Below are 72,089 nucleotides of genomic sequence, written 5' to 3'. Positions count from 1 at the left end.
GCTGTAGTTTGGGACATGCATTCTCCAAAAGCCCACTACTCCCAGAAAAGATTGGGTCTCTGTTTTGTTGGTGGGCGGAGACATAGCAGTGATTTTGTCAATCACATCTGCTGGGATGTGACGACGTCCATCTTGCCATTTTATACCTAAGAACTGAATTTCCTGGGCAGGCCCCTTCACCTTGCTGCTCTTAATGGCAAAACCAGCTTTCAAAAGAATTTGGATTATCTGTTTTCCTTTCTGGAAAACCTCTGCTGCTGTATGGCCCCACACTACAATATCATCAATATACTGCAAGTGCTCAGGAGCATTACCCTGTTCCAAAACAGCTTGGATCAATCCATGGCAAATTGTTGGGCTGTGCTTCCACCCCTGAGGTAAACGGTTCCAGGTATACTGAATACCTCTCCAGGTAAAAGCAAACTGTGGCCTACATTTTGCAGCCAATGGGATGGAAAAGAAGGCATTAGCAATGTCAATGGTGGCATACCACCTAGCTTCTTTTGACTCCAGTTCATACTGGAGTTCTAGCATGTCTGGTACAGCAGCACTTAATGGAGGTGTGACTTCATTCAGGCCACGGTAATCTACCGTCAGCCTCCATTCCCCACTGGTTTTACGCACTGGCCATATGGGGCTGTTAAAAGGCGAGTGAGTTTTGCTAATCACTCCCTGATTTTCTAATTGGCGAATTAGCTTGTGAATGGGGAGCAATGAGTCCCTATTGGTGCGGTACTGCCGTCTGTGAACCACTTTGGTGGCAATTGGTACCACTTGGTCTTTTACCTGGAGCAACCCCACAGCAGAAGGATCATCTGACAGACCAGGTAAAGTTGACAGCTGCTTAACACCGTTTGTGTTAACAGCAGCTATCCCAAAGGCCCATCGATACCCCTTGGGATCCTTAAAATGTCCCATCCTAAGGTAATCGATTCCCAGTATACATGGAGCCTCTGGACCAGTCACAATAGGGTGTTTTTGCCAGTTTTTACCAGTGAGGCTTATTTCGGCCTCCAACATAGTCAATTCTTGAGAACCCCCAGTCACTCCATGGATATATATTGGTTGTGTCCCTTGGTGACTTGAGGGCATTAGGGTGCACTGTGCACCAGTGTCCACCAAGGCTTTATATTTCTGTGGTTGAGATGTGCCAGGCCACTTAATCCACACAGTCCAGTATACTCTGTTGTCCCTTTCCCCCCCCTGGCTGGGGGCAGGGCCCCTCTATTGTTTACCTCGGTGGCTTGCAGCAACTGGAACTTTCCCCCTTTTGGAAGAGTTCGCCTTGGTGGTTGTTTTGTACTGTAATTCTTTCACTCGTGCCTGAAGTGCAGAAGTGGATGAATTATACCACCTCTTTATATCCTCCCCATGATTACTCAAGAAATACAACAAAGCAAAACGTATGGTCTTATCGTTGTCATTTGCTTGAATATGAGGACCTCTCTTTTTTATGGTTGAGATTTTCGATGATACGGGTTGAGAGGAACTCATGTTGTTTAGCTTTTTCAATAGGCGATCGTGGGAATCCTGGTCCCCATCATCTGGTACCACCATGGATCCATCTACATCAGGCATGTTAGTCAACATGTCAATAATATCATTTTGTGTTCCCTCCATTCTGTTTAACCTTTCAGCTATTTTGACAATGGCTGAAGTATAACGATTAACTTCTGTAGTGCTTATAAATAATTCAAGCTCCTGAAGTTTAGCAATTAGTTCATTAACAAGGGGTTTCCTTTCCCCTTGGCCATATACTAATGCAAGTGCACTGGCATGCTTTTCTGGAGCAGCCCTTGTAAAGTCACGCCACATTTGTCGTGGTACACGGACTATCTCAGGATCATGTAATTGGTTCGGGTCATTGCGGTTGAAGTGGGAGCTGTATAGCATTTCCACCAGAGCATTTTCTCTCAAAGTTTGGATGCCTTTCTCTATATCAGTCCATTTCCTTTTCTCAGGCTCCAAGTCCCGTTTAAAGGGGAATCTATCTCTTACCGCTATCAACATCCGCTTCCAGAGGGTGTAGGACTGATCTTGGCATGTGCCAATACCTCTGTCCACACGTGCATCTCTGGAAATGCTACCCAGTTGGCGAGCTTCATTGCCATCAAGCCACACACTGCTGGCACCATTGTCCCAGCATCGAAGTAACCAAGTGACCATATGTTCTTTTGGTTGACGTGTGTAATCCTTTCTTAGATCCCGAATTTCACTCAGTTTTAAAGATCCTCGGAATCTACTGCGGCTACGCCTCAACTCGGAATCTACTGCGGCTAGGACTCAACTCGGAATCTAATGCAGCTACGTCTCAACTCGGAATCTACTGCGGCTACGTCTCAACTCGGAATCTACATCGCCAAGCGCTCAACTCGGAATCTACTGCGGCTACGTCTCAACTCGGAATCTACAGCGGCTACGTCTCAACTCGGAATCTGCTGCGGCTAGGACTGAACTCGTAATCTACTGCGGCTACGTCTCAACTCGGAATCTACAGCGCTAAGGACTCAACTCGGAATTTACAGCGGCTAAGTATCAACTTGGAATCTACAGCGGCAACGACTCAACTCGGAATCTACAGCGGCTACGTCTCAACTCGGAAACTACACCGGCTACGTCTCAACTCGGAATCTACTGCGGCTACGTCTCAACTCGGAATCTACAGTGTCTACGTCTCAACTCGGAATCTACTGCGGCTACGTCTCAACTCGGAATCTACTGCGGCTATGTCTCGGAATCTACTGCAGCTACGTCTCAACTCGGAATCTAGTGCGGCAACGACTCAACTCGGAATCTACTGCTGATACGTCTCGGAATCTACTGCGGCTACGTATCAACTCGGAATCTACTGCGGCTAGGACTCAACTCAGAATCTACTGCGGCTACGTCTCAACTCGGAATCTACTGCGGCTACGTCTCAACTCGGAATCTACAGCGGCAACGACTCAACTCGGAATCTACTGCGGCTACGTCTCAACTCGGAATCTACAGCGGCTACGTCTCAACTCGGAATCTACTGCGGCTAGGACTCAACTCGGAATCTACTGCGGCTACGTCCCAGCTCGGAATCTACTGCGGCTACGTCTCAACTCGGAATCTACGGCTGCTACGTCTCAACTCGGAATCTACTGCGGCTACGTCTCAACTCGGAATCTACTGCGGCTACGACTCAACTCGGAATCTACTGCGGCTACGTCTCAACTCGGAATCTACTGCGGCTACGTCTCAACTCGGAATCTACTCCGGCTAGGACTCAACTCGGAATCTACTGCGGCTACGTCTCAACTCGGAATCTACAGCGCCAAGGACTCAACTCGGAATCTACAGCGGCTACGTATCAACTCGGAATCTACAGCGGCAACGACTCAACTCGGAATCTACTGCGGCTACGTCTCAACACGGAATCTACTGCGGCTACGTCTCAACTCGGAATCTACTGCGGCTATGTCTCGGAATCTACTGCAGCTACGTCTCAACTCGGAATCTAGTGCGGCAACGACTCAACTCGGAATCTACTGCTGATACGTCTCGGAATCTACTGCGGCTACGTATCAACTCGGAATCTACTGCGGCTAGGACTCAACTCAGAATCTACTGCGGCTACGTCTCAACTCGGAATCTACTGCGGCTACGACTCAACTCGGAATCTACAGCGCCAAGGACTCAACTCGGAATCTACTGCGGCTACGTCTCAACTCGGAATCTACAGCGGCTACGTCTCAACTCGGAATCTACTGCGGCTAGGACTCAACTCGGAATCTACTGCGGCTACGTCCCAGCTCGGAATCTACTGCGGCTACGTCTCAACTCGGAATCTACGGCTGCTACGTCTCAACTCGGAATCTACTGCGGCTACGTCTCAACTCGGAATCTACTGCGGCTACGACTCAACTCGGAATCTACTGCGGCTACGTCTCAACTCGGAATCTACTGCGGCTACGTCTCAACTCGGAATCTACTCCGGCTAGGACTCAACTCGGAATCTACTGCGGCTACGTCTCAACTCGGAATCTACAGCGCCAAGGACTCAACTCGGAATCTACAGCGGCTACGTATCAACTCGGAATCTACAGCGGCAACGACTCAACTCGGAATCTACTGCGGCTACGTCTCAACACGGAATCTACTGCGGCTACGTCTCAACTCGGAATCTACTGCGGCTACGTCTCGGAATCTACTGCGGCTACGTCTCAACTCGGAATCTACTGCTTCTACGTCTCGGAATCTACTGCGACTACGTATCAACTCGGAATCTACTGCGGCAACGACACAACTCAGAATCTACTGCAGCTAGGACTCAACTCGGAATCTACTGCGGCAACGACTCAACTCAGAATCTACTGCGGCTAGGACGCAACTCGGAATCTACTGCGGCTAGGACTCAACTCGGAATCTAATGCAGCTACGTCTCAACTCGGAATCTACTGCGGCTACGTCTCAACTCGGAATCTACAGTGTCTACGTCTCAACTCGGAATCTACTGCGGCTACGTCTCAACTCGGAATCTACTGCGGCTATGTCTCGGAATCTACTGCAGCTACGTCTCAACTCGGAATCTAGTGCGGCAACGACTCAACTCGGAATCTACTGCTGATACGTCTCGGAATCTACTGCGGCTACGTATCAACTCGGAATCTACTGCGGCTAGGACTCAACTCAGAATCTACTGCGGCTACGTCTCAACTCGGAATCTACTGCGGCTACGTCTCAACTCGGAATCTACAGCGGCAACGACTCAACTCGGAATCTACTGCGGCTACGTCTCAACTCGGAATCTACAGCGGCTACGTCTCAACTCGGAATCTACTGCGGCTAGGACTCAACTCGGAATCTACTGCGGCTACGTCCCAGCTCGGAATCTACTGCGGCTACGTCTCAACTCGGAATCTACGGCTGCTACGTCTCAACTCGGAATCTACTGCGGCTACGTCTCAACTCGGAATCTACTGCGGCTACGACTCAACTCGGAATCTACTGCGGCTACGTCTCAACTCGGAATCTACTGCGGCTACGTCTCAACTCGGAATCTACTCCGGCTAGGACTCAACTCGGAATCTACTGCGGCTACGTCTCAACTCGGAATCTACAGCGCCAAGGACTCAACTCGGAATCTACAGCGGCTACGTATCAACTCGGAATCTACAGCGGCAACGACTCAACTCGGAATCTACTGCGGCTACGTCTCAACACGGAATCTACTGCGGCTACGTCTCAACTCGGAATCTACTGCGGCTATGTCTCGGAATCTACTGCAGCTACGTCTCAACTCGGAATCTAGTGCGGCAACGACTCAACTCGGAATCTACTGCTGATACGTCTCGGAATCTACTGCGGCTACGTATCAACTCGGAATCTACTGCGGCTAGGACTCAACTCAGAATCTACTGCGGCTACGTCTCAACTCGGAATCTACTGCGGCTACGACTCAACTCGGAATCTACAGCGCCAAGGACTCAACTCGGAATCTACTGCGGCTACGTCTCAACTCGGAATCTACAGCGGCTACGTCTCAACTCGGAATCTACTGCGGCTAGGACTCAACTCGGAATCTACTGCGGCTACGTCCCAGCTCGGAATCTACTGCGGCTACGTCTCAACTCGGAATCTACGGCTGCTACGTCTCAACTCGGAATCTACTGCGGCTACGTCTCAACTCGGAATCTACTGCGGCTACGACTCAACTCGGAATCTACTGCGGCTACGTCTCAACTCGGAATCTACTGCGGCTACGTCTCAACTCGGAATCTACTCCGGCTAGGACTCAACTCGGAATCTACTGCGGCTACGTCTCAACTCGGAATCTACAGCGCCAAGGACTCAACTCGGAATCTACAGCGGCTACGTATCAACTCGGAATCTACAGCGGCAACGACTCAACTCGGAATCTACTGCGGCTACGTCTCAACACGGAATCTACTGCGGCTACGTCTCAACTCGGAATCTACTGCGGCTACGTCTCGGAATCTACTGCGGCTACGTCTCAACTCGGAATCTACTGCTTCTACGTCTCGGAATCTACTGCGACTACGTATCAACTCGGAATCTACTGCGGCAACGACACAACTCAGAATCTACTGCAGCTAGGACTCAACTCGGAATCTACTGCGGCAACGACTCAACTCAGAATCTACTGCGGCTAGGACGCAACTCGGAATCTACTGCGGCTAGGACTCAACTCGGAATCTAATGCAGCTACGTCTCAACTCGGAATCTACTGCGGCTACGTCTCAACTCGGAATTTACAGCGCCAATGACTCAACTCGGAATCTACTGCGGAAACGTCTCAACTCGGAATCTACAGCGGCTACGTCTCAACTCGGAATCTACTGCGGCTAGGACTCAACTCGTAATCTACTGCGGCTACGTCTCAACTCGGAATCTACAGCGGTAAGGTCTCAACTCGGAATTTACAGCGGCTACGTATCAACTTGGAATCTACAGCGGCAACGACTCAACTCGGAATCTACAGCGGCTACGTCTAAACTCGGAATCTACAGCGGCTACGTCTCAACTCGGAATCTACTGCGGCTACGACTCAACTCGGAATCTACTGCTGCTACGTCTCAACTCGGAATCTACTGCGGCTACGTCTCAACTCGGAATCTACTGCAGCAACGTCTCAACTCGGAATCTACTGCGGCTACGTCTCAACTCGGAATCTACTGCGGCTACGTCTCCACTCGGAATCTACTGCGGCTAGGACTCAACTCGGAATCTACTGCGGCTACGTCTCAACTCGGAATCTACTGCTGCTACGTCTCAACTCGGAATCTACTGCAGCTACGTCTCAACTCGGAATCTACTGCGGCTAGGACTCAACTCGGAATCTACTGCGGCTACGTCTCAACTCGGAATCTACTGCGGCTACGTCTCAACTCGGAATCTACAGCAGCAACGACTCAACTCGGAATCTACTGCGGCTACGTCTCAACTCGGAATCTACAGCGGCTACGTCTCAACTCGGAATCTACTGCGGCTACGACTCAACTCGGAATCTACTGCTGCTACGTCTCAGCTCGGAATCTACTGCGGCTACGTCTCAACTTGGAAACTATAGCGGCTACGTCTCAACACGGAATCTACTGCGGCTACGTCTCAACTCGGAATCTACTGCGGCTACGACTCAACTCGGAATCTACAGCGCCAAGGACTCAACTCGGAATCTACTGCGGCTACGTCTCAACTCGGAATCTACAGCGGCTACGTCTCAACTCGGAATCTACTGCGGCTAGGACTCAACTCGGAATCTACTGCGGCTACGTCTCAACTCGGAATCTACAGCGCCAAGGACTCAACTCGGAATCTGCAGCGGCTACGTATCAACTCGGAATCTACAGCGGCAACGACTCAACTCGGAATCTACTGCGGCTACGTCTCAACTCGGAATCTACTGCGGCTACGACTCAACTCAGAATCTACAGCGGCTACATCTCAACTCGGAATCTACTGCGGCTACGTCTCAACTCGGAATCTACAGCAGCTACGTCTCTACTCGGAATCTACAGCAGCTACGTCTCAACTCGGAATCTACTGCGGCTACGACTCAACTCGGAATCTCTGCGGCTACGTCTCAACTCGGAATCTACTGCGGCTACGTCTCAATTCGGAATCTACTGCGGCTAGGACTCAACTCGGAATCTACTGCGGCAACGACTCAACTCAGAATCTACTGCTGCTACGTCTCAACTCGGAATCTACTGCGGCTACGACTCAACTCGGAATCTACTGCTGCTACGTCTCAACTCGGAATCTACTGCAGCTACAACTCAACTCAGAATCTACTGCTGCTACGTCTCAACTCGGAATCTACTGCGGCTAGGACTCAACTCGGAATCTACTGCGGCTACGTCTCAACTCGGAATCTACAGCGGCTATGTCTCAACTCGGAATCTACTGCGGCTAGGACTCAACTCGTAATCTACTGCGGCTACGTCTCAACTCGGAAACTACAGCGGCTACGTCTCAACTCGGAATCTACTGCGGCTACGTCTCAACTCGGAATCTACTGCGGCTACGTCTCGGAATCTACTGCGGCAACGTCTCAACTCGGAATCTACTGCGGCAACGACTCAACTCAGAATCTACTGCTGCTAGGACTCAACTCGGAATCTACTGCGGCTCCATCTCAACTCGGAAGCTACTGCGGCTGCATCTCGGAATCTACTGCGGCTACGTCTAAACTCGGAATCTACTGCGGCTAGGACTCAACTCGGAATCTAATGCAGCTACGTCTCAACTCGGAATCTACTGCGGCTACGTCTCAACTCGGAATCTACATCGCCAAGCACTCAACTCGGAATCTACTGCGGCTACGTCTCAACTCGGAATCTACAGCGGCTACGTCTCAACTCGGAATCTACTGCGGCTAGGACTGAACTCGTAATCTACTGCGGCTACGTATCAACTCGGAAACTACAGCGCTAAGGACTGAACTCGGAATTTACAGCGGCTAAGTATCAACTTGGAATCTACAGCGGCAACGACTCAACTCGGAATCTACAGCGGCTACGTCTCAACTCGGAATCTACAGCAGCTACGTCTCAACTCGGAAACTACACCGGCTACGTCTCAACTCGGAATCTACTGCGGCTACGTCTCAACTCGGAATCTACAGTGGCTACGTCTCAACTCGGAATCTACTGCGGCTACGTCTCAACTCGGAATCTACTGCGGCTACGTCTCAACTCGGAATCTACTGCGGCTATGTCTCGGAATCTACTGCGGCTACGTCTCAACTCGGAATCTACTGCGGCAACGACTCAACTCGGAATCTACTGCTGATACGTCTCGGAATCTACTGCGGCTACGTATCAACTCGGAATCTACTGCGGCTAGGACTCAACTCAGAATCTACAGCGGCTAGGACTCAACTCGGAATCTACTGCGGCAACGACTCAACTCAGAATCTACTGCGGCAACGACTCAACTCGGAATCTACTGCGGCTACGACTCAACTCAGAATCTACAGCGGCTACGTCTCAACTCGGAATCTACTGCGGCTACGTCTCAACTCGGAATCTACAGCAGCTACGTCTCAACTCGGAATCTACAGCGGCTACGTCTCAACTCGGAATCTACTGCGGCTACGACTCAACTCGGAATCTACTGCGCCTACGTCTCAACTCGGAATCTACTGCGGCTACGTCTCAATTCGGAATCTACTGCGGCTAGGACTCAACTCGGAATCTACTGCGGCAACGACTCAACTCAGAATCTACTGCGGCTAGGACTCAACTCGGAATCTACTGCGGCTACGACTCAACTCAGAATCTACTGCGGCTAGGACTCAACTCGAAATCTACTGCGGCGAGGACTCAACTCGGAATCTAATGCAGCTACGTCTCAACTCGGAATCTACTGCGGCTACTTCTCAACTCGGAATCTACTGCGGCTAGGACTCAACTCGTAATCTACTGCGGCTACGTCTCAACTCGGAATCTACAGCGCTAAGGACTCAACTCGGAATCTACAGTGGCTACGTATCAACTCGTAATATACTGCGGCTACGACTCAACTCAGAATCTACTGCGGCTACGTCTCAACTCGGAATCTACTGTGGCTACGTCTCAACTCGGAATCTACTGCGACTAGGACTCAACTCGGAATCTACTGCGGCTACGACTCAACTCAGAATCTACTGCTGCTACGTCTCAACTCGGAATCTACTGCGGCTACGACTCAACTCGGAATCTACTGCAGCTAGGACTCAACTCGGAATCTACTGCGGCAACGACTCAACTCAGAATCTACTGCGGCTAGGACTCAACTCGGAATCTACTGCGGCTAGGACTCAACTCGGAATCTAATGCAGCTACGTCTCAACTCGGAATCTACTGCGGCTACGTCTCAACTCGGAATCTACAGCGCCAATGACTCAACTCGGAATCTACTGCGGCAACGTCTCAACTCGGAATCTACAGCGGCTACGTCTCAACTCGGAATCTACTGCGGCTAGGACTCAACTCGTAATCTACTGCGGCTACGTCTCAACTCGGAATCTACAGCGCTAAGGTCTCAACTCGGAATTTACAGCGGCTACGTATCAACTTGGAATCTACAGCGGCAACGACTCAACTCGGAATCTACAGCGGCTACGTCTCAACTCGGAATCTACTGCGGCTACGACTCAACTCGTATCTACTGCTGCTACGTCTCGACTCGGAATCTACTGCGGCTACGTCTCAACTCGGAATCTACTGCGGCTACGTCTCCACTCGGAATCTACTGCGGCTAGGACTCAACTCGGAATCTACTGCGGCTACGTCTCAACTCGGAATCTACTGCGGCTACGTGTCAACTCGGAATCTACTGCTGCTACGTCTCAACTCGGAATCGACTGCAGCTACGTCTCAACTCGGAATCTACTGCGGCTACGTGTCAACTCGGAATCTACTGCTGCTACGTCTCAACTCGGAATCGACTGCAGCTACGTCTCAACTCGGAATCTACTGCGGCTACGTCTCAACTCGGAATCTACTGCGGCTACGACTCAAATCGGAATCTACAGCGCCAAGGACTCAACTCGGAATCTACTGCGGCTACGTCTCAACTCGGAATCTACAGCGGCTACGTCTCAACTCGGAATCTACTACGGCTACGTCTCAACTCGGAATCTACTGCGGCTACGACTCAAATCGGAATCTACAGCGCCAAGGACTCAACTCGGAATCTACTGCGGCTACGTCTCAACTCGGAATCTACAGCGGCTACGTCTCAACTCGGAATCTACTACGGCTAGGACTCAACTCGGAATCTACTGCGGCTACGTCTCAACTCGGAATCTACAGCGCCAAGGACTCAACTCGGAATCTACTGCGGCTACGTATCAACTCGGAATCTACAGCGGCAACGACTCAACTCGGAATCTACTGCGGCTACGTCTCAACTCGGAATCTACTGCGGCTATGACTCAACACAGAATCTACAGCAGCTACGTCTCTACTCGGAATCTACAGCGGCTACGTCTCAACTCGGAATCTACTGCTGCTACGTCTCAACTCGGAATCTACTGCGGCAACGTCTCAACTCGGAATCTACAGCGGCTACGTCTCAACTCGGAATCTGCTGCGGCTAGGACTGAACTCGTAATCTACTGCGGCTACGTCTCAACTCGGAATCTACAGCGCTAAGGACTCAACTCGGAATTTACAGCGGCTAAGTATCAACTTGGAATCTACAGCGGCAACGACTCAACTCGGAATCTACAGCGGCTACGTCTCAACTCGGAATCTACAGCGGCTACGTCTCAACTCGGAAACTACACCGGCTACGTCTCAACTCGGAATCTACTGCGGCTACGTCTCAACTCGGAATCTACAGTGTCTACGTCTCAACTCGGAATCTACTGCGGCTACGTCTACACTCGGAATCTACTGCGGCTATGTCTCGGAATCTACTGCGGCTACGTCTCAACTCGGAATCTAGTGCGGCAACGACTCAACTCGGAATCTACTGCTGATACGTCTCGGAATCTACTGCGGCTACGTATCAACTCGGAATCTACTGCGGCTAGGACTCAACTCAGAATCTACTGCGGCTACGTCTCAACTCGGAATCTACTGCGGCTACGTCTCAACTCGGAATCTACAGCGGCAACGACTGAACTCGGAATCTACTGCGGCTACGTCTCAACTCGGAATCTACAGCGGCTACGTCTCAACTCGGAATCTACTGCGGCTAGGACTCAACTCGGAATCTACTGCGGCTACGTCCCAGCTCGGAATCTACTGCGGCTACGTCTCAACTCGGAATCTACGGCTGCTACGTCTCAACTCGGAATCTACTGCGGCTACGTCTCAACTCGGAATCTACTGCGGCTACGACTCAACTCGGAATCTACAGCGCCAAGACTCAACTCGGAATCTACTGCGGCTACGTCTCAACTCGGAATCTACTGCGGCTACGTCTCAACTCGGAATCTACTCCGGCTATGACTCAACTCGGAATCTACTGCGGCTACGTCTCAACTCGGAATCTACAGCGCCAAGGACTCAACTCGGAATCTACAGCGGCTACGTATCAACTCGGAATCTACAGCGGCAACGACGCAACTCGGAATCTACTGCGGCTACGTCTCCACACGGAATCTACTGCGGCTACGTCTCAACTCGGAATCTACTGCGGCTACGTCTCGGAATCTACTGCGGCTACGTCTCAACTCGGAATCTACTGCTTCTACGTCTCGGAATCTACTGCGACTACGTATCAACTCGGAATCTACTGCGGCAACGACACAACTCAGAATCTACTGCAGCTAGGACTCAACTCGGAATCTACTGCGGCAACGACTCAACTCAGAATCTACTGCGGCTAGGACGCAACTCAGAATCTACTGCGGCTAGGACTCAACTCGGAATCTAATGCAGCTACGTCTCAACTCGGAATCTACTGCGGCTACGTCTCAACTCGGAATCTACAGCGCCAATGACTCAACTCGGAATCTACTGCGGCAACGTCTCAACTCGGAATCTACAGCGGCTACGTCTCAACTCGGAATCTACAGCGGCAACGACTCAACTCGGAATCTACAGCGGCTACGTCTCAACTCGGAATCTACAGCGGCTACGTCTCAACTCGGAATCTACTGCGGCTACGACTCAACTCGGAATCTACTGCTGCTACGTCTCAACTCGGAATCTACTGCGGCTACGTCTCAACTCGGAATCTACTGCAGCAACGTCTCAACTCGGAATCTACTGCGGCTACGTCTCAACTCAAAATCTACTGCGGCTACGTCTCCACTCGGAATCTACTGCGGCTAGGACTCAACTCGGAATCTACTGCGGCTACGTCTCAACTCGGAATCTACTGCGGCTACGTCTCAACTCGGAATCTACTGCTGCTACGTCTCAACTCGGAATCTACTGCAGCTACGTCTCAACTCGGAATCTACTGCGGCTAGGACTCAACTCGGAATCTACTGCGGCTACGTCTCAACTCGGAATCTACTGCGGCTACGTCTCAACTCGGAATCTACAGCAGCAACGACTCAACTCGGAATCTACTGCGGCTACGTCTCAACTCGGAATCTACAGCGGCTACGTCTCAACTCGGAATCTACTGCGGCTACGACTCAACTCGGAATCTACTGCTGCTACGTCTCAGCTCGGAATCTACTGCGGCTACGTCTCAACTTGGAAACTATAGCGGCTACGTCTCAACTCGGAATCTACTGCGGCTACGTCTCAACTCGGAATCTACTGCGGCTACGACTCAACTCGGAATCTACAGCGCCAAGGACTCAACTCGGAATCTACTGCGGCTACGTCTCAACTCGGAATCTACAGCGGCTACGTCTCAACTCGGAATCTACTGCGGCTAGGACTCAACTCGGAATCTACTGCGGCTACGTCTCAACTCGGAATCTACAGCGCCAAGGACTCAACTCGGAATCTACAGCGGCTACGTATCAACTCGGAATCTACAGCGGCAACGACTCAACTCGGAATCTACTGCGGCTACGTCTCAACTCGGAATCTACTGCGGCTACGACTCAACTCAGAATCTACAGCGGCTACATCTCAACTCGGAATCTACTGCGGCTACGTCTCAACTCGGAATCTACAGCAGCTACGTCTCTACTCGGAATCTACAGCGGCTACATCTCAACTCGGAATCTACTGCGGCTACGACTCAACTCGGAATCTCTGCGGCTACGTCTCAACTCGGAATCTACTGCGGCTACGTCTCAATTCGGAATCTACTGCGGCTAGGACTCAACTCGGAATCTACTGCTTCAACGACTCAACTCAGAATCTACTGCTGCTACGTCTCAACTCGGAATCTACTGCGGCTACGACTCAACTCGGAATCTACTGCTGCTACGTCTCAACTCGGAATCTACTGCAGCTACAACTCAACTCAGAATCTACTGCTGCTACGTCTCAACTCGGAATCTACTGCGGCTAGGACTCAACTCGGAATCTACTGCGGCTACGTCTCAACTCGGAATCTACTGCGGCTAAGTCTCAACTCGGAATCTACTTCGGCTACAACTCAACTCGGAATCTACTGCGGCTACGTCTCAACTCAGAAACTACAGCGGCTACGTCTCAACTCGGAATCTACTGCGGCTACGTCACAACTCGGAATCTACTGCGGCTACGTCTCGGAATCTACTGCGGCAACGTCTCAACTCGGAATCTACTGCGGCAACGACTATACTCAGAATCTACTGCTGCTAGGACTCAACTCGGAATCTACTGCGGCTCCATCTCAACTCGGAAGCTACTGCGGCTGCATCTCGGAATCTACTGCGGCTACGTCTCAACTCGGAATCTACTGCGGCTAGGACTCAACTCAGAATCTAATGCAGCTACGTCTCAACTCGGAATCTACTGCGGCTACGTCTCAACTCGGAATCTACATCGCCAAGCACTCAACTCGGAATCTACTGCGGCTACGTCTCAACTCGGAATCTACAGCGGCTACGTCTCAACTCGGAATCTACTGCGGCTAGGACTGAACTCGTAATCTACTGCGGCTACGTATCAACTCGGAAACTACAGCGCTAAGGACTCAACTCGGAATTTACAGCGGCTAAGTATCAACTTGGAATCTACAGCGGCAACGACTCAACTCGGAATCTACAGCGGCTACATCTCAACTCGGAATCTACAGCGGCTACGTCTCAACTCGGAAACTACACCGGCTACGTCTCAACTCGGAATCTACTGCGGCTACGTCTCAACTCGGAATCTACAGTGGCTACGTCTCAACTCGGAATCTACTGCGGCTACGTCTCAACTCGGAATCTACTGCGGCTATGTCTCGGAATCTACTGTGGCTACGTCTCAACTCGGAATCTACTGCGGCAACGACTCAACTCGGAATCTACTGCTGATACGTCTCGGAATCTACTGCGGCTACGTATCAACTCGGAATCTACTGCGGCTAGGACTCAACTCAGAATCTACTGCGGCTAGGACTCAACTCGGAATCTACTGCGGCAACGACTCAACTCAGAATCTACTGCGGCAACGACTCAACTCGGAATCTACTGCGGCTACGACTCAACTCAGAATCTACAGCGGCTACGTCTCAACTCCAAATCTACTGCGGCTACGTCTCAACTCGGAATCTACAGCAGCTACGTCTCAACTCGGAATCTACAGCGGCTACGTCTCAACTCGGAATCTACTGCGGCAACGACTCAACTCGGAATCTACTGCGCCTACGTCTCAACTCGGAATCTACTGCGGCTACGTCTCAATTCGGAATCTACTGCGGCTAGGACTCAACTCGGAATCTACTGCGGCAACCACTCAACTCAGAATCTACTGCGGCTAGGACTCAACTCGGATTCTACTGCGGCTACGACTCAACTCAGAATCTACTGCGGCAACGACTCAACTCAGAATCTACTGCTGCTACGTCTCAACTCGGAATCTACTGCGGCTACATCTCAACTCGGAATCTACTGCGGCAACGACTCAACTCAGAATCTACTGCGGCTAGGACTCATCTCGAAATCTACTGCGGCTACGACTCAACTCAGAATCTACAGCGGCTACGTCTCAACTCGGAATCTACTGCGGCTACGTCTCAACTCGGAATCTAATGCAGCTACGTCTCAACTCGGAACCTACTGCGGCTACTTCTCAACTCGGAATCTACTGCGGCTAGGACTCAACTCGTAATCTACTGCGGCTACGTCTCAACTCGGAATCTACTGCGGCTACGTCTAAACTCGGAATCTACTGTGGCTACGTCTCAACTCGGAATCTACTGCGACTAGGACTCAACTCGGAATCTACTGCGGCTACGACTCAACTCAGAATCTACTGCTGCTACGTCTCAACTCGGAATCTACAGTGGCTACGTATCAACTCGTAATCTACTGCGGCTACGACTCAACTCAGAATCTACTGCGGCTACGTCTCAACTCGGAATCTACTGTGGCTACGTCTCAACTCGGAATCTACTGCGACTAGGACTCAACTCGGAATCTACTGCGGCTACGACTCAACTCAGAATCTACTGCTGCTACGTCTCAACTCGGAATCTACTGCGGCTACGACTCAACTCGGAATCTACTGCTGCTACGTCTCAACTCGGAATCAACTGCGGCTACGTCTCAACTCGGAATCTACTGCGGCTACGCCTCAACTCGGAATCTACTGCAGCTAGGACTCAACTCGGAATCTACTGCGGCAACGACTCAACTCAGAATCTACTGCGGCTAGGACTCAACTCGGAATCTACTGCGGCTAGGACTCAACTCGGAATCTAATGCAGCTACGTCTCAACTCGGAATCTACTGCGGCTACGTCTCAACTCGGAATCTACAGCGCCAATGACTCAACTCGGAATCTACTGCGGCAACGTCTCAACTCGGAATCTACAGCGGCTATGTCTCAACTCGGAATCTACTGCGGCTAGGACTCAACTCGTAATCTACTGCGGCTACGTCTCAACTCGGAATCTACAGCGCTAAGGTCTCAACTCGGAATTTACAGCGGCTACGTATCAACTTGGAATCTACAGCGGCAACGACTCAACTCGGAATCTACAGCGGCTACGTCTCAACTCGGAATCTACAGCGGCTACGTCTCAACTCGGAATCTACTGCGGCTACGACTCAACTCGTATCTACTGCTGCTACGTCTCGACTCGGAATCTACTGCGGCTACGTCTCAACTCGGAATCTACTGCGGCTACGTCTCCACTCGGAATCTACTGCGGCTAGGACTCAACTCGGAATCTACTGCGGCTACGTCTCAACTCGGAATCTACTGCGGCTACGTGTCAACTCGGAATCTACTGCTGCTACGTCTCAACTCGGAATCTACTGCAGCTACGTCTCAACTCGGAATCTACTGCGGCTACGTCTCAACTTGGAAACTATAGCGGCTACGTCTCAACTCGGAATCTACTGCGGCTACGTCTCAACTCGGAATCTACTGCGGCTACGACTCAAATCGGAATCTACAGCGCCAAGGACTCAACTCGGAATCTACTGCGGCTACGTCTCAACTCGGAATCTACAGCGGCTACGTCTCAACTCGGAATCTACTGCGGCTAGGACTCAACTCGGAATCTACTGCGGCTACGTCTCAACTCGGAATCTACAGCGCCAAGGACTCAACTCGGAATCTACTGCGGCTACGTATCAACTCGGAATCTACAGCGGCAACGACTCAACTCGGAATCTACTGCGGCTACGTCTCAACTCGGAATCTACTGCGGCTATGACTCAACACAGAATCTACAGCAGCTACGTCTCTACTCGGAATCTACAGCGGCTACGTCTCAACTCGGAATCTACTGCGGCTACGACTCAACTCGGAATCTCTGCGGCTACGTCTCAACTCGGAATCTACTGCGGCTACGTCTCAATTCGGAATCTACTGCGGCTAGGACTCAACTCGGAATCTACTGCGGCAACAACTCAACTCAGAATCTACTGCTGCTACGTCTCAACTCGGAATCTACTGCGGCTAGGACTCAACTCGGAATCTACTGCTGCTACGTCTCAACTCGAAATCTACTGCGGCTACGTCTCAACGCGGAATCTACTGCAGCTACAACTCAACTCGGAATCTACTGCTGCTACGTCTCAACTCGGAATCTACTGCGGCTAGGACTCAACTCGGAATCTACTGCGGCTACGTCTCAACTCGGAATCTACTGCGGCTAAGTCTCAACTCGGAATCTACTGCGGCTACAACTCAACTCGGAATCTACTGCGGCTACGTCTCAACTCGGAAACTACAGCGGCTACGTCTCAACTCGGAATCTACTGCGGCTACGTCTCAACTCGAAATCTACTGCGGCTACGTCTCGGAATCTACTGCGGCTACGTCTCAACTCGGAATCTACTGCGGCAACGACTCAACTCAGAATCTACTGCTGCTAGGACTCAACTCGGAATCTACTGCGGCTCCATCTCAACTCGGAAGCTACTGCGGCTGCATCTCGGAATCTACTGCGGCTACGACTCAACTCGGAATCTACTGCTGCTACGTCTCAACTCGGAATCTACTGCGGCTACGTCTCAACTCGGAATCTACTGCGGCTACGCCTCAACTCGGAATCTACTGCAGCTAGGACTCAACTCGGAATCTACTGCGGCAACGACTCAACTCAGAATCTACTGCGGCTAGGACTCAACTCGGAATCTACTGCGGCTAGGACTCAACTCGGAATCTAATGCAGCTACGTCTCAACTCGGAATCTACTGCGGCTACGTCTCAACTCGGAATCTACAGCGCCAATGACTCAACTCGGAATCTACTGCGGCAACGTCTCAACTCGGAATCTACAGCGGCTATGTCTCAACTCGGAATCTACTGCGGCTAGGACTCAACTCGTAATCTACTGCGGCTACGTCTCAACTCGGAATCTACAGCGCTAAGGTCTCAACTCGGAATTTACAGCGGCTACGTATCAACTTGGAATCTACAGCGGCAACGACTCAACTCGGAATCTACAGCGGCTACGTCTCAACTCGGAATCTACAGCGGCTACGTCTCAACTCGGAATCTACTGCGGCTACGACTCAACTCGTATCTACTGCTGCTACGTCTCGACTCGGAATCTACTGCAGCTACGTCTCAACTCGGAATCTACTGCGGCTACGTCTCCACTCGGAATCTACTGCGGCTAGGACTCAACTCGGAATCTACTGCGGCTACGTCTCAACTCGGAATCTACTGCGGCTACGTGTCAACTCGGAATCTACTGCTGCTACGTCTCAACTCGGAATCTACTGCAGCTACGTCTCAACTCGGAATCTACTGCGGCTACGTCTCAACTTGGAAACTATAGCGGCTACGTCTCAACTCGGAATCTACTGCGGCTACGTCTCAACTCGGAATCTACTGCGGCTACGACTCAAATCGGAATCTACAGCGCCAAGGACTCAACTCGGAATCTACTGCGGCTACGTCTCAACTCGGAATCTACAGCGGCTACGTCTCAACTCGGAATCTACTGCGGCTAGGACTCAACTCGGAATCTACTGCGGCTACGTCTCAACTCGGAATCTACAGCGCCAAGGACTCAACTCGGAATCTACTGCGGCTACGTATCAACTCGGAATCTACAGCGGCAACGACTCAACTCGGAATCTACTGCGGCTACGTCTCAACTCGGAATCTACTGCGGCTATGACTCAACACAGAATCTACAGCAGCTACGTCTCTACTCGGAATCTACAGCGGCTACGTCTCAACTCGGAATCTACTGCGGCTACGACTCAACTCGGAATCTCTGCGGCTACGTCTCAACTCGGAATCTACTGCGGCTACGTCTCAATTCGGAATCTACTGCGGCTAGGACTCAACTCGTAATCTACTGCGGCAACGACTCAACTCAGAATCTACTGCTGCTACGTCTCAACTCGGAATCTACTGCGGCTACGACTCAACTCGGAATCTACTGCTGCTACGTCTCAACTCGAAATCTACTGCGGCTACGTCTCAACGCGGAATCTACTGCAGCTACAACTCAACTCGGAATCTACTGCTGCTACGTCTCAACTCGGAATATACTGCGGCTAGGACTCAACTCGGAATCTACTGCGGCTACGTCTCAACTCGGAATCTACTGCGGCTAAGTCTCAACTCGGAATCTACTGCGGCTACAACTCAACTCGGAATCTACTGCTGCTACGTCTCGGAATCTACTGCGGCTACGTCTCAACTCGGAATCTACTGCGGCAACGACTCAACTCAGAATCTACTGCTGCTAGGACTCAACTCGGAATCTACTGCGGCTCCATCTCAACTCGGAAGCTACTGCGGCTGCATCTCGGAATCTACTGCGGCTCCATCTCAACTCGGAAGCTACTGCGGCTGCATCTCGGAATCTACTGCGGCTACGTCTCAACTCGGAATCTACTGCGGCTACGTCTCAACTCGGAATCTACATCGCCAAGCACTCAACTCGGAATCTACTGCGGCTACGTCTCAACTCGGAATCTACAGCGGCAACGTCTCAACTCGGAATCTGCTGCGGCTAGGACTGAACTCGTAATCTACTGCGGCTACGTCTCAACTCGGAATCTACAGCGCTAAGGACTCAACTCGGAATTTACAGCGGCTAAGTATCAACTTGGAATCTACAGCGGCAACGACTCAACTCGGAATCTACAGCGGCTACGTCTCAACTCGGAATCTACAGCGGCTACGTCTCAACTCGGAAACTACACCGGCTACGTCTCAACTCGGAATCTACTGCGGCTACGTCTCAACTCGGAATCTACAGTGTCTACGTCTCAACTCGGAATCTACTGCGGCTACGTCTCAACTCGGAATCTACTGCGGCTATGTCTCGGAATCTACTGCGGCTACGTCTCAACTCGGAATCTAGTGCGGCAACGACTCAACTCGGAATCTACTGCTGATGCGTCTCGGAATCTACTGCGGCTACGTATCAACTCGGAATCTACTGCAGCTTGGACTCAACTCAGAATCTACTGCGGCTACGTCTCAACTCGGAATCTACTGCGGCTACGTCTCAACTCGGAATCAACAGCGGCAACGACTCAACTCGGAATCTACTGCGGCTACGTCTCAACTCGGAATCTACAGCGGCTACGTCTCAACTCGGAATCTACTGCGGCTAGGACTCAACTCGGAATCTACTGCGGCTACGTCCCAGCTCGGAATCTACTGCGGCTACGTCTCAACTCGGAATCTACGGCTGCTACGTCTCAACTCGGAATCTACTGCGGCTACGTCTCAACTCGGAATCTACTGCGGCTACGACTCAACTCGGAATCTACAGCGCCAAGACTCAACTCGGAATCTACTGCGGCTACGTCTCAACTCGGAATCTACTGCGGCTACGTCTCAATTCGGAATCTACTCCGGCTAGGACTCAACTCGGAATCTACTGCGGCTACGTCTCAACTCGGAATCTACAGCGCCAAGGACTCAACTCGGAATCTACAGCGGCTACGTATCAACTCGGAATCTACAGCGGCAACGACTCAACTCGGAATCTACTGCGGCTACGTCTCAACACGGAATCTACTGCGGCTACGTCTCAACTCGGAATCTACTGCGGCTACGTCTCGGAATCTACTGCGGCTACGTCTCAACTCGGAATCTACTGCTTCTACGTCTCGGAATCTACAGCGGCTACGTATCAACTCGGAATCTACTGCGGCAACGACACAACTCAGAATCTACTGCAGCTAGGACTCAACTCGGAATCTACTGCGGCAACGACTCAACTCAGAATCTACTGGGGCTAGGACGCAACTCGGAATCTACTGCGGCTAGGACTCAACTCGGAATCTAATGCAGCTACGTCTCAACTCGGAATCTACTGCGGCTACGTCTCAACTCGGAATCAACAGCGGCAACGACTCAACTCGGAATCTACTGCGGCTACGTCTCAACTCGGAATCTACAGCGGCTACGTCTCAACTCGGAATCTACTGCGGCTAGGACTCAACTCGTAATCTACTGCGGCTACGTCTAAACTCGGAATCTACAGCGGTAAGGTCTCAACTCGGAATTTACAGCGGCTACGTATCAACTTGGAATCTACAGCGGCAACGACTCAACTCGGAATCTACTGCGGCTACGTCTCCACTCGGAATCTACTGCGGCTAGGACTCAACTCGGAATCTACTGCGGCTACGTCTCAACTCGGAATCTACTGCTGCTACGTCTCAACTCGGAATCTACTGCAGCTACGTCTCAACTCGGAATCTACTGTGGCTAGGACTCAACTCGGAATCTACTGCGGCTACGTCTCAACTCGGAATCTACTGCGGCTACGTCTCAACTCGGAATCTACAGCGGCTACGTCTCAACTCGGAATCTACTGCGGCTACGACTCAACTCGGAATCTACTGCTGCTACGTCTCAGCTCGGAATCTACTGCGGCTATGTCTCAACTTGGAAACTATAGCGGCTACGTCTCAACTCGGAATCTACTGCGGCTACGTCTCAACTCGGAATCTACTGCGGCTACGACTCAACTCGGAATCTACAGCGCCAAGGACTCAACTCGGAATCTACTGCGGCTACGTCTCAACTCGGAATCTACAGCGGCTACGTCTCAACTCGGAATCTACTGCGGCTACGTCTCGGAATCTACTGCGGCAACGTCTCAACTCGGAATCTACTGCGGCTACGTCTCAACTCGGAATCTACTGCGGCTACGACTCAACTCGGAATCTCTGCGGCTACGTCTCAACTCGGAATCTACTGCGGCAACGACTCAACACAGAATCTACTGCGGCTACGTCTCAACTCGGAATCTACTGCGGCAACGACTCAACTCAGAATCTACTGCTGCTACGTCTCAACTCGGAATCTACTGCGGCTACGACTCAACTCGGAATCTACTGCTGCTACGTCTCAACTCGAAATCTACTGCGGCTACGTCTCAATGCGGAATCTACTGCAGCTACAACTCAACTCGGAATCTACTGCTGGTACGTCTCAACTCGGAATCTACTGCGGCTAGGACTCAACTCGGAATCTACTGCGGCTACGTCTCAACTCGGAATCTACTGCGGCTAAGTCTCAACTCGGAATCTACTGCGGCTACCACTCAACTCGGAATCTACTGCGGCTACGTCTCAACTCGGAAACTACAGCGGCTACGTCTCAACTCGGAATCTACTGCGGCTACGTCTCAACTCGAAATCTACTGCGGCTACGTCTCGGAATCTACTGCGGCTACGTCTCAACTCGGAATCTACTGCGGCAACGACTCAACTCAGAATCTACTGCTGCTAGGACTCAACTCGGAATCTACTGCGGCTCCATCTCAACTCGGAAGCTACTGCGGCTGCATCTCGGAATCTACTGCGGCTACGTCTCAACTCGGAATCTACTGCGGCTAGGACTCAACTCGGAATCTAATGCAGCTACGTCTCAACTTGGAATCTACTGCGGCTACGTCTCAACTCGGAATCTACATCGCCAAGCACTCAACTCCGAATCTACTGCGGCTACGTCTCAACTCGGAATCTACAGCGGCTACGTCTCAACTCGGAATCTGCTGCGGCTAGGACTGAACTCGTAATCTACTGCGGCTACGTCTCAACTCGGAATCTACAGCGCTAAGGACTCAACTCGGAATTTACAGCGGCTAAGTATCAACTTGGAATCTACAGCGGCAACGACTCAACTCGGAATCTACAGCGGCTACGTCTCAACTCGGAATCTACAGCGGCTACGTCTCAACTCGGAAACTACACCGGCTACGTCTCAACTCGGAATCTACTGCGGCTACGTCTCAACTCGGAATCTACTGCGGCTATGTCTCGGAATCTACTGCGGCTACGTCTCAACTCGGAATCTAGTGCGGCAACGACTCAACTCGGAATCTACTGCTGATGCGTCTCGGAATCTACTGCGGCTACGTATCAACTCGGAATCTACTGCAGCTAGGACTCAACTCAGAATCTAGTGCGGCTACGTCTCAACTCGGAATCGACTGCGGCTACGTCTCAACTCGGAATCTACAGCGGCAACGACTCAACTCGGAATCTACTGCGGCTACGTCTCAACTCGGAATCTACAGCGGCTACGTCTCAACTCGGAATCTACTGCGGCTAGGACTCAACTCGGAATCTACTGCGGCTACGTCCCAGCTCGGAATCTACTGCGGCTACGTCTCAACTCGGAATCTACGGCTGCTACGTCTCAACTCGGAATCTACTGCGGCTACGTCTCAACTCGGAATCTACTCCGGCTAGGACTCAACTCGGAATCTACTGCGGCTACGTCTCAACTCGGAATCTACAGCGCCAAGGACTCAACTCGGAATCTACAGCGGCTACGTATCAACTCGGAATCTACAGCGGCAATGACTCAACTCGGAATCTACTGCGGCTACGTCTCAACACGGAATCTACTGCGGCTACGTCTCAACTCGGAATCTACTGCGGCTACGTCTCGGAATCTACTGCGGCTACGTCTCAACTCGGAATCTACTGCTTCTACGTCTCGGAATCTACTGCGGCTACGTATCAACTCGGAATCTACTGCGGCAACGACACAACTCAGAATCTACTGCAGCTAGGACTCAACTCGGAATCTACTGCGGCAACGACTCAACTCAGAATCTATTGCGGCTAGGACGCAACTCGGAATCTACTGCGGCTAGGACTCAACTCGGAATCTAATGCACCTACGTCTCAACTCGGAATCTACTGCGGCTACGTCTCAACTCGGAATCTACAGCGCCAATGACTCAACTCGGAATCTACAGCGGCTACGTCTCAACTCGGAATCTACTGCGGCTAGGACTCAACTCGTAATCTACTGCGGCTACGTCTCAACTCGGAATCTACAGCGGTAAGGTCTCAACTCGGAATTTACAGCGGCTACGTATCAACTTGGAATCTACAGCGGCAACGACTCAACTCGGAATCTACAGCGGCTACGTCTCAACTCGGAATCTACAGCGGCTACGTCTCAACTCGGAATCTACTGCGGCTACGACTCAACTCGGAATCTACTGCTGCTACGTCTCAACTCGGAATCTACTGCAGCAACGTCTCAACTCGGAATCTACTGCGGCTACGTCTCAACTCGGAATCTACTGCGGCTACGTCTCCACTCGAAATCTACTGCGGCTAGGACTCAACTCGGAATCTACTGCGGCTACGTCTCAACTCGGAATCTACTGCGGCTACATCTCAACTCGGAATCTACTGCTGCTACGTCTCAACTCGGAATCTACTGCAGCTACGTCTCAACTCGGAATCTACTGCGGCTAGGACTCAACTCGGAATCTACTGCGGCTACGTCTCAACTCGGAATCTACTGCGGCTACGTCTCAACTCGGAATCTACAGCAGCAACGACTCAACTCGGAATCTACAGCAGCAACGACTCAACTCGGAATCTACTGCGGCTACGTCTCAACTCGGAATCTACAGCGGCTACGTCTCAACTCAGAATCTACAGCGGCAACGACTCAACTCGGAATCTACTGCTCCTACGTCTCAGCTCGGAATCTACTGCGGCTACGTCTCAACTTGGAAACTATAGCGGCTACGTCTCAACTCGGAATCTACTGCGGCTACGTCTCAACTCGGAATCTACTGCGGCTACGACTCAACTCGGAATCTACAGCGCCAAGGACTCAACTCGGAATCTACTGCGGCTACGTCTCAACTCGGAATCTACAGCGGCTACGTCTCAACTCGGAATCTACTGCGGCTAGGACTCAACTCGGAATCTACTGCGGCTACGTCTCAACTCGGAATCTACAGCGCCAAGGACTCAACTCGGAATCTACAGCGGCTACGTATCAACTCGGAATCTACAGCGGCAACGACTCAACTCGGAATCTACTGCGGCTACGTCTCAACTCGGAATCTACTGCGGCTACGACTCAACTCAGAATCTACAGCGGCTACATCTCAACTCGGAATCTACTGCGGCTACGTCTCAACTCGGAATCTACAGCAGCTACGTCTCTACTCGGAATCTACAGCGGCTACGTCTCAACTCGGAAGCTACTGCGGCTACGACTCAACTCGGAATCTCTGCGGCTACGTCTCAACTCGGAATCTACTGCGGCTACGTCTCAATTCGGAATCTACTGCGGCTAGGACTCAACTCGGAATCTACTGCGGCAACGACTAAACTCAGAATCTACTGCTGCTACGTCTCAACTCGGAATCTACTGCGGCTACGACTCAACTCGGAATCTACAGCGGCTACGTCTCAACTCGGAATCTACTGCAGCTACAACTCAACTCAGAATCTACTGCTGCTACGTCTCAACTCGGAATCTACTGCAGCTAGGAGTCAACTCGGAATCTACTGCGGCTACGTCTCAACTCGGAATCTACTGCGGCTAAGTCTCAACTCGGAATCTACTTCGGCTACAACTCAACTCGGAATCTACTGCGGCTACGTCTCAACACGGAAACTACAGCGGCTACGTCTCAACTCGGAATCTACTGCGGCTACGTCTCAACTCGGAATCTACTGCGGCTACGTCTCGGAATCTACTGCGGCAACGTCTCAACTCGGAATCTACTGCGGCAACGACTCAACTCAGAATCTACTGCTGCTAGGACTCAACTCGGAATCTACTGCGGCTCCATCTCAACTCGGAAGCTACTGCGGCTGCATCTCGGAATCTACTGTGGCTACGTCTCAACTCGGAATCTACTGCGGCTAGGACTCAACTCGGAATCTAATGCAGCTACGTCTCCACTCGGAATCTACTGCGGCTACGTCTCAACTCGGAATCTACATCGCCAAGCACTCAACTCGGAATCTACTGCGGCTACGTCTCAACTCGGAATCTACAGCGGCTACGTCTCAACTCGGAATCTACTGCGGCTAGGACTGAACTCGTAATCTACTGCGGCTACGTATCAACTCGGAAACTACAGCGCTAAGGACTCAACTCGGAATTTACAGCGGCTAAGTATCAACTTGGAATCTACAGCGGCAACGACTCAACTCGGAATCTACAGCGGCTACGTCTCAACTCGGAATCTACAGCGGCTACGTCTCAACTCGGAAACTACACCGGCTACGTCTCAACTCGGAATCTACTGCGGCTACGTCTCAACTCGGAAGCTACAGTGGCTACGTCTCAACTCGGAATCTACTGCGGCTACGTCTCAACTCGGAATCTACTGCGGCTATGTCTCGGAATCTACTGCGGCTACGTCTCAACTCGGAATCTACTGCGGCAACGACTCAACTCGGAATCTACTGCTGATACGTCTCGGAATCTACTGCGGCTACGTATCAACTCGGAATCTACTGCGGCTAGGACTCAACTCAGAATCTACTGCGGCTAGGACTCCACTCGGAATCTACTGCGGCAACGACTCAACTCAGAATATACTGCGGCAACGACTCAACTCGGAATCTACTGCGGCTACGACTCAACTCAGAATCTACAGCGGCTACGTCTCAACTCGGAATCTACTGCGGCTACGTCTCAACTCGGAATCTACAGCGGCTACGTCTCAACTCGGAATCTACAGCGGCTACGTCTCAACTCGGAATCTACTGCGGCTACGACTCAACTCGGAATCTACTGCGCCTACGTCTCAACTCGGAATCTACTGCGGCTACGTCTCAATTCGGAATCTACTGCGGCTAGGACTCAACTTGGAATCTACTGCGGCAACGACTCAACTCAGAATCTACTGCGGCTAGGACTCAACTCGGAATCTACTGCGGCTACGACTCAACTCAGAATCTACTGCGGCAACGACTCAACTCAGAATCTACTGCTGCTACGTCTCAACTCGGAATCTACTGCGGCTACATCTCAACTCGGAATCTACTGCGGCAACGACTCAACTCAGAATCTACTGCGGCTAGGACTCAACTCGAAATCTACTGCGGCGAGGACTCAACTCGGAATCTAATGCAGCTACGTCTCAACTCGGAATCTACTGCGGCTACTTCTCAACTCGGAATCTACTGCGGCTAGGACTCAACTCGTAATCTACTGCAGCTAAGTCTCAACTCGGAATCTACAGCGCTAAGGACTCAACTCGGAATCTACAGTGGCTACGTATCAATTCGTAATCTACTGCGGCTACGACTCAACTCAGAATCTACTGCGGCTACGTCTCAACTCGGAATCTACTGTGGCTACGTCTCAACTCGGAATCTACTGCGACTAGGACTCAACTCGGAATCTACTGCGGCTACGACTCAACTCAGAATCTACTGCTGCTACGTCTCAACTCGGAATCTACTGCGGCTACGACTCAACTCGGAATCTACTGCTGCTACGTCTCAACTCGGAATCTACTGCGGCTACGTCTCAACTCGGAATCTACTGCGGCTACGCCTCAACTCGGAATCTACTGCAGCTAGGACTCAACTCGGAATCTACTGCGGCAACGACTCAACTCAGAATCTACTGCGGCTAGGACTCAACTCGGAATCTACTGCGGCTAGGACTCAACTCGGAATCTAATGCAGCTACGTCTCAACTCGGAATCTACTGCGGCTACGTCTCAACTCGGAATCTACAGCGCCAATGACTCAACTCGGAATCTACTGCGGCAACGTCTCAACTCGGAATCTACAGCGGCTACGTCTCAACTCGGAATCTACTGCGGCTAGGACTCAACTCGTAATCTACTGCGGCTACGTCTCAACTCGGAATCTACAGCGCTAAGGTCTCAACTCGGAATTTACAGCGGCTACGTATCAACTTGGAATCTACAGCGGCAACGACTCAACTCGGAATCTACAGCGGCTACGTCTCAACTCGGAATCTACAGCGGCTACGTCTCAACTCGGAATCTACTGCGGCTACGACTCAACTCGTATCTACTGCTGCTACGTCTCGACTCGGAATCTACTGCGGCTACGTCTCAACTCGGAATCTACTGCGGCTACGTCTCCACTCGGAATCTACTGCGGCTAGGACTCAACTCGGAATCTACTGCGGCTACGTCTCAACTCGGAATCTACTGCGGCTACGTGTCAACTCGGAATCTACTGCTGCTACGTCTCAACTCGGAATCTGCTGCAGCTACGTCTCAACTCGGAATCTACTGCGGCTAGGACTCAACTCGGAATCTACTGCGGCTACGTCTCAACTCGGAATCTACTGCGGCTACGACTCAACTCGGAATCTACTGCTGCTACGTCTCAGCTCGGAATCTACTGCGGCTACGTCTCAACTTGGAAACTATAGCGGCTACGTCTCAACTCGGAATCTACTGCGGCTACGTCTCAACTCGGAATCTTCTGCGGCTACGACTCAACTCGGAATCTACAGCGCCAAGGACTCAACTCGGAATCTACTGCGGCTACGTCTCAACTCGGAATCTACAGCGGCAACGACTCAACTCAGAATCTACTGCGGCTAGGACTCAACTCGAAATCTACTGCGGCGAGGACTCAACTCGGAATCTAATGCAGCTACGTCTCAACTCGGAATCTACTGCGGCTACTTCTCAACTCGGAATCTACTGCGGCTAGGACTCAACTCGTAATCTACTGCGGCTACGTCTCTACTCGGAATCTACAGCGCTAAGGACTCAACTCGGAATCTACAGTGGCTACGTATCAACTCGTAATCTACTGCGGCTACGACTCAACTCAGAATCTACTGCGGCTACGTCTCAACTCGGAATCTACTGTGGCTATGTCTCAACTCGGAATCTACTGCGGCAACGACTCAACTCGGAATCTACTGCGGCTACGACTCAACTCAGAATCTACTGCTGCTACGTCTCAACTCGGAATCTACTGCGGCTACGACTCAACTCGGAATCTACTGCTGCTACGTCTCAACTCGGAATCTACTGCAGCTACGTCTCAACTCGGAATCTACTGCGGCTACGCCTCAACTCGGAATCTACTGCAGCTAGGACTCAACTCGGAATCTACTGCGGCAACGACTCAACTCAGAATCTACTGCGGCTAGGACTCAACTCGGAATCTACTGCGGCTAGGACTCAACTCGGAATCTAATGCAGCTACGTCTCAACTCGGAATCTACTGCGGCTACGTCTCAACTCGGAATCTACAGCGCCAATGACTCAACTCGGAATCTACTGCGGCAACGTCTCAACTCGGAATCTACAGCGGCTACGTCTCAACTCGGAATCTACTGCGGCTAGGACTCAACTCGTAATCTACTGCGGCTAGGACTCAACTCGGAATCTACTGCGGCTACGTCTCAACTCGGAATTTACAGCGGCTACGTATCAACTTGGAATCTACAGCGGCAACGACTCAACTCGGAATCTACAGCGGCTACGTCTCAACTCGGAATCTACAGCGGCTACGTCTCAACTCGGAATCTACTGCGGCTACGACTCAACTCGTATCTACTGCTGCTACGTCTCGACTCGGAATCTACTGCGGCTACGTCTCAACTCGGAATCTACTGCGGCTACGTCTCCACTCGGAATCTACTGCGGCTAGGACTCAACTCGGAATCTACTGCGGCTACGTCTCAACTCGGAATCTACTGCGGCTACGTCTCAACTCGGAATCTACTGCTGCTACGTCTCAACTCGGAATCTTCTGCAGCTACGTCTCAACTCGGAATCTACTGCGGCTAGGACTCAACTCGGAATCTACTGCGGCTACGTCTCAACTCGGAATCTACTGCGGCTACGTCTCAACTCGGAATCTACAGCAGCAACGACTCAACTCGGAATCTACTGCGGCTACGTCTCAACTCGGAATCTACAGCGGCTACGTCTCAACTCGGAATCTACTGCGGCTACGACTCAACTCGGAATCTACTGCTGCTACGTCTCAGCTCGGAATCTACTGCGGCTACGTCTCAACTTGGAAACTATAGCGGCTACGTCTCAACTCGGAATCTACTGCGGCTACGTCTCAACTCGGAATCTACTGCGGCTACGACTCAACTCGGAATCTACTGCGGCTACGTCTCAACTCGGAATCTACAGCGGCTACGTCTCAACTCGGAATCTACTGCGGCTAGGACTCAACTCGGAATCTACTGCGGCTACGTCTCAACTCGGAATCTACATCGCCAAGGACTCAACTCGGAATCTACTGCGGCTACATCTCAACTCGGAATCTACAGCGGCAACGACTCAACTCGGAATCTACTGCGGCTACGTCTCAACTCGGAATCTACTGCTGCTACGTCTCAACTCGGAATCTTCTGCAGCTACGTCTCAACTCGGAATCTACTGCGGCTAGGACTCAACTCGGAATCTACTGCGGCTACGTCTCAACTCGGAATCTACAGCAGCAACGACTCAACTCGGAATCTACTGCGGCTACGTCTCAACTCGGAATCTACAGCGGCTACGTCTCAACTCGGAATCTACTGCGGCTACGACTCAACTCGGAATCTACTGCTGCTACGTCTCAGCTCGGAATCTACTGCGGCTACGTCTCAACTTGGAAACTATAGCGGCTACGTCTCAACTCGGAATCTACTGCGGCTACGTCTCAACTCGGAATCTACTGCGGCTACGACTCAACTCGGAATCTACTGCGGCTACGTCTCAACTCGGAATCTACAGCGGCTACGTCTCAACTCGGAATCTACTGCGGCTAGGACTCAACTCGGAATCTACTGCGGCTACGTCTCAACTCGGAATCTACATCGCCAAGGACTCAACTCGGAATCTACTGCGGCTACATCTCAACTCGGAATCTACAGCGGCAACGACTCAACTCGGAATCTACTGCGGCTACGTCTCAACTCGGAATCTACTGCGGCTACGACTCAACTCAGAATCTACAGCGGCTACATCTCAACTCGGAATCTACTGCGGCTACGTCTCAACTCGGAATCTACAGCAGCTACGTCTCTACTCGGAATCTATAGCGGCTACGTCTAAACTCGGAATCTACTGCGGCTACGTCTCAACTCGGAATCTACAGCAGCTACGTCTCAACTCGGAATCTATAGCGGCTACGTCTCAACTCGGAATCTACAGCGCTAAGGTCTCAACTCGGAATTTACAGCGGCTACGTATCAACTTGGAATCTACAGCGGCAACGACTCAACTCGGAATCTACAGCGGCTACGTCTCAACTCGGAATCTACAGCGGCTACGTCTCAACTCGGAATCTACTGCGGCTACGACTCAACTCGTATCTACTGCTGCTACGTCTCGACTCGGAATCTACTGCGGCTACGTCTCAACTCGGAATCTACTGCGGCTACGTCTCCACTCGGAATCTACTGTGGCTAGGACTCAACTCGGAATCTACTGCGGCTACGTCTCAACTCGGAATCTACTGCGGCTACGTGTCAACTCGGAATCTACTGCTGCTACGTCTCAACTCGGAATCTGCTGCAGCTACGTCTCAACTCGGAATCTACTGCGGCTAGGACTCAACTCGGAATCTACTGCGGCTACGTCTCAACTCGGAATCTACTGCGGCTACGTCTCAACTCGGAATCTACTGCGGCTACGTCTCAACTCGGAATCTACAGCGGCTACGTCTCAACTCGGAATCTACTGCGGCTACGACTCAACTCGGAATCTACTGCTGCTACGTCTCAGCTCGGAATCTACTGCGGCTACGTCTCAACTTGGAAACTATAGCGGCTACGTCTCAACTCGGAATCTACAGCGGCTACGTCTCAACTCGGAATCTACTGCGGCTACGACTCAACTCGGAATCTACAGCGCCAAGGACTCAACTCGGAATCTACTGCGGCTACGTCTCAACTCGGAATCTACAGCGGCAACGACTCAACTCAGAATCTACTGCGGCTAGGACTCAACTCGTAATCTACTGCGGCGAGGACTCAACTCGGAATCTAATGCAGCTACGTCTCAACTCGGAATCTACTGCGGCTACTTCTCAACTCGGAATCTACTGCGGCTAGGACTCAACTCGTAATCTACTGCGGCTACGTCTCAACTCGGAATCTACAGCGCTAAGGACTCAACTCGGAATCTACAGTGGCTACGTATCAACTCGTAATCTACTGCGGCTACGACTCAACTCAGAATCTACTGCGGCTACGTCTCAACTCGGAATCTACTGTGGCTATGTCTCAACTCGGAATCTACTGCGGCTAGGACTCAACTCGGAATCTACTGCGGCTACGACTCAACTCAGAATCTACTGCTGCTACGTCTCAACTCGGAATCTACTGCGGCTACGACTCAACTCGGAATCTACTGCTGCTACGTCTCAACTCGGAATCTACTGCAGCTACGTCTCAACTCGGAATCTACTGCGGCTACGCCTCAACTCGGAATCTACTGCAGCTAGGACTCAACTCGGAATCTACTGCGGCAACGACTCAACTCAGAATCTACTGCGGCTAGGACTCAACTCGGAATCTACTGCGGCTAGGACTCAACTCGGAATCTAATGCAGCTACGTCTCAACTCGGAATCTACTGCGGCTACGTCTCAACTCGGAATCTACAGCGCCAATGACTCAACTCGGAATCTACTGCGGCAACGTCTCAACTCGGAATCTACAGCGGCTACGTCTCAACTCGGAATCTACTGCGGCTAGGACTCAACTCGTAATCTACTGCGGCTAGGACTCAACTCGGAATCTACTGCGGCTACGTCTCAACTCGGAATTTACAGCGGCTACGTATCAACTTGGAATCTACAGCGGCAACGACTCAACTCGGAATCTACAGCGGCTACGTCTCAACTCGGAATCTACAGCGGCTACGTCTCAACTCGGAATCTACTGCGGCTACGACTCAACTCGTATCTACTGCTGCTACGTCTCGACTCGGAATCTACTGCGGCTACGTCTCAACTCGGAATGTACTGCGGCTACGTCTCCACTCGGAATCTACTGCGGCTAGGACTCAACTCGGAATCTACTGCGGCTACGTCTCAACTCGGAATCTACTGCGGCTACGTCTCAACTCGGAATCTACTGCTGCTACGTCTCAACTCGGAATCTTCTGCAGCTACGTCTCAACTCGGAATCTACTGCGGCTAGGACTCAACTCGGAATCTACTGCGGCTACGTCTCAACTCGGAATCTACTGCGGCTACGTCTCAACTCGGAATCTACAGCAGCAACGACTCAACTCGGAATCTACTGCGGCTACGTCTCAACTCGGAATCTACAGCGGCTACGTCTCAACTCGGAATCTACTGCGGCTACGACTCAACTCGGAATCTACTGCTGCTACGTCTCAGCTCGGAATCTACTGCGGCTACGTCTCAACTTGGAAACTATAGCGGCTACGTCTCAACTCGGAATCTACTGCGGCTACGTCTCAACTCGGAATCTACTGCGGCTACGACTCAACTCGGAATCTACTGCGGCTACGTCTCAACTCGGAATCTACAGCGGCTACGTCTCAACTCGGAATCTACTGCGGCTAGGACTCAACTCGGAATCTACTGCGGCTACGTCTCAACTCGGAATCTACATCGCCAAGGACTCAACTCGGAATCTACTGCGGCTACATCTCAACTCGGAATCTACAGCGGCAACGACTCAACTCGGAATCTACTGCGGCTACGTCTCAACTCGGAATCTACTGCGGCTACGACTCAACTCAGAATCTACAGCGGCTACATCTCAACTCGGAATCTACTGCGGCTACGTCTCAACTCGGAATCTACAGCAGCTACGTCTCTACTCGGAATCTATAGCGGCTACGTCTCAACTCGGAATCTACTGCGGCTACGACTCAACTCGGAATCTCTGCGGCTACGTCTCAACTCGGAATCTACTGCGGCTACGTCTCAATTCGGAATCTACTGCGGCTAGGACTCAACTCGGAATCTACTGCGGCAACGACTCAACTCAGAATCTACTGCTGCTACGTCTCAACTCGGAATCTACTGCGGCTACGACTCAACTCGGAATCTACTGCTGCTACGTCTCAACTCGAAATCTACTGCGGCTACGTCTCAACTCGGAATCTACTGCAGCTACAACTCAAATCGGAATCTACTGCTGCTACGTCTCAACTCGGAATCTACTGCGGCTACGTCTCAACTCGGAATCTACTGCGGCTACGTCTCAACTCGGAATCTACTGCGGCTAAGTCTCAACTCGGAATCTACTGCGGCTACAACTCAACTCGGAATCTACTGCGGCTACGTCTCAACTCGGAAACTACAGCGGCTACGTCTCAACTCGGAATCTACTGCGGCTAGGACTCAACTCGGAATCTACTGCGGCTACGTCTCAACTCGGAATCTACATCGCCAAGGACTCAATTCGGAATCTACTGCGGCTACATCTCAACTCGGAATCTACAGCGGCAACGACTCAACTCGGAATCTACTGCGGCTACGTCTCAACTCGGAATCTACTGCGGCTACGACTCAACTCAGAATCTACAGCGGCTACATCTCAACTCGGAATCTACTGCGGCTACGTCTCAACTCGGAATCTACAGCAGCTACGTCTCTACTCGGAATCTATAGCGGCTACGTCTCAACTCGGAATCTACTGCGGCTACGACTCAACTCGGAATCTCTGCGGCTACGTCTCAACTCGGAATCTACTGCGGCTACGTCTCAATTCGGAATCTACTGCGGCTAGGACTCAACTCGGAATCTACTGCGGCAACGACTCAACTCAGAATCTACTGCTGCTACGTCTCAACTCGGAATCTACTGCGGCTACGACTCAACTCGGAATCTACTGCTGCTACGTCTCAACTCGAAATCTACTGCGGCTACGTCTCAACTCGGAATCTACTGCAGCTACAACTCAACTCGGAATCTACTGCTGCTACGTCTCAACTCGGAATCTACTGCGGCTACGTCTCAACTCGGAATCTACTGCGGCTACGTCTCAACTCGGAATCTACTGCGGCTAAGTCTCAACTCGGAATCTACTGCGGCTACAACTCAACTCGGAATCTACTGCGGCTACGTCTCAACTCGGAAACTACAGCGGCTACGTCTCAAATCGGAATCTACTGCGGCTACGTCCGAACTCGGAATCTACTGCGGCTACGTCTCGGAATCTACTGCGGCTACGTCTCAACTCGGAATCTACTGCGGCTACAACTCAACTCAGAATCTACTGCTGCTAGGACTCAACTCGGAATCTACTGCGGCTCAATCTCAACTCGGAAGCTACTGCGGCTGCATCTCGGAATCTACTGCGGCTACGTCTCAACTCGGAATCTACTGCGGCAACGACTCAACTCAGAATCTACTGCGGCTAGGACTCAACTCGGAATCTAGTGCGGCTAGGACTCAACTCGGAATCTAATGCAGCTACGTCTCAACTCGGAATCTACTGCGGCTACGTCTCAACTCGGAATCTACATCGCCAAGCGCTCAACTCGGAATCTACTGTGGCTACGTCTCAACTCGGAATCTACAGCGGCTACGTCTCAACTCGGAATCTGATGCGGCTTGGACTGAACTCGTAATCTACTGCGGCTACGTCTCAACTCGGAATCTACAGCGCTAAGGACTCAACTCGGAATCTACTGCGGCTAGGACTCAACTCGTAATCTACTGCGGCTAGGACTCAACTCGGAATCTACTGCGGCTACGTCTCAACTCGGAATTTACAGCGGCTACGTATCAACTTGGAATCTACAGCGGCAACGACTCAACTCGGAATCTACAGCGGCTACGTCTCAACTCGGAATCTACAGCGGCTACGTCTCAACTCGGAATCTACTGCGGCTACGACTCAACTCGTATCTACTGCTGCTACGTCTCGACTCGGAATCTACTGCGGCTACGTCTCAACTCGGAATCTACTGCGGCTACGTCTCCACTCGGAATCTACTGCGGCTACGTCTCGACTCGGAATCTACTGCGGCTACGTCTCAACTCGGAATCTACTGCGGCTACGTCTCAACTCGGAATCTACTGCTGCTACGTCTCAACTCGGAATCTACTGCGGCTACGTCTCAACTCGGAATCTACTGCGGCTAGGACTCAACTCGGAATCTACTGCGGCTACGTCTCAACTCGGAATCTTCTGCAGCTACGTCTCAACTCGGAATCTACTGCGGCTAGGACTCAACTCGGAATCTACTGCGGCTACGTCTCAACTCGGAATCTACTGCGGCTACGTCTCAACTCGGAATCTACAGCGGCTACGTCTCAACTCGGAATCTACTGCGGCTACGACTCAACTCGGAATCTACTGCTGCTACGTCTCAGCTCGGAATCTACTGCGGCTACGTCTCAACTTGGAAACTATAGCGGCTACGTCTCAACTCGGAATCTATAGCGGCTACGTCTCAACTCGGAATCTATAGCGGCTACGTCTCAACTCGGAATCTACTGCGGCTACGTCTCAACTCGGAATCTACTGCGGCTAAAACTCAACTCGGAATCTACTGCGGCTACGTCTCAACTCGGAATCTACATCGCCAAGGACTCAACTCGGAATCTACTGCGGCTACATCTCAACTCGGAATCTACAGCGGCAACGACTCAACTCGGAATCTACTGCGGCTACGTCTCAACTCGGAATCTACTGCGGCTACGACCCAACTCAGAATCTACAGCGGCTACATCTCAACTCGGAATCTACTGCGGCTACGTCTCAACTCGGAATCTACAGCAGCTACGTCTCTACTCGGAATCTATAGCGGCTACGTCTCAACTCGGAATCTACTGCGGCTACGACTCAACTCGGAATCTCTGCGGCTACGTCTCAACTCGGAATCTACTGCGGCTACGTCTCAATTCGGAATCTACTGCGGCTAGGACTCAACTCGGAATCTACTGCGGCAACGACTCAACTCAGAATCTACTGCTGCTACGTCTCAACTCGGAATCTACTGCGGCTACGACTCAACTCGGAATCTACTGCTGCTACGTCTCAACTCGAAATCTACTGCGGCTACGTCTCAACTCGGAATCTACTGCAGCTACAACTCAACTCGGAATCTACTGCTGCTACGTCTCAACTCGGAATCTACTGCGGCTACGTCTCAACTCGGAATCTACTGCGGCTACGTCTCAACTCATAATCTACTGCGGCTAAGTCTCAACTCGGAATCTACTGCGGCTACAACTCAACTCGGAATCTACTGCGGCTACGTCTCAACTCGGAAACTACAGCGGCTACGTCTCAAATCGGAATCTACTGCGGCTACGTCCGAACTCGGAATCTACTGCGGCTACGTCTCGGAATCTACTGCGGCTACGTCTCAACTCGGAATCTACTGCGGCAACGACTCAACTCAGAATCTACTGCTGCTAGGACTCAACTCGGAATCTACTGCGGCTCCATCTCAACTCGGAAGCTACTGCGGCTGCATCTCGGAATCTACTGCGGCTACGTCTCAACTCGGAATCTACTGCGGCAACGACTCAACTCAGAATCTACTGCGGCTAGGACTCAACTCGGAATCTAGTGCGGCTAGGACTCAACTCGTATCTACTGCTGCTACGTCTCGACTCGGAATCTACTGCGGCTACGTCTCAACTCGGAATCTACTGCGGCTACGTCTCCACTCGGAATCTACTGCGGCTAGGACTCAACTCGGAATCTACTGCGGCTACGTCTCAACTCGGAATCTACTGCGGCTACGTCTCAACTCGGAATCTACTGCTGCTACGTCTCAACTCGGAATCTTCTGCAGCTACGTCTCAACTCGGAATCTACTGCGGCTAGGACTCAACTCGGAATCTACTGCGGCTACGTCTCAACTCGGAATCTTCTGCAGCTACGTCTCAACTCGGAATCTACTGCGGCTAGGACTCAACTCGGAATCTACTGCAGCAACGACTCAACTCGGAATCTACTGCGGCTACGTCTCAACTCGGAATCTACAGCGGCTACGTCTCAACTCGGAATCTACTGCGGCTACGACTCAACTCGGAATCTACTGCTGCTACGTCTCAGCTCGGAATCTACTGCGGCTACGTCTCAACTTGGAAACTATAGCGGCTACATCTCAACTCGGAATCTACTGCGGCTACGTCTCAACTCGGAATCTACTGCGGCTACGACTCAACTCGGAATCTACTGCGGCTACGTCTCAACTCGGAATCTACAGCGGCTACGTCTCAACTCGGAATCTACTGCGGCTAAAACTCAACTCGGAATCTACTGCGGCTACGTCTCAACTCGGAATCTACATCGCCAAGGACTCAACTCGGAATCTACTGCGGCTACATCTCAACTCGGAATCTACAGCGGCAACGACTCAACTCGGAATCTACTGCGGCTACGTCTCAACTCGGAATCTACTGCGGCTACGACCCAACTCAGAATCTACAGCGGCTACATCTCAACTCGGAATCTACTGCGGCTACGTCTCAACTCGGAATCTACAGCAGCTACGTCTCTACTCGGAATCTATAGCGGCTACGTCTCAACTCGGAATCTACTGCGGCTACGACTCAACTCGGAATCTCTGCGGCTACGTCTCAACTCGGAATCTACTGCGGCTACGTCTCAATTCGGAATCTACTGCGGCTAGGACTCAACTCGGAATCTACTGCGGCAACGACTCAACTCAGAATCTACTGCTGCTACGTCTCAACTCGGAATCTACTGCGGCTACGACTCAACTCGGAATCTACTGCTGCTACGTCTCAACTCGAAATCTACTGCGGCTACGTCTCAACTCGGAATCTACTGCAGCTACAACTCAACTCGGAATCTACTGCTGCTACGTCTCAACTCGGAATCTACTGCGGCTACGTCTCAACTCGGAATCTACTGCGGCTACGTCTCAACTCGGAATCTACTGCGGCTAAGTCTCAACTCGGAATCTACTGCGGCTACAACTCAACTCGGAATCTACTGCGGCTACGTCTCAACTCGGAAACTACAGCGGCTACGTCTCAAATCGGAATCTACTGCGGCTACGTCCGAACTCGGAATCTACTGCGGCTACGTCTCGGAATCTACTGCGGCTACGTCTCAACTCGGAATCTACTGCGGCAACGACTCAACTCAGAATCTACTGCTGCTAGGACTCAACTCGGAATCTACTGCGGCTCCATCTCAACTCGGAAGCTACTGCGGCTGCATCTCGGAATCTACTGCGGCTACGTCTCAACTCGGAATCTACTGCGGCAACGACTCAACTCAGAATCTACTGCGGCTAGGACTCAACTCGGAATCTAGTGCGGCTAGGACTCAACTCGGAATCTAATGCAGCTACGTCTCAACTCGGAATCTACTGCGGCTACGTCTCAACTCGGAATCTACATCGCCAAGCGCTCAACTCGGAATCTACTGTGGCTACGTCTCAACTCGGAATCTACAGCGGCTACGTCTCAACTCGGAATCTGATGCGGCTTGGACTGAACTCGTAATCTACTGCGGCTACGTCTCAACTCGGAATCTACAGCGCTAAGGACTCAACTCGGAATTTACAGCGGCTAAGTATCAACTAGGAATCTACAGCGGCAACGACTAAACTCGGAATCTACAGCGGCTACGTCTCAACTCGGAATCTACAGCGGCTACGTCTCAACTCGGAAACTACACCGGCTACGTCTCAACTCGGAATCTACTGCGGCTACGTCTAAAGTCGGAATCTACAGCGACAACGACTAAACTCGGAATCTACTGCGGCAACGACTCAACTCGGAATCTACTGCGGCTACGTCTCAACTCGGAATCTACTGCTGCTACGTCTCAACTCGGAATCTACTGCGGCTACGTCTCAACTCGGAATCTACTGCGGCTAGGACTCAAATCGGAATCTACTGCGGCTACGTCTCAACTCGAAATCTACTGCGGCTACGTCTCGGAATCTACTGCGGCTACGTCTCAACTCGGAATCTACTGCGGCAACGACTCAACTCAGAATCTACTGCTGCTAGGACTCAACTCGGAATCTACTGCGGCTCCATCTCAACTCGGAAGCTACTGCGGCTGCATCTCGGAATCTACTGCGGCTACGTCTCAACTCGGAATCTGCTGCGGCTAGGACTGAACTCGTAATCTACTGCGGCTACGTCTCAACTCGGAATCTACAGCGCTAAGGACTCAACTCGGAATTTACAGCGGCTAAGTATCAACTTGGAATCTACAGCGGCAACGACTCAACTCGGAATCTACAGCGGCTACGTCTCAACTCGGAATCTACTGCGGCTAGGACTCAACTCGGAATCTAATGCAGCTACGTCTCAACTCGGAATCTACTGCGGCTACGTCTCAACTCGGAATCTACAGCGCCAATGACTCAACTCGGAATCTACTGCGGCAACGTCTCAACTCGGAATCTACAGCGGCTACGTCTCAACTCGGAATCTACTGCGGCTAGGACTCAACTCGTAATCTACTGCGGCTAGGACTCAACTCGGAATCTACTGCGGCTACGTCTCAACTCGGAATTTACAGCGGCTACGTATCAACTTGGAATCTACAGCGGCAACGACTCAACTCGGAATCTACAGCGGCTACGTCTCAACTCGGAATCTACAGCGGCTACGTCTCAACTCGGAATCTACTGCGGCTACGACTCAACTCGTATCTACTGCTGCTACGTCTCGACTCGGAATCTACTGCGGCTACGTCTCAACTCGGAATCTACTGCGGCTACGTCTCCACTCGGAATCTACTGCGGCTAGGACTCAACTCGGAATCTACTGCGGCTACGTCTCAACTCGGAATCTACTGCGGCTACGTCTCAACTCGGAATCTACTGCGGCTACGTCTCAACTCGGAATCTTCTGCAGCTACGTCTCAACTCGGAATCTACTGCGGCTAGGACTCAACTCGGAATCTACTGCGGCTACGTCTCAACTCGGAATCTACTGCGGCTACGTCTCAACTCGGAATCTACAGCAGCAACGACTCAACTCGGAATCTACTGCGGCTACGTCTCAACTCGGAATCTACAGCGGCTACGTCTCAACTCGGAATCTACTGCGGCTACGACTCAACTCGGAATCTACTGCTGCTACGTCTCAGCTCGGAATCTACTGCGGCTACGTCTCAACTTGGAAACTATAGCGGCTACGTCTCAACTCGGAATCTACTGCGGCTACGTCTCAACTCGGAATCTACTGCGGCTACGACTCAACTCGGAATCTACTGCGGCTACGTCTCAACTCGGAATCTACAGCGGCTACGTCTCAACTCGGAATCTACTGCGGCTAGGACTCAACTCGGAATCTACTGCGGCTACGTCTCAACTCGGAATCTACATCGCCAAGGACTCAACTCGGAATCTACTGCGGCTACATCTCAACTCGGAATCTACAGCGCTAAGGACTCAACTCGGAATCTACTGCGGCTACGTCTCAACTCGGAATCTACTGCGGCTACGTATCAACTTGGAATCTACAGCGGCAACGACTCAACTCGGAATCTACTGCGGCTACGTCTCAACTCGGAATCTACAGCGGCTACGTCTCAACTCGGAATCTACTGCGGCTAGGACTCAACTCGGAATCTACTGCGGCTACGTCTCAACTCGGAATCTAAATCGCCAAGGACTCAACTCGGAATCTACTGCGGCTACATCTCAACTCGGAATCTACAGCGGCAACGACTCAACTCGGAATCTACTGCGGCTACGTCTCAACTCGGAATCTACTGCGGCTACGACTCAACTCAGAATCTACAGCGGCTACATCTCAACTCGGAATCTACTGCGGCTACGTCTCAACTCGGAATCTACAGCAGCTACGTCTCTACTCGGAATCTATAGCGGCTACGTCTCAACTCGGAATCTACTGCGGCTACGTCTCAACTCGGAATCTACAGCAGCTACGTCTCAACTCGGAATCTATAGCGGCTACGTCTCAACTCGGAATCTACAGCGCTAAGGTCTCAACTCGGAATTTACAGCGGCTACGTATCAACTTGGAATCTACAGCGGCAACGACTCAACTCGGAATCTACAGCGGCTACGTCTCAACTCGGAATCTACAGCGGCTACGTCTCAACTCGGAATCTACTGCGGCTACGACTCAACTCGTATCTACTGCTGCTACGTCTCGACTCGGAATCTACTGCGGCTACGTCTCAACTCGGAATCTACTGCGGCTACGTCTCCACTCGGAATCTACTGCGGCTAGGACTCAACTCGGAATCTACTGCGGCTACGTCTCAACTCGGAATCTACTGCGGCTACGTGTCAACTCGGAATCTACTGCTGCTACGTCTCAACTCGGAATCTGCTGCAGCTACGTCTCAACTCGGAATCTACTGCGGCTAGGACTCAACTCGGAATCTACTGCGGCTACGTCTCAACTCGGAATCTACTGCGGCTACGTCTCAACTCGGAATCTACTGCGGCGACGTCTCAACTCGGAATCTACAGCGGCTACGTCTCAACTCGGAATCTACTGCGGCTACGACTCAACTCGGAATCTAGTGCTGCTACGTCTCAGCTCGGAATCTACTGCGGCTACGTCTCAACTTGGAAACTATAGCGGCTACGTCTCAACTCGGAATCTACTGCGGCTACGTCTCAACTCGGAATCTACTGCGGCTACGACTCAACTCGGAATCTACAGCGCCAAGGACTCAACTCGGAATCTACTGCGGCTACGTCTCAACTCGGAATCTACAGCGGCAACGACTCAACTCAGAATCTACTGCGGCTAGGACTCAACTCGTAATCTACTGCGGCGAGGACTCAACTCGGAATCTAATGCAGCTACGTCTCAACTCGGAATCTACTGCGGCTACTTCTCAACTCGGAATCTACTGCGGCTAGGACTCAACTCGTAATCTACTGCGGCTACGTCTCAACTCGGAATCTACAGCGCTAAGGACTCAACTCGGAATCTACAGTGGCTACGTATCAACTCGTAATCTACTGCGGCTACGACTCAACTCAGAATCTACTGCGGCTACGTCTCAACTCGGAATCTACTGTGGCTATGTCTCAACTCGGAATCTACTGCGGCTAGGACTCAACTCGGAATCTACTGCGGCTACGACTCAACTCAGAATCTACTGCTGCTACGTCTCAACTCGGAATCTACTGCGGCTACGACTCAACTCGGAATCTACTGCTGCTACGTCTCAACTCGGAATCGACTGCAGCTACGTCTCAACTCGGAATCTACTGCGGCTACGCCTCAACTCGGAATCTACTGCAGCTAGGACTCAACTCGGAATCTACTGCGGCAACGACTCAACTCAGAATCTACTGCGGCTAGGACTCAACTCGGAATCTACTGCGGCTAGGACTCAACTCGGAATCTAATGCAGCTACGTCTCAACTCGGAATCTAGGAATCTACTGCGGCTACGTCTCAACTCGGAATCTACAGCGCCAATGACTCAACTCGGAATCTACTGCGGCAACGTCTCAACTCGGAATCTACAGCGGCTACGTCTCAACTCGGAATCTACTGCGGCTAGGACTCAACTCGTAATCTACTGCGGCTAGGACTCAACTCGGAATCTACTGCGGCTACGTCTCAACTCGGAATTTACAGCGGCTACGTATCAACTTGGAATCTACAGCGGCAACGACTCAACTCGGAATCTACAGCGGCTACGTCTCAACTCGGAATCTACAGCGGCTACGTCTCAACTCGGAATCTACTGCGGCTACGACTCAACTCGTATCTACTGCTGCTACGTCTCGACTCGGAATCTACTGCGGCTACGTCTCAACTCGGAATCTACTGCGGCTACGTCTCCACTCGGAATCTACTGCGGCTAGGACTCAACTCGGAATCTACTGCGGCTACGTCTCAACTCGGAATCTACTGCGGCTACGTCTCAACTCGGAATCTACTGCTGCTACGTCTCAACTCGGAATCTTCTGCAGCTACGTCTCAACTCGGAATCTACTGCGGCTAGGACTCAACTCGGAATCTACTGCGGCTACGTCTCAACTCGGAATCTACTGCGGCTACGTCTCAACTCGGAATCTACAGCAGCAACGACTCAACTCGGAATCTACTGCGGCTACGTCTCAACTCGGAATCTACAGCGGCTACGTCTCAACTCGGAATCTACTGCGGCTACGACTCAACTCGGAATCTACTGCTGCTACGTCTCAGCTCGGAATCTACTGCGGCTACGTCTCAACTTGGAAACTATAGCGGCTACGTCTCAACTCGGAATCTACTGCGGCTACGTCTCAACTCGGAATCTACTGCGGCTACGACTCAACTCGGAATCTACTGCGGCTACGTCTCAACTCGGAAGCTACAGCGGCTACGTCTCAACTCGGAATCTACTGCGGCTAGGACTCAACTCGGAATCTACTGCGGCTACGTCTCAACTCGGAATCTACATCGCCAAGGACTCAACTCGGAATCTACTGCGGCTACATCTCAACTCGGAATCTACAGCGGCAACGACTCAACTCGGAATCTACTGCGGCTACGTCTCAACTCGGAATCTACTGCGGCTACGACTCAACTCAGAATCTACAGCGGCTACATCTCAACTCGGAATCTACTGCGGCTACGTCTCAACTCGGAATCTACAGCAGCTACGTCTCTACTCGGAATCTATAGCGGCTACGTCTCAACTCGGAATCTACTGCGGCTACGACTCAACTCGGAATCTCTGCGGCTACGTCTCAACTCGGAATCTACTGCGGCTACGTCTCAATTCGGAATCTACTGCGGCTAGGACTCAACTCGGAATCTACTGCGGCAACGACTCAACTCAGAATCTACTGCTGCTACGTCTCAACTCGGAATCTACTGCGGCTACGACTCAACTCGGAATCTACTGCTGCTACGTCTCAACTCGAAATCTACTGCGGCTACGTCTCAACTCGGAATCTACTGCAGCTACAACTCAACTCGGAATCTACTGCTGCTACGTCTCAACTCGGAATCTACTGCGGCTACGTCTCAACTCGGAATCTACTGCGGCTACGTCTCAACTCGGAATCTACTGCGGCTAAGTCTCAACTCGGAATCTACTGCGGCTACAACTCAACTCGGAATCTACTGCGGCTACGTCTCAACTCGGAAACTACAGCGGCTACGTCTCAAATCGGAATCTACTGCGGCTACGTCCGAACTCGGAATCTACTGCGGCTACGTCTCGGAATCTACTGCGGCTACGTCTCAACTCGGAATCTACTGCGGCAGCGACTCAACTCAGAATCTACTGCTGCTAGGACTCAACTCGGAATCTACTGCGGCTCAATCTCAACTCGGAAGCTACTGCGGCTGCATCTCGGAATCTACTGCGGCTACGTCTCAACTCGGAATCTACTGCGGCAACGACTCAACTCAGAATCTACTGCGGCTAGGACTCAACTCGGAATCTAGTGCGGCTAGGACTCAACTCGGAATCTAATGCAGCTACGTCTCAACTCGGAATCTACTGCGGCTACGTCTCAACTCGGAATCTACATCGCCAAGCGCTCAACTCGGAATCTACTGTGGCTACGTCTCAACTCGGAATCTACAGCGGCTACGTCTCAACTCGGAATCTGATGCGGCTTGGACTGAACTCGTAATCTACTGCGGCTACGTCTCAACTCGGAATCTACAGCGCTAAGGACTCAACTCGGAATCTACTGCGGCTAGGACTCAACTCGTAATCTACTGCGGCTAGGACTCAACTCGGAATCTACTGCGGCTACGTCTCAACTCGGAATTTACAGCGGCTACGTATCAACTTGGAATCTACAGCGGCAACGACTCAACTCGGAATCTACAGCGGCTACGTCTCAACTCGGAATCTACAGCGGCTACGTCTCAACTCGGAATCTACTGCGGCTACGACTCAACTCGTATCTACTGCTGCTACGTCTCGACTCGGAATCTACTGCGGCTACGTCTCAACTCGGAATCTACTGCGGCTACGTCTCCACTCGGAATCTACTGCGGCTAGGACTCAACTCGGAATCTACTGCGGCTACGTCTCAACTCGGAATCTACTGCGGCTACGTCTCAACTCGGAATCTACTGCTGCTACGTCTCAACTCGGAATCTTCTGCAGCTACGTCTCAACTCGGAATCTACTGCGGCTAGGACTCAACTCGGAATCTACTGCGGCTACGTCTCAACTCGGAATCTTCTGCAGCTACGTCTCAACTCGGAATCTACTGCGGCTAGGACTCAACTCGGAATCTACTGCGGCTACGTCTCAACTCGGAATCTACTGCGGCTACGTCTCAACTCGGAATCTACAGCGGCTACGTCTCAACTCGGAATCTACTGCGGCTACGACTCAACTCGGAATCTACTGCTGCTACGTCTCAGCTCGGAATCTACTGCGGCTACGTCTCAACTTGGAAACTATAGCGGCTACGTCTCAACTCGGAATCTACTGCGGCTACGTCTCAACTCGGAATCTACTGCGGCTACGACTCAACTCGGAATCTACTGCGGCTACGTCTCAACTCGGAATCTACAGCGGCTACGTCTCAACTCGGAATCTACTGCGGCTAGGACTCAACTCGGAATCTACTGCGGCTACGTCTCAACTCGGAATCTACATCGCCAAGGACTCAACTCGGAATCTACTGCGGCTACATCTCAACTCGGAAACTACAGCGGCAACGACTCAACTCGGAATCTACTGCGGCTACGTCTCAACTCGGAATCTACTGCGGCTACGACCCAACTCAGAATCTACAGCGGCTACATCTCAACTCGGAATCTACTGCGGCTACGTCTCAACTCGGAATCTACAGCAGCTACGTCTCTACTCGGAATCTATAGCGGCTACGTCTCAACTCGGAATCTACTGCGGCTACGTCTCAACTCGGAATCTACTGCGGCTACGTCTCAATTCGGAATCTACTGCTGCTAGGACTCAACTCGGAATCTACTGCGGCAACGACTCAACTCAGAATCTACTGCTGCTACGTCTCAACTCGGAATCTACTGCGGCTACGACTCAACTCGGAATCTACTGCGGCTACGTCTCAACTCGAAATCTACTGCGGCTACGTCTCAACTCGGAATCTACTGCAGCTACAACTCAACTCGGAATCTACTGCTGCTACGTCTCAACTCGGAATCTACTGCGGCTACGTCTCAACTCGGAATCTACTGCGGCTACGTCTCAACTCGGAATCTACTGCGGCTAAGTCTCAACTCGGAATCTACTGCGGCTACAACTCAACTCGGAATCTACTGCGGCTACGTCTCAACTCGGAAACTACAGCGGCTACGTCTCAAATCGGAATCTACTGCGGCTACGTCCGAACTCGGAATCTACTGCGGCTACGTCTCGGAATCTACTGCGGCTACGTCTCAACTCGGAATCTACTGCGGCAACGACTCAACTCAGAATCTACTGCTGCTAGGACTCAACTCGGAATCTACTGCGGCTCCATCTCAACTCGGAAGCTACTGCGGCTGCATCTCGGAATCTACTGCGGCTACGTCTCAACTCGGAATCTACTGCGGCAACGACTCAACTCAGAATCTACTGCGGCTAGGACTCAACTCGGAATCTAGTGCGGCTAGGACTCAACTCGGAATCTAATGCAACTACGTCTCAACTCGGAATCTACTGCGGCTACGTCTCAACTCGGAATCTACATCGCCAAGCGCTCAACTCGGAATCTACTGTGGCTACGTCTCAACTCGGAATCTACAGCGGCTACGTCTCAACTCGGAATCTGATGCGGCTTGGACTGAACTCGTAATCTACTGCGGCTACGTCTCAACTCGGAATCTACAGCGCTAAGGACTCAACTCGGAATTTACAGCGGCTAAGTATCAACTAGGAATCTACAGCGGCAACGACTAAACTCGGAATCTACAGCGGCTACGTCTCAACTCGGAATCTACAGCGGCTACGTCTCAACTCGGAAACTACACCGGCTACGTCTCAACTCGGAATCTACTGCGGCTACGTCTAAACTCGGAATCTACAGCGACAACGACTAAACTCGGAATCTACTGCGGCAACGACTCAACTCGGAATCTACTGCGGCTACGTCTCAACTCGGAATCTACTGCTGCTACGTCTCAACTCGGAATCTACTGCGGCTACGTCTCAACTCGGAATCTACTGCGGCTAGGACTCAAATCGGAATCTACTGCGGCTACGTCTCAACTCGAAATCTACTGCGGCTACGTCTCGGAATCTACTGCGGCTACGTCTCAACTCGGAATCTACTGCGGCAACGACTCAACTCAGAATCTACTGCTGCTAGGACTCAACTCGGAATCTACTGCGGCTCCATCTCAACTCGGAAGCTACTGCGGCTGCATCTCGGAATCTACTGCGGCTACGTCTCAACTCGGAATCTGCTGCGGCTAGGACTGAACTCGTAATCTACTGCGGCTACGTCTCAACTCGGAATCTACAGCGCTAAGGACTCAACTCGGAATCTACTGCGGCTACGACTCAACTCGGAATCTACAGCGGCAACGACTCAACTCGGTATCTACAGCGGCTACGTCTCAACTCGGAATCTACAGCGGCTACGTCTCAACTCGGAAACTACACCGGCTACGTCTCAACTCGGAATCTACTGCGGCTACGTCTCAACTCGGAATCTACAGTGGCTACGTCTCAACTCGGAATCTACTGCGGCTACGTCTCAACTCGGAATCTACTGCGGCTATGTCTCGGAATCTACTGCGGCTACGTCTCAACTCGGAATCTAGTGCGGCAACGACTCAACTCGGAATCTACTGCTGATACGTCTCGGAATCTACTGCGGCTACGTATCAACTCGGAATCTACTGCGGCTAGGACTCAACTCAGAATCTACTGCGGCTACGTCTCAACTCGGAATCTACTGCGGCTACGTCTCAACTCGGAATCTACAGCGGCAACGACTCAACTCGGAATCTACTGCGGCTACGTCTCAACTCGGAATCTACAGCGGCTACGTCTCAACTCGGAATCTACTGCGGCTAGGACTCAACTCGGAATCTACTGCGGCTACGTCCCAGCTCGGAATCTACTGCGGCTACGTCTCTACTCGGAATCTACGGCTGCTACGTCTCAACTCGGAATCTACTGCGGCTATGTCTCAACTCGGAATCTACTGCGGCTACGACTCAACTCGGAATCTACAGCGCCAAGACTCAACTCGGAATCTACTGCGGCTACGTCTCAACTCGGAATCTACTCCGGCAAGGACTCAGCTCGGAATCTACTGCGGCTACGTCTCAACTCGGAATCTACAGCGCCAAGGACTCAACTCGGAATCTACAGCGGCTACGTATCAACTCGGAATCTACAGTGGCAACGACTCAACTCGGAATCTACTGCGGCTACGACTCAACTCGGAATCTACTACTGCTACGTCTCAACTCGGAATCTACTGCGGCTACGTCTCAACTCGGAATCTACTGCAGCAACGTCTCAACTCGGAATCTACTGCGGCTACGTCTCAATACGGAATCTACTGCGGCTACGTCTCCACTCGGAATCTACTGCGGCTAGGACTCAACTCGGAATCTACTGCGGCTACGTCTCAACTCGGAATCTACTGCTGCTACGTCTCAACTCGGAATCTACTGCAGCTACGTCTCAACTCGGAATCTACTGCGGCTAGGACTCAACTCGGAATCTACAGCGGCTACGTATCAACTCGGAATCTACAGTGGCAACGACTCAACTCGGAATCTACTGCGGCTACGTCTCAACACGGAATCTACTGCGGCTACGTCTCAACTCGGAATCTACTGCGGCTACGTCTCGGAATCTACTGCGGCTACGTCTCAACTCGGAATCTACTGCTTCTACGTCTCGGAATCTACTGCGGCTACGTATCAACTCGGAATCTACTGCGGCTACGTCTCAACTCGGAATTTACTGCAGCTAGGACTCAACTCGGAATCTACTGCGGCAACGACTCAACTCAGAATCTACTGCGGCTAGGACACAACTCGGAATCTACTGCGGCTAGGACTCAACTCGGAATCTAATGCAGCTACGTCTCAACTCGGAATCTACTGCGGCTACGTCTCAACTCGGAATCTACAGCGCCAATGACTCAACTCGGAATCTACTGCGGCAACGTCTCAACTCGGAATCTACAGCGGCTACGTCTCAACTCGGAATCTACTGCGGCTAGGACTCAACTCGTAATCTACTGCGGCTACGTCTCAACTCGGAATCTACAGCGCTAAGGTCTCAACTCGGAATTTACAGCGGCTACGTATCAACTTGGAATCTGCAGCGGCAACGACTCAACTCGGAATCTACAGCGGCTACGTCTCAACTAGGAATCTACAGCGGCTAAGTCTCAACTCGGAATCTACTGCGGCTACGACTCAACTCGGAATCTACTACTGCTACGTCTCAACTCGGAATCTACTGCGGCTACGTCTCAACTCGGAATCTACTGCAGCAACGTCTCAACTCGGAATCTACTGCGGCTACGTCTCAACTCGGAATCTACTGCGGCTACGTCTCCACTCGGAATCTACTGCGGCTAGGACTCAACTCGGAATCTACTGCGGCTACGTCTCAACTCGGAATCTACTGCGGCTACGTCTCAACTCGGAATCTACTGCTGCTACGTCTCAACTCGGAATCTACTGCAGCTACGTCTCAACTCGGAATCTACTGCGGCTAGGACTCAACTCGGAATCTACAGCGGCTACGTCTCAACTCGGAATCTACTGCGGCTACGTCTCAACTCGGAATCTACAGCAGCAACGACTCAACTCAGAATCTACTGCGGCTACGTCTCAACTCGGAATCTACAGCGGCTACGTCTCAACTCGGAATCTACTGCGGCTACGACTCAACTCGGAATCTACTGCTGCTACGTCTCAGCTCGGAATCTACTGCGGCTACGTCTCAACTTGGAAACTATAGCGGCTACGTCTCAACTCGGAATCTACTGCGGCTACGTCTCAACTCGGAATCTACTGCGGCTACGACTCAACTCGGAATCTACAGCGCCAAGGACTCAACTCGGAATCTACTGCGGCTACGTCTCAACTCGGAATCTACAGCGGCTACGTCTCAACTCGGAATCTACTGCGGCTAGGACTCAACTCGGAATCTAATGCAGCTACGTCTCAACTCGGAATCTACTGCGGCTACGTCTCAACTCGGAATCTACAGCACCAATGACTCAACTCGGAATCTACTGCGGCAACGTCTCAACTCGGAATCTACAGCGGCTACGTATCAACTCGGAATCTACAGCGGCAACGACTCAACTCGGAATCTACTGCGGCTACGTCAACTCGGAATCTACTGCGGCTACGACTCAACTCAGAATCTACAGCGGCTACATCTCAACTCGGAATCTACTGCGGCTACGTCTCAACTCGGAATCTACAGCAGCTACGTCTCTACTCGGAATCTACAGCGGCTACGTCTCAACTCGGAATCTACTGCGGCTACGACTCAACTCGGAATCTCTGCGGCTACGTCTCAACTCGGAATCTACTGCTGCTACGTCTCAACTCGGAATCTACTGCGGCTACGTCTCAACTCGGAATCTACTGCGGCTACGTCTCAACTCGGAATCTACTGCGGCTAAGTCTCAACTCGGAATCTACTGCGGCTACAACTCAACTCGGAATCTACTGCGGCTACGTCTCAACTCGGAAACTACAGCGGCTACGTCTCAAATCGGAATCTACTGCGGCTACGTCCGAACTCGGAATCTACTGCGGCTACGTCTCGGAATCTACTGCGGCTACGTCTCAACTCGGAATCTACTGCGGCAACGACTCAACTCAGAATCTACTGCTGCTAGGACTCAACTCGGAATCTACTGCGGCTCCATCTCAACTCGGAAGCTACTGCGGCTGCATCTCGGAATCTACTGCGGCTACGTCTCAACTCGGAATCTACTGCGGCAACGACTCAACTCAGAATCTACTGCGGCTAGGACTCAACTCGGAATCTAGTGCGGCTAGGACTCAACTCGGAATCTAATGCAGCTACGTCTCAACTCGGAATCTACTGCGGCTACGTCTCAACTCGGAATCTACATCGCCAAGCGCTCAACTCGGAATCTACTGTGGCTACGTCTCAACTCGGAATCTACAGCGGCTACGTCTCAACTCGGAATCTGATGCGGCTTGGACTGAACTCGTAATCTACTGCGGCTACGTCTCAACTCGGAATCTTCAGCGCTAAGGACTCAACTCGGAATCTACTGCGGCTAGGACTCAACTCGTAATCTACTGCGGCTAGGACTCAACTCGGAATCTACTGCGGCTACGTCTCAACTCGGAATTTACAGCGGCTACGTATCAACTTGGAATCTACAGCGGCAACGACTCAACTCGGAATCTACAGCGGCTACGTCTCAACTCGGAATCTACAGCGGCTACGTCTCAACTCGGAATCTACTGCGGCTACGACTCAACTCGTATCTACTGCTGCTACGTCTCGACTCGGAATCTACTGCGGCTACGTCTCAACTCGGAATCTACTGCGGCTACGTCTCCACTCGGAATCTACTGCGGCTAGGACTCAACTCGGAATCTACTGCGGCTACGTCTCAACTCGGAATCTACTGCGGCTACGTCTCAACTCGGAATCTACTGCTGCTACGTCTCAACTCGGAATCTTCTGCAGCTACGTCTCAACTCGGAATCTACTGCGGCTAGGACTCAACTCGGAATCTACTGCGGCTACGTCTCAACTCGGAATCTTCTGCAGCTACGTCTCAACTCGGAATCTACTGCGGCTAGGACTCAACTCGGAATCTACTGCGGCTACGTCTCAACTCGGAATCTACTGCGGCTACGTCTCAACTCGGAATCTACAGCGGCTACGACTCAACTCGGAATCTACTGCTGCTACGTCTCAGCTCGGAATCTACTGCGGCTACGTCTCAACTTGGAAACTATAGCGGCTACGTCTCAACTCGGAATCTACTGCGGCTACGTCTCAACTCGGAATCTACTGCGGCTACGACTCAACTCGGAATCTACTGCGGCTACGTCTCAACTCGGAATCTACAGCGGCTACGTCTCAACTCGGAATCTACTGCGGCTAGGACTCAACTCGGAATCTACTGCGGCTACGTCTCAACTCGGAATCTACATCGCCAAGGACTCAACTCGGAATCTACTGCGGCTACATCTCAACTCGGAATCTACAGCGGCAACGTCTCAACTCGGAAACTACACCGGCTACGTCTCAACTCGGAATCTACTGCGGCTACGTCTCAACTCGGAATCTACTGCGGCTATGTCTCGGAATCTACTGCGGCTACGTCTCAACTCGGAATCTAGTGCGGCAACGACTCAACTCGGAATCTACTGCTGATACGTCTCGGAATCTACTGCGGCTACGTATCAACTCGGAATCTACTGCGGCTAGGACTCAACTCAGAATCTACTGCGGCTACGTCTCAACTCGGAATCTACTGCGGCTACGTCTCAACTCGGAATCTACAGCGGCAACGACTCAACTCGGAATCTACTGCGGCTACGTCTCAACTCGGAATCTACAGCGGCTACGTCTCAACTCGGAATCTACTGCGGCTAGGACTCAACTCGGAATCTACTGCGGCTACGTCCCAGCTCGGAATCTACTGCGGCTACGTCTCTACTCGGAATCTACGGCTGCTACGTCTCAACTCGGAATCTACTGCGGCTATGTCTCAACTCGGAATCTACTGCGGCTACGACTCAACTCGGAATCTACAGCGCCAAGACTCAACTCGGAATCTACTGCGGCTACGTCTCAACTCGGAATCTACTCCGGCAAGGACTCAGCTCGGAATCTACTGCGGCTACGTCTCAACTCGGAATCTACAGCGCCAAGGACTCAACTCGGAATCTACAGCGGCTACGTATCAACTCGGAATCTACAGTGGCAACGACTCAACTCGGAATCTACTGCGGCTACGACTCAACTCGGAATCTACTACTGCTACGTCTCAACTCGGAATCTACTGCGGCTACGTCTCAACTCGGAATCTACTGCAGCAACGTCTCAACTCGGAATCTACTGCGGCTACGTCTCAATACGGAATCTACTGCGGCTACGTCTCCACTCGGAATCTACTGCGGCTAGGACTCAACTCGGAATCTACTGCGGCTACGTCTCAACTCGGAATCTACTGCTGCTACGTCTCAACTCGGAATCTACTGCAGCTACGTCTCAACTCGGAATCTACTGCGGCTAGGACTCAACTCGGAATCTACAGCGGCTACGTATCAACTCGGAATCTACAGTGGCAACGACTCAACTCGGAATCTACTGCGGCTACGTCTCAACACGGAATCTACTGCGGCTACGTCTCAACTCGGAATCTACTGCGGCTACGTCTCGGAATCTACTGCGGCTACGTCTCAACTCGGAATCTACTGCTTCTACGTCTCGGAATCTACTGCGGCTACGTATCAACTCGGAATCTACTGCGGCTACGTCTCAACTCGGAATTTACTGCAGCTAGGACTCAACTCGGAATCTACTGCGGCAACGACTCAACTCAGAATCTACTGCGGCTAGGACACAACTCGGAATCTACTGCGGCTAGGACTCAACTCGGAATCTAATGCAGCTACGTCTCAACTCGGAATCTACTGCGGCTACGTCTCAACTCGGAATCTACAGCGCCAATGACTCAACTCGGAATCTACTGCGGCAACGTCTCAACTCGGAATCTACAGCGGCTACGTCTCAACTCGGAATCTACTGCGGCTAGGACTCAACTCGTAATCTACTGCGGCTACGTCTCAACTCGGAATCTACAGCGCTAAGGTCTCAACTCGGAATTTACAGCGGCTACGTATCAACTTGGAATCTGCAGCGGCAACGACTCAACTCGGAATCTACAGCGGCTACGTCTCAACTAGGAATCTACAGCGGCTAAGTCTCAACTCGGAATCTACTGCGGCTACGACTCAACTCGGAATCTACTACTGCTACGTCTCAACTCGGAATCTACTGCGGCTACGTCTCAACTCGGAATCTACTGCAGCAACGTCTCAACTCGGAATCTACTGCGGCTACGTCTCAACTCGGAATCTACTGCGGCTACGTCTCCACTCGGAATCTACTGCGGCTAGGACTCAACTCGGAATCTACTGCGGCTACGTCTCAACTCGGAATCTACTGCGGCTACGTCTCAACTCGGAATCTACTGCTGCTACGTCTCAACTCGGAATCTACTGCAGCTACGTCTCAACTCGGAATCTACTGCGGCTAGGACTCAACTCGGAATCTACAGCGGCTACGTCTCAACTCGGAATCTACTGCGGCTACGTCTCAACTCGGAATCTACAGCAGCAACGACTCAACTCAGAATCTACTGCGGCTACGTCTCAACTCGGAATCTACAGCGGCTACGTCTCAACTCGGAATCTACTGCGGCTACGACTCAACTCGGAATCTACTGCTGCTACGTCTCAGCTCGGAATCTACTGCGGCTACGTCTCAACTTGGAAACTATAGCGGCTACGTCTCAACTCGGAATCTACTGCGGCTACGTCTCAACTCGGAATCTACTGCGGCTACGACTCAACTCGGAATCTACAGCGCCAAGGACTCAACTCGGAATCTACTGCGGCTACGTCTCAACTCGGAATCTACAGCGGCTACGTCTCAACTCGGAATCTACTGCGGCTAGGACTCAACTCGGAATCTAATGCAGCTACGTCTCAACTCGGAATCTACTGCGGCTACGTCTCAACTCGGAATCTACAGCACCAATGACTCAACTCGGAATCTACTGCGGCAACGTCTCAACTCGGAATCTACAGCGGCTACGTATCAACTCGGAATCTACAGCGGCAACGACTCAACTCGGAATCTACTGCGGCTACGTCAACTCGGAATCTACTGCGGCTACGACTCAACTCAGAATCTACAGCGGCTACATCTCAACTCGGAATCTACTGCGGCTACGTCTCAACTCGGAATCTACAGCAGCTACGTCTCTACTCGGAATCTACAGCGGCTACGTCTCAACTCGGAATCTACTGCGGCTACGACTCAACTCGGAATCTCTGCGGCTACGTCTCAACTCGGAATCTACTGCTGCTACGTCTCAACTCGGAATCTACTGCGGCTACGTCTCAACTCGGAATCTACTGCGGCTACGTCTCAACTCGGAATCTACTGCGGCTAAGTCTCAACTCGGAATCTACTGCGGCTACAACTCAACTCGGAATCTACTGCGGCTACGTCTCAACTCGGAAACTACAGCGGCTACGTCTCAAATCGGAATCTACTGCGGCTACGTCCGAACTCGGAATCTACTGCGGCTACGTCTCGGAATCTACTGCGGCTACGTCTCAACTCGGAATCTACTGCGGCAACGACTCAACTCAGAATCTACTGCTGCTAGGACTCAACTCGGAATCTACTGCGGCTCCATCTCAACTCGGAAGCTACTGCGGCTGCATCTCGGAATCTACTGCGGCTACGTCTCAACTCGGAATCTACTGCGGCAACGACTTAACTCAGAATCTACTGCGGCTAGGACTCAACTCGGAATCTAGTGCGGCTAGGACTCAACTCGGAATCTAATGCAGCTACGTCTCAACTCGGAATCTACTGCGGCTACGTCTCAACTCGGAATCTACATCGCCAAGCGCTCAACTCGGAATCTACTGTGGCTACGTCTCAACTCGGAATCTACAGCGGCTACGTCTCAACTCGGAATCTGATGCGGCTTGGACTGAACTCGTAATCTACTGCGGCTACGTCTCAACTCGGAATCTACAGCGCTAAGGACTCAACTCGGAATCTACTGCGGCTACGTCTCAACTCGTAATCTACTGCGGCTAGGACTCAACTCGGAATCTACTGCGGCTACGTCTCAACTCGGAATTTACAGCGGCTACGTATCAACTTGGAATCTACAGCGGCAACGACTCAACTCGGAATCTACAGCGGCTACGTCTCAACTCGGAATCTACAGCGGCTACGTCTCAACTCGGAATCTACTGCGGCTACGACTCAACTCGTATCTACTGCTGCTACGTCTCGACTCGGAATCTACTGCGGCTACGTCTCAACTCGGAATCTACTGCGGCTACGTCTCCACTCGGAATCTACTGCGGCTAGGACTCAACTCAGAATCTACTGCGGCTACGTCTCAACTCGGAATCTACTGCGGCTACGTCTCAACTCGGAATCTACTGCTGCTACGTCTCAACTCGGAATCTTCTGCAGCTACGTCTCAACTCGGAATCTACTGCGGCTAGGACTCAACTCGGAATCTACTGCGGCTACGTCTCAACTCGGAATCTTCTGCAGCTACGTCTCAACTCGGAATCTACTGCGGCTAGGACTCAACTCGGAATCTACTGCGGCTACGTCTCAACTCGGAATCTACTGCGGCTACGTCTCAACTCGGAATCTACAGCGGCTACGACTCAACTCGGAATCTACTGCTGCTACGTCTCAGCTCGGAATCTACTGCGGCTACGTCTCAACTTGGAAACTATAGCGGCTACGTCTCAACTCGGAATCTACTGCGGCTACGTCTCAACTCGGAATCTACTGCGGCTACGACTCAACTCGGAATCTACTGCAGCTACGTCTCAACTCGGAATCTACAGCGGCTACGTCTCAACTCGGAATCTACTGCGGCTAGGACTCAACTCGGAATCTACTGCGGCTACGTCTCAACTCGGAATCTACATCGCCAAGGACTCAACTCGGAATCTACTGCGGCTACATCTCAACTCGGAATCTACAGCGGCAACGACTCAACTCGGAATCTACTGCGGCTACGTCTCAACTCGGAATCTACTGCGGCTACGACTCAACTCAGAATCTACAGCGGCTACATCTCAACTCGGAATCTACTGCGGCTACGTCTCAACTCGGAATCTACAGCAGCTACGTCTCTACTCGGAATCTATAGCGGCTACGTCTCAACTCGGAATCTACTGCGGCTACGACTCAACTCGGAATCTCTGCGGCTACGTCTCAACTCGGAATCTACTGCGGCTACGTCTCAATTCGGAATCTACTGCGGCTAGGACTCAACTCGGAATCTACTGCGGCAACGACTCAACTCAGAATCTACTGCTGCTACGTCTCAACTCGGAATCTACTGCGGCTACGACTCAACTCGGAATCTACTGCTGCTACGTCTCAACTCGAAATCTACTGCGGCTACGTCTCAACTCGGAATCTACTGCAGCTACAACTCAACTCGGAATCTACTGCTGCTACGTCTCAACTCGGAATCTACTGCGGCTACGTCTCAACTCGGAATCTACTGCGGCTAAGTCTCAACTCGGAATCTACTGCGGCTACAACTCAACTCGGAATCTACTGCGGCTACGTCTCAACTCGGAAACTACAGCGGCTACGTCTCAAATCGGAATCTACTGCGGCTACGTCCGAACTCGGAATCTACTGCGGCTACGTCTCGGAATCTACTGCGGCTACGTCTCAACTCGGAATCTACTGCGGCAACGACTCAACTCAGAATCTACTGCTGCTAGGACTCAACTCGGAATCTACTGCGGCTCCATCTCAACTCGGAAGCTACTGCGGCTGCATCTCGGAATCTACTGCGGCTACGTCTCAACTCGGAATCTACTGCGGCAACGACTCAACTCAGAATCTACTGCGGCTAGGACTCAACTCGGAATCTAGTGCGGCTAGGACTCAACTCGGAATCTAATGCAGCTACGTCTCAACTCGGAATCTACTGCGGCTACGTCTCAACTCGGAATCTACATCGCCAAGCGCTCAACTCGGAATCTACTGTGGCTACGTCTCAACTCGGAATCTACAGCGGCTACGTCTCAACTCGGAATCTGATGCGGCTTGGACTGAACTCGTAATCTACAGCGGCTACGTCTCAACTCGGAATCTACAGCGCTAAGGACTCAACTCGGAATTTACAGCGGCTAAGTATCAACTAGGAATCTACTGCGGCTAGGACTCAACTCGGAATCTACAGCGGCTACGTCTCAACTCGGAATCTACTGCGGCTACGTCTCAACTCGGAATCTACAGCAGCAACGACTCAACTCAGAATCTACTGCGGCTACGTCTCAACTCGGAATCTACAGCGGCTACGTCTCAACTCGGAATCTACTGCGGCTACGACTCAACTCGGAATCTACTGCTGCTACGTCTCAGCTCGGAATCTACTGCGGCTACGTCTCAACTTGGAAACTATAGCGGCTACGTCTCAACTCGGAATCTACTGCGGCTACGTCTCAACTCGGAATCTACTGCGGCTACGACTCAACTCGGAATCTACAGCGCCAAGGACTCAACTCGGAATCTACTGCGGCTACGTCTCAACTCGGAATCTACAGCGGCTACGTCTCAACTCGGAATCTACTGCGGCTAGGACTCAACTCGGAATCTAATGCAGCTACGTCTCAACTCGGAATCTACTGCGGCTACGTCTCAACTCGGAATCTACAGCACCAATGACTCAACTCGGAATCTACTGCGGCAACGTCTCAACTCGGAATCTACAGCGGCTACGTATCAACTCGGAATCTACAGCGGCAACGACTCAACTCGGAATCTACTGCGGCTACGTCAACTCGGAATCTACTGCGGCTACGACTCAACTCAGAATCTACAGCGGCTACATCTCAACTCGGAATCTACTGCGGCTACGTCTCAACTCGGAATCTACAGCAGCTACGTCTCTACTCGGAATCTACAGCGGCTACGTCTCAACTCGGAATCTACTGCGGCTACGACTCAACTCGGAATCTCTGCGGCTACGTCTCAACTCGGAATCTACTGCTGCTACGTCTCAACTCGGAATCTACTGCGGCTACGTCTCAACTCGGAATCTACTGCGGCTACGTCTCAACTCGGAATCTACTGCGGCTAAGTCTCAACTCGGAATCTACTGCGGCTACAACTCAACTCGGAATCTACTGCGGCTACGTCTCAACTCGGAAACTACAGCGGCTACGTCTCAAATCGGAATCTACTGCGGCTACGTCCGAACTCGGAATCTACTGCGGCTACGTCTCGGAATCTACTGCGGCTACGTCTCAACTCGGAATCTACTGCGGCAACGACTCAACTCAGAATCTACTGCTGCTAGGACTCAACTCGGAATCTACTGCGGCTCCATCTCAACTCGGAAGCTACTGCGGCTGCATCTCGGAATCTACTGCGGCTACGTCTCAACTCGGAATCTACTGCGGCAACGACTTAACTCAGAATCTACTGCGGCTAGGACTCAACTCGGAATCTAGTGCGGCTAGGACTCAACTCGGAATCTAATGCAGCTACGTCTCAACTCGGAATCTACTGCGGCTACGTCTCAACTCGGAATCTACATCGCCAAGCGCTCAACTCGGAATCTACTGTGGCTACGTCTCAACTCGGAATCTACAGCGGCTACGTCTCAACTCGGAATCTGATGCGGCTTGGACTGAACTCGTAATCTACTGCGGCTACGTCTCAACTCGGAATCTACAGCGCTAAGGACTCAACTCGGAATCTACTGCGGCTACGTCTCAACTCGTAATCTACTGCGGCTAGGACTCAACTCGGAATCTACTGCGGCTACGTCTCAACTCGGAATTTACAGCGGCTACGTATCAACTTGGAATCTACAGCGGCAACGACTCAACTCGGAATCTACAGCGGCTACGTCTCAACTCGGAATCTACAGCGGCTACGTCTCAACTCGGAATCTACTGCGGCTACGACTCAACTCGTATCTACTGCTGCTACGTCTCGACTCGGAATCTACTGCGGCTACGTCTCAACTCGGAATCTACTGCGGCTACGTCTCCACTCGGAATCTACTGCGGCTAGGACTCAACTCAGAATCTACTGCGGCTACGTCTCAACTCGGAATCTACTGCGGCTACGTCTCAACTCGGAATCTACTGCTGCTACGTCTCAACTCGGAATCTTCTGCAGCTACGTCTCAACTCGGAATCTACTGCGGCTAGGACTCAACTCGGAATCTACTGCGGCTACGTCTCAACTCGGAATCTTCTGCAGCTACGTCTCAACTCGGAATCTACTGCGGCTAGGACTCAACTCGGAATCTACTGCGGCTACGTCTCAACTCGGAATCTACTGCGGCTACGTCTCAACTCGGAATCTACAGCGGCTACGACTCAACTCGGAATCTACTGCTGCTACGTCTCAGCTCGGAATCTACTGCGGCTACGTCTCAACTTGGAAACTATAGCGGCTACGTCTCAACTCGGAATCTACTGCGGCTACGTCTCAACTCGGAATCTACTGCGGCTACGACTCAACTCGGAATCTACTGCAGCTACGTCTCAACTCGGAATCTACAGCGGCTACGTCTCAACTCGGAATCTACTGCGGCTAGGACTCAACTCGGAATCTACTGCGGCTACGTCTCAACTCGGAATCTACATCGCCAAGGACTCAACTCGGAATCTACTGCGGCTACATCTCAACTCGGAATCTACAGCGGCAACGACTCAACTCGGAATCTACTGCGGCTACGTCTCAACTCGGAATCTACTGCGGCTACGACTCAACTCAGAATCTACAGCGGCTACATCTCAACTCGGAATCTACTGCGGCTACGTCTCAACTCGGAATCTACAGCAGCTACGTCTCTACTCGGAATCTATAGCGGCTACGTCTCAACTCGGAATCTACTGCGGCTACGACTCAACTCGGAATCTCTGCGGCTACGTCTCAACTCGGAATCTACTGCGGCTACGTCTCAATTCGGAATCTACTGCGGCTAGGACTCAACTCGGAATCTACTGCGGCAACGACTCAACTCAGAATCTACTGCTGCTACGTCTCAACTCGGAATCTACTGCGGCTACGACTCAACTCGGAATCTACTGCTGCTACGTCTCAACTCGAAATCTACTGCGGCTACGTCTCAACTCGGAATCTACTGCAGCTACAACTCAACTCGGAATCTACTGCTGCTACGTCTCAACTCGGAATCTACTGCGGCTACGTCTCAACTCGGAATCTACTGCGGCTAAGTCTCAACTCGGAATCTACTGCGGCTACAACTCAACTCGGAATCTACTGCGGCTACGTCTCAACTCGGAAACTACAGCGGCTACGTCTCAAATCGGAATCTACTGCGGCTACGTCCGAACTCGGAATCTACTGCGGCTACGTCTCGGAATCTACTGCGGCTACGTCTCAACTCGGAATCTACTGCGGCAACGACTCAACTCAGAATCTACTGCTGCTAGGACTCAACTCGGAATCTACTGCGGCTCCATCTCAACTCGGAAGCTACTGCGGCTGCATCTCGGAATCTACTGCGGCTACGTCTCAACTCGGAATCTACTGCGGCAACGACTCAACTCAGAATCTACTGCGGCTAGGACTCAACTCGGAATCTAGTGCGGCTAGGACTCAACTCGGAATCTAATGCAGCTACGTCTCAACTCGGAATCTACTGCGGCTACGTCTCAACTCGGAATCTACATCGCCAAGCGCTCAACTCGGAATCTACTGTGGCTACGTCTCAACTCGGAATCTACAGCGGCTACGTCTCAACTCGGAATCTGATGCGGCTTGGACTGAACTCGTAATCTACAGCGGCTACGTCTCAACTCGGAATCTACAGCGCTAAGGACTCAACTCGGAATTTACAGCGGCTAAGTATCAACTAGGAATCTACAGCGGCAACGACTAAACTCGGAATCTACAGCGGCTACGTCTCAACTCGGAATCTACAGCGGCTACGTCTCAACTCGGAAACTACACCGGCTACGTCTCAACTCGGAATCTACTGCGGCTACGTCTAAACTCGGAATCTACAGCGACAACGACTAAACTCGGAATCTACTGCGGCAACGACTCAACTCGGAATCTACTGCGGCTACGTCTCAACTCGGAATCTACTGCTGCTACGTCTCAACTCGGAATCTACTGCGGCTACGTCTCAACTCGGAATCTACTGCGGCTAGGACTCAAATCGGAATCTACTGCGGCTACGTCTCAACTCGAAATCTACTGCGGCTACGTCTCGGAATCTACTGCGGCTACGTCTCAACTCGGAATCTACTGCGGCAACGACTCAACTCAGAATCTACTGCTGCTAGGACTCAACTCGGAATCTACTGCGGCTCCATCTCAACTCGGAAGCTACTGCGGCTGCATCTCGGAATCTACTGCGGCTACGTCTCAACTCGGAATCTGCTGCGGCTAGGACTGAACTCGTAATCTACTGCGGCTACGTCTCAACTCGGAATCTACAGTGGCTACGTCTCAACTCGGAATCTACTGCGGCTACGTCTCAACTCGGAATCTACTGCGGCTATGTCTCGGAATCTACTGCGGCTACGTCTCAACTCGGAATCTAGTGCGGCAACGACTCAACTCGGAATCTACTGCTGATACGTCTCGGAATCTACTGCGGCTACGTATCAACTCGGAATCTACTGCGGCTAGGACTCAACTCAGAATCTACTGCGGCTACGTCTCAACTCGGAATCTACTGCGGCTACGTCTCAACTCGGAATCTACAGCGGCTACGTCTCAACTCGGAATCTACTGCGGCTAGGACTCAACTCGGAATCTACTGCGGCTACGTCCCAGCTCGGAATCTACTGCGGCTACGTCTCTACTCGGAATCTACGGCTGCTACGTCTCAACTCGGAATCTACTGCGGCTATGTCTCAACTCGGAATCTACTGCGGCTACGACTCAACTTGGAATCTACAGCGCCAAGACTCAACTCGGAATCTACTGCGGCTACGTCTCAACTCGGAATCTACTGCGGCTACGTCTCAACTCGGAATCTACTCCGGCAAGGACTCAACTCGGAATCTACTGCGGCTACGTCTCAACTCGGAATCTACAGCGCCAAGGACTCAACTCGGAATCTACAGCGGCTACGTATCAACTCGGAATCTACAGTGGCAACGACTCAACTCGGAATCTACTGCGGCTACGACTCAACTCGGAATCTACTACTGCTACGTCTCAACTCGGAATCTACTGCGGCTACGTCTCAACTCGGAATCTACTGCGGCTACGTCTCAACTCGGAATCTACTGCGGCTACGTCTCCACTCGGAATCTACTGCGGCTAGGACTCAACTCGGAATCTACTGCGGCTACGTCTCAACTCGGAATCTACTGCGGCTACGTCTCAACTCGGAATCTACTGCTGCTACGTCTCAACTCGGAATCTACTGCAGCTACGTCTCAACTCGGAATCTACTGCGGCTAGGACTCAACTCGGAATCTACAGCGGCTACGTATCAACTCGGAATCTACAGTGGCAACGACTCAACTCGGAATCTACTGCGGCTACGTCTCAACACGGAATCTACTGCGGCTACGTCTCAACTCGGAATCTACTGCGGCTACGTCTCGGAATCTACTGCGGCTACGTCTCAACTCGAAATCTCCTGCTTCTACGTCTCGGAATCTACTGCGGCTACGTATCAACTCGGAATCTACTGCGGCTACGTCTCAACTCGGAATTTACTGCAGCTAGGACTCAACTCGGAATCTACTGCCGCAACGACTCAACTCAGAATCTACTGCGGCTAGGACACAACTCGGAATCTACTGCGGCTAGGACTCAACTCGGAATCTAATGCAGCTACGTCTCAACTCGGAATCTACTGCGGCTACGTCTCAACTCGGAATCTACAGCGCCAATGACTCAACTCGGAATCTACTGCGGCAACGTCTCAACTCGGAATCTACAGCGGCTACGTCTCAACTCGGAATCTACTGCGGCTAGGACTCAACTCGTAATCTACTGCGGCTACGTCTCAACTCGGAATCTACAGCGCTAAGGTCTCAACTCGGAATTTACAGCGGCTACGTATCAACTTGGAATCTACAGCGGCAACGACTCAACTCGGAATCTACAGCGGCTACGTCTCAACTAGGAATCTACAGCGGCTAAGTCTCAACTCGGAATCTACTGCGGCTACGACTCAACTCGGAATCTACTACTGCTACGTCTCAACTCGGAAACTACAGCGGCTACGTCTCAAATCGGAATCTACTGCGGCTACGTCCGAACTCGGAATCTACTGCGGCTACGTCTCGGAATCTACTGCGGCTACGTCTCAACTCGGAATCTACTGCGGCTGCATCTCGGAATCTACTGCGGCTACGTCTCAACTCGGAATCTACTGCGGCAACGACTCAACTCAGAATCTACTGCGGCTAGGACTCAACTCGGAATCTAGTGCGGCTAGGACTCAACTCGGAATCTAATGCAGCTACGTCTCAACTCGGAATCTACTGCGGCTACGTCTCAACTCGGAATCTACTGCGGCTACGTCTCAACTCGGAATCTACATCGCCAAGCGCTCAACTCGGAATCTACTGCGGCTACGTCTCAGCTCGGAATCTACTGCGGCTACGACTCAACTCGGAATCTACAGCGCCAAGGACTCAACTCGGAATCTACTGCGGCTACGTCTCAACTCGGAATCTACAGCGGCTACGTCTCAACTCGGAATCTACTGCGGCTAGGACTCAACTCGGAATCTAATGCAGCTATGTCTCAACTCGGAATCTACTGCGGCTACGTCTCAACTCGGAATCTACAGCGCCAATGACTCAACTCGGAATCTACTGCGGCAGCGTCTCAACTCGGAATCTACTGCGGCTACGTATCAACTCGGAATCTACAGCGGCAACGACTCAACTCGGAATCTACTGCGGCTACGTCTCAACTCGGAATCTACTGCGGCTACGACTCAACTCAGAATCTACAGCGGCTACATCTCAACTCGGAATCTACTGCGGCTACGTCTCAACTCGGAATCTACAGCAGCTACGTCTCTACTCGGAATCTACAGCGGCTACGTCTCAACTCGGAATCTACTGCGGCTACGACTCAACTCGGAATCTCTGCGGCTACGTCTCAACTCGGAATCTACTGCGGCTACGTCTCAATTCGGAATCTACTGCGGCTAGGACTCAACTCGGAATCTACTGCGGCAACGACTCAACTCGGAATCTACTGCAGCTACGTCTCAACTCGGAATCTACTGCGGCTACGACTCAACTCGGAATCTACTGCTGCTACGTCTCAACTCGAAATCTACTGCGGCTACGTCTCAACTCGGAATCTACTGCAGCTACAACTCAACTCAGAATCTACTGCTGCTACGTCTCAACTCGGAATCTACTGCGGCTAGGACTCAACTCGGAATCTACTGCGGCTACGTCTCAACTCGGAATCTACTGCGGCTAAGTCTCAACTCGGAATCTACTGCGGCTACAACTCAACTCGGAATCTACTGCGGCTACGTCTCAACTCGGAAACTACAGCGGCTACGTCTCAACTCAGAATCTACTGCGGCTACGTCTCAACTCAGAATCTACTGCGGCTACGTCTCGGAATCTACTGCGGCTACGTCTCAACTCGGAATCTACTGCGGCAACGACTCAACTCAGAATCTACTGCTGCTAGGACTCAACTCGGAATCTACTGCGGCTCCATCTCAACTCGGAAGCTACTGCGGCTGCATTTCGGAATCTACTGCGGCTACGTCTCAACTCGGAATCTACTGCGGCTAGGACTCAACTCGGAATCTAATGCAGCTACGTCTCAACTCGGAATCTACTGCGGCAACGTCTCAACTCGGAATCTACATCGCCAAGCACTCAACTCGGAATCTACTGCGGCTACGTTTCAACTCGGAATCTACAGCGGCTACGTCTCAACTCGGAATCTGCTGCGGCTAGGACTGAACAGGTAATCTACTGCGGCTACGTATCAACTCGGAAACTACAGCGCTAAGGACTCAACTCGGAATTTACAGCGGCTAAGTATCAACTTGGAATCTACAGCGGCAACGACTCAACTCGGAATCTACAGCGGCTACGTCTCAACTCGGAATCTACAGCGGCTACGTCTCAACTCGGAAACTACACCGGCTACGTCTCAACTCGGAATCTACTGCGGCTACGTCTCAACTCGGAATCTACAGTGGCTACGTCTCAACTCGGAATCTACTGCGGCTACGTCTCAACTCGGAATCTACTGCGGCTATGTCTCGGAATCTACTGCGGCAACGACTCAACTCGGAATCTACTGCTGATACGTCTCGGAATCTACTGCGGCTATGTATCAACTCGGAATCTACTGCGGCTAGGACTCAACTCAGAATCTACTGCGGCTAGGACTCAACTCGGAATCTACTGCGGCAACGACTCAACTCAGAATCTACTGCGGCAACGACTCAACTCGGAATCTACTGCGGCTACGACTCAACTCAGAATCTACAGCGGCTACGTCTCAACTCGGAATCTACTGCGGCTACGTCTCAACTCGGAATCTACAGCAGCTACGTCTCAACTCGGAATCTACAGCGGCTACGTCTCAACTCGGAATCTACTGCGGCTACGACTCAACTCGGAATCTACTGCGCCTACGTCTCAACTCGGAATCTACTGCGGCTACGTCTCAATTCGGAATCTACTGCGGCTAGGACTCAACTCGGAATCTACTGCGGCAACGACTCAACTCAGAATCTACTGCGGCTAGGACTCAACTCGGAATCTACTGCGGCTACGACTCAACTCAGAATCTACTGCGGCAACGACTCAACTCAGAATCTACTGCTGCTACGTCTCAACTCGGAATCTACTGCGGCTACATCTCAACTCGGAATCTACTGCGGCAACGACTCAACTCAGAATCTACTGCGGCTAGGACTCAACTCGAAATCTACTGCGGCGAGGACTCAACTCGGAATCTAATGCAGCTACGTCTCAACTCGGAATCTACTGCGGCTACGTCTCAACTCGGAATCTACTGCGGCTAGGACTCAACTCGTAATCTACTGCGGCTACGTCTCAACTCGGAATCTACAGCGCTAAGGACTCAACTCGAAATCTACAGTGGCTACGTATCAACTCGTAATCTACTGCGGCTACGACTCAACTCAGAATCTACTGCGGCTACGTCTCAACTCGGAATCTACTGTGGCTACGTCTCAACTCGGAATCTACTGCGGCTAGGACTCAACTCGGAATCTACTGCGGCTACGACTCAACTCAGAATCTACTGCTGCTACGTCTCAACTCGGAATCTACTGCGGCTACGACTCAACCCGGAATCTACTGCTGCTACGTCTCAACTCGGAATCTACTGCGGCTACGTCTCAACTCGGAATCTACTGCGGCTACGCCTCAACTCGGAATCTACTGCAGCTAGGACTCAACTCGGAATCTACTGCGGCAACGACTCAACTCAGAATCTACTGCGGCTAGGACTCAACTCGGAATCTACTGCGGCTAGGACTCAACTCGGAATCTAATGCAGCTACGTCTCAACTCGGAATCTACTGCGGCTACGTCTCAACTCGGAATCTACAGCGCCAATGACTCAACTCGGAATCTACTGCGGCAACGTCTCAACTCGGAATCTACAGCGGCTACGTCTCAACTCGGAATCTACTGCGGCTAGGACTCAACTCGTAATCTACTGCGGCTACGTCTCAACTCGGAATCTACAGCGCTAAGGTCTCAACTCGGAATTTACAGCGGCTACGTATCAGCTTGGAATCTACAGCGGCAACGACTCAACTCGGAATCTACAGCGGCTACGTCTCAACTCGGAATCTACAGCGGCTACGTCTCAACTCGGAATCTACTGCGGCTACGACTCAACTCGTATCTACTGCTGCTACGTCTCGACTCGGAATCTACTGCGGCTACGTCTCAACTCGGAATCTACTGCGGCTACGTCTCCACTCGAAATCTACTGCGGCTAGGACTCAACTCGGAATCTACTGCGGCTACGTCTCAACTCGGAATCTACTGCGGCTACGTCTCAACTCGGAATCTACTGCTGCTACGTCTCAACTCGTAATCTACTGCAGCTACGTCTCAACTCGGAATCTACTGCGGCTAGGACTCAACTCGGAATCTACTGCGGCTACGTCTCAACTCGGAATCTACTGCGGCTACGTCTCAACTCGGAATCTACAGCAGCAACGACTCAACTCGGAATCTACTGCGGCTACGTCTCAACTCGGAATCTACAGCGGCTACGTCTCAACTCGGAATCTACTGCGGCTACGACTCAACTCGGAATCTACTGCTGCTACGTCTCAGCTCGGAATCTACTGCGGCTACGACTCAACTCAGAATTAACAGCGGCTACGTCTCAACTCGGAATCTACTGCGGCTACGTCTCAACTCGGAATCTACTGCGGCTACGACTCAACTCGGAATCTACAGCGCCAAGGACTCAACTCGGAATCTACTGCGGCTACGTCTCAACTCGGAATCTACAGCGGCTACGTCTCAACTCGGAATCTACTGCGGCTAGGACTCAACTCGGAATCTACTGCGGCTACGTCTCAACTCGGAATCTACATCGCCAAGGACTCAACTCAGTATCTACTGCGGCTACATCTCAACTCGGAATCTACAGCGGCAATGACTCAACTCGGAATCTACTGCGGCTACGTCTCAACTCGGAATCTACTGCGGCTAGGACTCAACTCAGAATCTACAGCGACTACATCTCAACTCGGAATCTACTGCTGCTACGTCTCAACTCGGAATCTACAGCAGCTACGTCTCAACTCGGAATCTACTGCGGCTACGTCTCAACTCGGAATCTACTGCGGCTAGGACTCAACTCGTGATCTACTGCGGCTACGTCTCAACTCGGAATCTACAGCGCTAAGGACTCAACTCGGAATCTACAGTGGCTACGTATCAACTCGTAATCTACTGCGGCTACGACTCAACTCAGAATCTACTGCGGCTACGTCTCAACTCGGAATCTACTGTGGCTACGTCTCAACTCGGAATCTACTGCGGCTAGGACTCAACTCGGAATCTACTGCGGCTACGACTCAACTCAGAATCTACTGCTGCTACGTCTCAACTCGGAATCTACTGCGGCTACGACTCAACCCGGAATCTACTGCTGCTACGTCTCAACTCGGAATCTACTGCGGCTACGTCTCAACTCGGAATCTACTGCGGCTACGCCTCAACTCGGAATCTACTGCAGCTAGGACTCAACTCGGAATCTACTGCGGCAACGACTCAACTCAGAATCTACTGCGGCTAGGACTCAACTCGGAATCTACTGCGGCTAGGACTCAACTCGGAATCTAATGCAGCTACGTCTCAACTCGGAATCTACTGCGGCTACGTCTCAACTCGGAATCTACAGCGCCAATGACTCAACTCGGAATCTACTGCGGCAACGTCTCAACTCGGAATCTACAGCGGCTACGTCTCAACTCGGAATCTACTGCGGCTAGGACTCAACTCGTAATCTACTGCGGCTACGTCTCAACTCGGAATCTACAGCGCTAAGGTCTCAACTCGGAATTTACAGCGGCTACGTATCAACTTGGAATCTACAGCGGCAACGACTCAACTCGGAATCTACAGCGGCTACGTCTCAACTCGGAATCTACAGCGGCTACGTCTCAACTCGGAATCTACTGCGGCTACGACTCAACTCGTATCTACTGCTGCTACGTCTCGACTCGGAATCTACTGCGGCTACGTCTCAACTCGGAATCTACTGCGGCTACGTCTCCACTCGAAATCTACTGCGGCTAGGACTCAACTGGGAATCTACTGCGGCTACGTCTCAACTCGGAATCTACTGCTGCTACGTCTCAACTCGTAATCTACTGCAGCTACGTCTCAACTCGGAATCTACTGCGGCTAGGACTCAACTAGGAATCTACTGCGGCTACGTCTCAACTCGGAATCTACTGCGGCTACGTCTCAACTCGGAATCTACAGCAGCAACGACTCAACTCGGAATCTACTGCGGCTACGTCTCAACTCGGAATCTACAGCGGCTACGTCTCAACTCGGAATCTACTGCGGCTACGACTCAACTCGGAATCTACTGCTGCTACGTCTCAGCTCGGAATCTACTGCGGCTACGACTCAACTCAGAATCTACAGCGGCTACGTCTCAACTCGGAATCTACTGCGGCTACGTCTCAACTCGGAATCTACTGCGGCTACGACTCAACTCGGAATCTACAGCGCCAAGGACTCAACTCGGAATCTACTGCGGCTACGTCTCAACTCGGAATCTACAGCGGCTACGTCTCAACTCGGAATCTACTGCGGCTAGGACTCAACTCGGAATCTACTGCGGCTACGTCTCAACTCGGAATCTACATCGCCAAGGACTCAACTCAGAATCTACTGCGGCTACATCTCAACTCGGAATCTACAGCGGCAATGACTCAACTCGGAATCTACTGCGGCTACGTCTCAACTCGGAATCTACTGCGGCTAGGACTCAACTCAGAATCTACAGCGGCTACATCTCAACTCGGAATCTACTGCGGCTACGTCTCAACTCGGAATCTACAGCAGCTACGTCTCTACTCGGAATCTACAGCGGCTACGTCTCAACTCGGAATCTACTGCGGCTACGACTCAACTCGGAATCTCTGCGGCTACGTCTCAACTCGGAATCTACTGCGGCTACGTCTCAATTCGGAATCTACTGCGGCTAGGACTCAACTCGGAATCTACTGCGGCAACGACTCAACTCAGAATCTACTGCTGCTACGTCTCAACTCGGAATCTACTGCGGCTACGACTCAACTCGGAATCTACTGCTGCTACGTCTCAACTCGAAATCTACTGCGACTACGTCTCAACTCGGAATCTACTGCAGCTACAACTCAACTCGGAATCTACTGCTGCTACGTCTCAACTCGGAATCTACTGCGGCTACGTCTCAACTCGGAATCTACTGCGGCTACTTCTCAACTCGGAATCTACTGCGGCTAAGTCTCAACTCGGAATCTACTGCGGCTACGTCTCAACTCGGAATCTACAGCGGCTACGTCTCAACTCGGAAACTACACCGGCTACGTCTCAACTCGGAATCTACTGCGGCTGCGTCTCAACTCGGAATCTACTGCGGCAACGACTCAACTCAGAATCTACTGCTGCTAGGACTCAACTCGGAATCTACTGCGGCTCCATCTAAACTCGGAAGCTACTGCGGCTGCATCTCGGAATCTACTGCGGCTACGTCTCAACTCGGAATCTACTGCGGCAACGACTCAACTCAGA

This window comes from Coturnix japonica, chromosome W (assembly GCF_054131305.1).
Source record: "Coturnix japonica strain WE chromosome W, WE-NBRP24, whole genome shotgun sequence".
NCBI classification, from domain to species: domain Eukaryota; kingdom Metazoa; phylum Chordata; class Aves; order Galliformes; family Phasianidae; genus Coturnix; species Coturnix japonica.
The sequence above is the reverse complement of the archived record's forward strand: the minus strand, read 5'-3'. Positions refer to the sequence as shown.